Source organism: Grampus griseus (genome assembly GCF_964374135.1).
Source record: "Grampus griseus genome assembly, chromosome: 15".
Lineage (NCBI taxonomy): Eukaryota > Metazoa > Chordata > Mammalia > Artiodactyla > Delphinidae > Grampus > Grampus griseus.
Genome location: NC_139009.1, coordinates 59219452 through 59290878, shown reverse-complemented (window position 1 = coordinate 59290878; position 71427 = coordinate 59219452). Strand labels below are relative to the sequence as shown.

The window sequence follows — 71427 nt, the reverse complement described above, 5'->3', positions numbered from 1 at the left end:
GAGGGAGAAGTGCTGGGCTGGCTTTGGGTGGTTGATCCTGTTTCCCGAAGCCATTCCTGGTAACGTGGGTCAATCACTTGGCACTTGTCCCAGGCCCTTGGCAATTGTCCTCTCCCTTTCCATGTGGATAAACCCATTTTTTCACATGGATTTGTTCATGTGGCCTGTACAGCTGCCAGCAGGCCGGTTTGGCCTGTCTGTCCATGGAGCACCAGCTCTACAGGTCAATGCTAGCAACTTTGTGAAAGGGTGTCCCTGGTGGGGGAGAGACGGCAGGCCCATCAGAAGTGGGCAGAAGGCACTGCTGAGGCCAGGCCCAGGCTTTCTAAATCTAGAGCTCAGAACAGACTGGTTTCCTTGACAACAGGGATGAAGTCTGCTCATCTGCTCCTGGGGGTGGGTTTTGTGCGTGTGTGTGTGTGTGTGTGGGTGTGTGGGTGGAAAGTACAGGGACTTGGGGACAAGAAAGGCGATCCTTTCTTTATCAAAGTAGCAGCCCATTTCTTAAAACTTGCCAACTCTTACTGTATTATTAACAATATTAACAACTTCCCAGGTGGCACAGTAACATCAGTTATGTAATTTGCACATTGGGAATCCAGATATAGAACCTTCCCTTCCTTTCCACTGCATTGCCTCTGATCCTTGACATATCTTACCAGACTTGCAACACCTCTTTGATAACTTTTTGACACGTCAGTCAAATATGTATTCACCCCTAGAACTCTTGAAGGCTAAATGAAAAGCATTTCTTGTCTGTCCAGCTAGCAATGATTTGTGTGGCCAGGCTGCTGGGAGGAAATGAAAATCGGCTCCTGACAAGCTGATGTTGGCTCAAACCTACACTTGTCAGATGGCATCCTCAGAAAAGGCTTTGGGATCCAAACTCCCATTCTTGATGCAAACCAGAGGACTCAGGCTAAAAGCGGGTCCATTTGCTTCGCTCACCAGCCTGATTTCAAGCAGCACATCTCATCTTGGTGGAGGCTTGGTGTTTAATTCATGCACCGCCCTGCCCTTCCTATGCATTATTAAAGTCTCTTTAAAAAGCAGTCTATGGATGGCAGGGGAGGAGCGTGCCAGCAGCGATTTCACATCTCCTGCAAGAAGCAACGTCTGCTGCCAAAAAATCTCAGAGAGAAGAATTTGCAAAATTGTAGCTGATGGCAGATCGAATAAAGGTGGCCCTTGGACCCTGAGCTTATCAAAGCTGCTCATTTGTTCAAATGTGTCTTATTTTTTTGTGTGTCTGTCAGTGCCTGGAATTCTTGAATGCCAGGTAATATAGATGGGAGATTGTAAGCGGGACTTATGGGCCAAGAGTGACTGTGACAAGATGGGAATTAATTAACAGAGGAAGGCGGATTGTGAGAGAGGGAGGTCTGAAGCCCGTACTTCTCCATGAGGCGTTTCAGGGACTCTTTCCTCTCGTGAGGTTCCCAGCTCTGTGGCTCAAATTTAGCTCCTGCTGGACCCCTCCCCCAGGAGCCAGGGGATGAGCTGTGGCCTTCAAAGCCCTCTGCCAAGCTCCTTTGTTTCCTTCATCTCCCCAAAGGAAAGACATTACCTCCCCCATGCAAACAGTGGGCTCTCCCTAGGCTGAGTTCTTTGTTTGTAGGCAACCTGCCTGGCCCTGGGCCCATGTTGCTCTAACTCTAGATGACACAGGATCCTCCTCTCTGGCCTCACCTCCCACATCCCCGAGGGCCACCTGAGGATGACTGCGGAGGGGGTGAGCCCAGGGGGCTGTGTTTCCAGTCTCAGCTCTTCCCCCACATGGACCAAGCAAATCACAATCCTGTGTTCAAATCACAGACTCAAAAGAGCACCTCTGAACCGGCAGGAATTTCAGAGGCTGCCTTGTCTCGCTCTTTATTTTACAGTTGGGAAAACAGAAGCCCAGAGAAGTTAAGTGGCTTGCTGTCGATCACAGAGTGAATTAGTTGGAGATCCAGGACCAGACCTGTGGTCTCTTGAGTCTGTCCGGTGCTCTTTCCCCAGGACACAGCCCCTGGAACGTCCACTTAGCGCCCTGGTTTCTCAGTATGGTGTACACGGCATGTGTACCCAGGGATCAGGAAGGCTTTCTGTTTCATACACATATGATCTCGATGGGGCCAGACACACATTGCGTTCAATTGTTTCTCGATCGCACAGAAATTAACTGAGAACTTACTGTGAGCCTCGCCCTGAGCAAGACGCTTCTGTGTGTATCTGGATTTTTGTAGAGGGGCTTTAGGTAGTGTCTCTGGCTAAATCCAGTGCTGTTTTTGATGGATTGACAAAAGAGGTTTGCAAGTTGTAAAGATCCGTAGTCTTCATGCTATATATTTTTGTACTGCTTCATAGTTACAAAACATTAACCTTGTTCTACCTTCCTCCAGAATCATGGCCACGTCCTCACCTGCCACCTGTGCCACGTAATCCTCTGAACCCAATGAAGGGAGGGGGAGATTGAAACTATGGCCGTAAACATCACCTTGGGGCACTGGGTCTAACAGAATATCAGTAGTTTTATCTTTCCTGTGGTGCCTCAAAAATGAAAGGTGGAAAATACTCCCAAGAATTTCCCATCAGTCTCTGCTGGTGCAGAGCCTGCCGCCCGTTGAACCACAGGTTTGGTTCAGGGAAATGTAAGTTTGGTTGGTGCAGCATCTGCCTCCTGGGGTGGGCGTCAGCAGGAAGATGCCTGGGCTGCTGGATGGGACAGGTGGGCTGGCCACGTAGCAGTTGCTGCCTAATGAACGCAGAGACCCAGGGGGACATGAGAAAACCAGCAGAGCTCAGCATACATCTCTGTAGGGGTCTGCAGAGTGGGCTTCCTCTTCCCCAGAGCCATCCATAACTCCAACAAGAGACGGTGCAGGCATGGATGGTCGGTGGGCCTTCAGACATGGGATTGGAAGGCCTGGAAGAGCTCCTGTTGTGTGTTGGTCTGTCCCACCTCATTCACGTAACCAGTTCCTATAGAGCGCCTCCCGTCTCTCAGGCACTGTTCTAGGTGCTGGAATACAGTGTGGAACAAAACCAGGCAGGGCTTCCCTCTGAGAACTTCCAGTATCGTGACAGGTGGAAGCCTGTTCTAGGTCTTTATTTTTAGATTTTCAAGAAAGAAGTTTCCACACAATGAGCCTTTCTTCCATCACACGCAGTCTTTCCTGTCATTTTTATCCCCGGCTGCATTGTCGACCTTTTGCTCACATCTTTTCCTTTTCCCCCAGAGAAGCAGCATCCTGAGGCTGTAACGAGCATGGGGGGTGGGAGCCTGTCCTAGACAGAGCCCTGGGTACGCAGACGTTCCCTCCTCCCTCCCTTTTCGGTGCCCCAGCAACTCCTAGGTACCCCTTTTTCTCCACTCTCAGGTGCTCAGGGTCCCTTTTACAATAAAGTAAGGCAGACTGCCTCCTCCCAGTGGGCACCCCTAAGTGAGCCATGTCCTCCTTGGGGGCCTATGAGCCCTGGATGTCTGCAAAGCCCCAGGAAGACAGCTCGCTCATTAGATCACAGTGATGAATCGGTAGAAAGGACAAATATCCAATTGAATGTCCCAAGAGGGATGGCCTTTCAAAGGAGAAGACATCTTAGGCAAATAAACCTCTAAATGATGGAAGTTCAGGCACAGAGGAGTAGGGTAAGGATGTTTAGGCAGCCTGGTGAGATCTGGGGGAAGAGCGCCCCTCGCTCCCACTCTGCACCTGGGTTTAGTTTGCCCTGCCTCTCAGGCTTACACAGACTGGGCTCATTTTGCCCTATGACTGGGTTTTTCATACAAGTGCTGTGTTTGCGTCTACCTAGGTGCACGTATGTCTGTGTCTGCTTGTCAGGTCCCTGTTTACCTTAGGTGCATCTGTGTAACGAATCGTGGCCCCATCGGCCCTTTTGAAGAACATCATTGTTCAAAGAACCTGAGGTGATGCTCTGCTCACATGTCTCCATCATCCAACCCCAGGGGGTCACACTCGTCTTTTCCCACCACTGCGTTCACACGGGCAGAAGAAACGAGATACTGCACATAGACTATCCACGGGTTGCAATTAGGAAAGGAAATAGGGTTCATTTTCTTGACACTATCTTTCACCAGTTAAACGTGGTAACAATTGCCTGTGGGACTCTGGAGAGATTATGAAGTGTTAATTAGTAGAAGCTCTATGTATTTAAAATATATGGCATATTTAAATAATTATTAAATTAAACCTACTTTGCAGAGTTGAGAAACCATCTGGTCCAAAAAAATCTGAGGAGTTGAATTTTGCTGCATATATTAAGAGAGGTGTTTAAATGCTTCTGGAAAGGGTCATTTTGTGTCACTTTTTTTTTTTTTTTTTTTTTTTTTTTGCAGTACGCGGGCCTCTCACCGTCGCGGCCTCCCCCATTGCAGAGCACAGGCTCAGCGAGCCCGCTCCGCGGCATGTGGGATCCTCCCTAACCGGGGCACGAACCCATGTCCCCTGCACCGGCAAGCAGACTCTCAACCACCGTGCCACCAGGGAAGCCCTTGTGTCACTTTTAATCCCTTAGATATGGAAACTGAGGCACAGGAAGCAGGAGGTGACCTGGCTGTGGTTACCTCCTGGGCTATTCTAATTGATGTGTTTCCATCTCCCACAGTGGAGGTTGAAAGCACTCCTCATGCCCAGAGAGTGTGTTTAGAATGTGAACGAATTACAACTGTGGTTGTATCTTGGAAGTCACGTATTTCGCACTTGATCCCAATGACTCGTGACTCTTTGGGCTTGAAAGTGAAAAGCAAGCACCCCGTGCCATATTCTGCAGAGACGAGGACAGAGCCTGGAGACCCAGTCCAGTCACAGACAACTAAGTATTAGTGCGTCTTTCTTTGGACACATCCCACCCTCTTGGGCTCAGTTTTCTCATAGGTTTAAAGACGTGGGAGGGGAGGGTTGGGCTGTGTATCAGTCAGGGTCTAACAAGGAAAATAGGAACTTCTTCAAGTATGTCGACAGAGGTAATTGAATGCAGGACAGTTACACAAGTAATGGAGGAGCTGAAACAGATAGGGTATGCGAAGGTAGCCCCGAGGTTAGCCCCAGTGGGATGTTTCTTCTTCCTCGAAGCTGGAGGGAGAAGGGGAGGAGGGGGTGTCATCCCAACCCAGGGGCCAGGGCCACTCTGTGGAAGCTGGAACCTGGGGGCCTCTGGGGCAAGAGCTGGGGCCATGGAGGGGATGCTGCCTGAGGAAGAGAATGAGGAAGGAAATACTCTGGCATCTTCCCCCCACAAATCTTGGGTCAGTGCCTCCTACTGCCCCCAACCCAGCAGGAAGCCAGAAGACGTGGAGCCTGCAGGCATCGGCAGGGAAGGCTGAGAAATGGTTAGGCTGGGAGCAGCCCAGGCCAAGCTGCTGTTGAAGTCCCTGTTAACTCTGACGTTCAACGAGAGAGAGAAGCTCAGTGTGTCCTCAAGGGTGTGCCGATGGGAAAATCAGGCCAATAAGGCCACACTGGTCTTTAATGAGACTCCCCATCCCAGCATCAGAAACAAACCTTCTCAAGGTACACCTGCCTTGTTCTGTGCTGGGCTTGCCTTTATGGGGGAAAACGTGGCAAGACTTCAGGGAAGGTGTTTGTGGGTGTGGGGATGAGGGGTAGGTACAAGAGGGGGAACGGAAGAGAAAGAGGAGAGAGAAAAGGGTTCATACCTGTGGGTGGAGAGCTGAACCCAAAGGCAAAGGGGTCAAAGGGCCTCACCCATGACCAGTGATGGTCACTGTCTGTGCAAAACGATGCTTCCCATCATAAAATAATTCACAACAGGGCAGTGTCCACATCAGGCTTTTCTAGAATGTTTAACGGATTTTCACACGAGGCACCGTTTTCATGGAGTGTCTTCAATCAGTACCTGTCAGACTGGATTGGCTGGACAACCCCTTGCCTAAGGTGTTCTCTTCCTGAAGAAGGGAAGTGGTGTTAGCTTTGTCCTCAGCTCGGGACAAACCGCTCACACAGGTGTCAGCTGCAGTGGAGTTTGAGGTGCTAACAGTCCCCCAACTCTGGGCTTCAGGCTCTTTACCTGTGAAGTGAGGGGTTCTCCCAGCCCTGCACTTGGGACCTACCCCAGTCCCTGGCAGACAGGGGCAGGAAATGGTCCTTCCTCCAGGCTGGGAATAGGACACTCACACAGCCATGTCCCAGGAGGTCTGAACCGAGAGCACGGCTGTGCCTCAAGGGTGGACTAAGTAACCGGAAGCCCTTTGTAATAACTCCAGGTTTTGCATTTCCTGTGAAATGGGGAGTGTGCAGAGCACGGCAACGCTTCCCATGAATCCACGCTTCTCTGCCCGCTGCCCTCAGGCCTCACGCGCTCTCCTCTCCGGCTTCCTTGAAGGGCTTACCTCTCGTTCTCTCCCCACTTCCCTTCCTGTCCATTCTGCATTACGAAGCCCAAAGAACCGAAGAGGTGAGGCAGGCTCTTGACAGTCAGGGAGGAAGGCCCGTGGTGGGGGAAGAGCTGGGGACACTCATGCGTTAGTCATTTCTGTCCTGACATATACAGAGATGAGCAATAGCTGGAAAAGATGCCAGTTTGGTGACAAATGAGAGGTCCTGGAGCTGAGAAGAGGGAGAGAATAGAAGGACCTTGACCAGGGGAAGAGGAGAGGTCTGGCCTGAGCCAGGCTGCAGAGGCAGGGATGCATGTGCTGTGTTGGGGTGGAGAGGGAGGGCCTGTCTGTTGGGCTGGGCTGGGCCTTTCATGTAGTAGGAGTGGGAAGATGGCACCTCAGTGCCAACCTGAGGAGCTTGAAAGCCTGTCCAGAAAGAAATGGCATGGCGGGCTTCCTTGGTGGCGCAGTGGTTGGGAGTCCGCCTGCCGATGCAGGGGACGCGGGTTCACGCCCCGGTCCGGGAAGATCCCACATGCCGCGGAGCGGCTGGGCCCGTGAGCCGTGGCCGCTGAGCCTGCGCGTCCGGAGCCTGTGCTCCGCAACGGGAGAGGCCACAGCAGTGAGAGGCCCGCGTACCGCAAAAAAAAACAAAAACGAAATGGCGTGGTGCCACCCCCCTGCCCCCAGCCCACAGCACGTTCTTTCCCAGTGAAGGCAGAGGAGGACTCAAGCTTTCCTAGGGCGGTGCTGCTGGTACATGGGAGCTTGTACATGGCATAAAGCCTGGGGACCATCTGGCTACGGACAAGAAGACATGGATGGTTTTTGTGAAGCATTTTAGACATATAACCATGGGTGTGGATTGGATTGAAGGAGCGAGTGCTGGAGAAAGAGATGAGTGGGGAAATGAATGTGGGGAGATTTCAGGCCAAGGGACATCTGTATCATCTTCTGCCTATTCTTACATTGGACTTGGTGGACCAGCCTGTTTTGTTTTCAGTTTTAAACCTAGGCTCTTTTATGGGGTGAAGTTCCTCCACTCCCACCGTCATCTGGGGCATCCGTTCAGCCGCCTTTCCTCTCTTGTCTATCAAGCTGAGCTTCTAGGTACTCAGTCATGGAAGAGCTCAGGCTATGTTAGAGGCACAGTCTTGCCTTCTTTTTGGACCAGGTGCTTTTCACTCCATAAAAACATTATGGCAAAAGTATTGATGTAGGGACTTCCCTGGTCGTCCAGTGACAAAGAATCCGCCTTCCAATGCAGGGGACGCGGGTTCGATCCCTAGTCGGGGAACTAATATCCCACGTGCCACGGGGCAGCTAAGCCCGCGCGCCACCACTACTGAGCTAGCGCGCCTCAACGAGAGAGCCCGCGTGCCGCAAACTACAGAGCCCGTGCGCTCTGGAGCCCGCACACCACAACTAGAGAGAGAAAACCCTTATGCCACAGCTAGAGAGGAGCCCGTGTGCCACAACGAAGAGCCCGCACGCCACAACGAAAGATACCGCATGCCTCAACGAAGATCCCGCATGCCGCAACTAAGATGCGACACAGACAAAAAAATAAAGCAAATAATTAAACATTAAAAAAAAAAGTACTGATGTAGAAGTCTCCATCAAGTTCATTGAAATTAGAGCACTGGGATTCTGTCATCGAAGTTTCCATTCTCCCAGGAATTGTTCTGGGCCCTTCGTAAGCCAGAGATAATCTGGTGTTTTGTTTTGGTTTTTTTCCGTCCAAAAAGATGAAACCACTTCTTGGTTGACCCTCTTAGAGAGTGATGAACTGGAGCAGTCAGAAGCCATTAGCACTGGCCCAGTGAGCTGCTGTTCAATTTAGAAGCATTGGCTAAGCCCAGGGAGACGTATCATCAGAGGTCAACGACTTGCACCCTGCAGCTGAAAGCTGGGCTCCTTCGCTGCCACACGGTGGCCCTGCATGGTGGCTCGCTGCATCTACAAATCCTGAACTTTTGGTTTTAGGGGTCCCCTTTGCCATCGTCGTGCTGCTGATGACAATAGGCTCTTATACCCTTGCTGCTCAAAGCATGGTCTGTAGACCAGTGGTATCAGCCTCGCCCAGGAGCTTTTGAGAAATGCACAATCTCAGCCTCACTCCGGACCCGCTGATTGAATCGGCGTCTGCTGGTCAGCAAGATCCTCAGGCAGTGTGTGCATTTTAGGATCGGAGAAGCCTGAAACAGCTGGGGAGGCCACAAGTGTGAAATCAAGGTGCCAGCAGGGCTGAACTCCCGCCAGAGCTCTAAGGGAGAATCTTTTCTTTCCCCTTCCAGCTTCTGGGGGCTCCTGGTCTTCCTTGCCTTGTGACTGCCTCATTCAGATCTCTGCATCCATCTTCATGTGGCTTGTAAGGACAGTCGTGATGGGACTCAGGGCCCCCCAGGATAACTCAGGATGATTTCATCTTGAGATTCTTAATTTAATTACATCAGTAAAGATCCGTTTTCCAAATCAGGTCCCATTCGCAGGTTCTAGGAGTTGGGACATGGACCTATTTTTTGAGGGGAGGGGCCACTGTTCAACCCACCGCAGACCCCTCTGGAACATTCCAGGCAGATGCTTCCAGCCCCTTGCCGTAGCTCACCCTCCGCAGCTAGTCCAGCCTGGCGTACTGATTTAGCCGTACTGCTGAACACTGCCAGATAGTACCAGCATTACTGATGCCTTTTCTACGACATGTTGCCCTACATGTTTCACATGGACGAATCCATTGGATTGCAACACCCCCTCAGGGCTGCTACTGTAATTACCACCCCCACTTTACGGATGAGGAAACTGAAGCTCGGAGTAGTTCAGGAACTCGCCTAAGTTCTCACAGCTAGTAGAGTTGAACTTGGCCTACAAACCGGGCAGCCTGCCTCAGAATCTGTGCTCTTTACCATATGCTTCACCATTCAGAAGCATTATTAAATGCTTCAGGAATTATGGAAGGTTCAAGCGGTGGAGGAGAGAGATAGCACCAGGACTCTTTGGCCCACTGCCCAGGGAGGCTGGGCACAAAGAAGGCCCAGATCCAGTGTGGGCCCTTCTGCACCCACCACACAGTGCCTGGAGGTCGGGGGACCCCCACTTGTTGGTGCCCGGAGGATGGAGCACATCTTACTCAGCAGCGAGTGACTGACACAGTGCCTCCCATCTGTGTCAAAGGACCACATGCATAGCCGTGGCCGGGGACATTGCTCGGGGCAGGGGTTGTTGGGGACTCTCTCTGTGGACCTGCCCAGGCTGGATGCTCGGCTCTCTGGAGGGCACGGAGCTGAGTCCTGCAACCCCAAGATGGGGCTCCGAGTCAAGGAGAGCCAGAAACAACATCCAAGAGTCCAGGAGGGGCCAGAACCACAGGGGAGATGTTACCACGCCACCTCCTGGTGTGCCTGGGTGAGCGGCCCAGGGAGCATACAACCGGGCTTGAGCTCTGAAGGCCCATGTGCATGGTGTGTGTTTGTGGGGGGCACGAGGGGGCAGAGGCAAATGTGCCCTGGACAGGTGCATGGTTTCATTAGGATGCTGGCAGCTGAGCCAAGTTCTGAATCCCTCATGAAAAGGCCACCCAGAAATGCAGGTGAGACATTCTCATGAGAGCGGTACTGCTATGGCCGCCACTTAGAAATGAAGCCCACAGTGCCCAAGGTCACACAGCTGCTCAGTCCCTCCCCCCACAGCGCAGCATGGGCTCTGGAACGCCAGGCTTACGGCAGGGCAGTGCTAAGTACAGTGCCTGGGCATAGCGGGCACTTAAAAAGATATATGTGTATATATAGATTCCACCCCAAAACCTTTTTCATTTAACACTGTATAGGTACATGTTTCCATGAGACAGCCTGCATGGCTAAGTGCCTTGTGGGTGTTTATCATTAAAGAAGGTACTTAGGTGAGTATTTAATATGGTTTCATCACTTGGCACTTTGGATCTGCCTCCTGCCTTGGGCTCACACATGCCATTTGTCTACTAACCAGCATGTGAAACCTCATTTAATCTGTTTTAACTACCCTTGCTTTGAATGCGGAGGGTGGGATCTCCCCTTGCCTTCATCCTCTTTATACCCTTCCTGATCTTCTGCCTTGGCTTGCAGTCTTTTGCCACCTTCATTTTTCCCAGACTGAGAGACTCACCCCTTTCTCTTGAGGTCCAAGCTTGACTGCTAAGAGTCTCCAGAAGCCCTTCCCAAGGCACAAGCATGGTGATGACTGGATACAGCCTTTTGTACCTACAATAAATGTCGGGTTGGGAGAGTCAGAGAATTAGCTGGAAAAGCCCACACCCAGTCCAGGCATTCTCAGCATTGGCACAAGCAGCAGTGGAAGCTCTAGACTACCTGCTCAGATGGAAAAGTGGAGCCCACCATTTAAAAATGCATAATCAGCCCCAAATCTACCTGTGTCTTTAGTACAGAAATTCAGCAGCAGACATAACCTGTCTAATTTTATTAAGCTCAGTTTCACAGATTCTTTGACATTCCCTTGAGAACATTTGATGGGACAGTCAGCCCAGATGTACGCTGGATGGCAAGATGGAATCCAGACTGTGATTTAAAGATTCAATTGTTACATTGTCACAGACCACATGAGGACTGATTGAATAGTAGCACGTAACATTTATTGAGCAGTTATTATCTACCAGACCCTGTACAGAGCCCGTCCTTACATAAATTGCCTCATATGATCCTCTGAGGAGGTACTGTTCCTGTCTCCATTGTACAGATGAAGAAACTGAGGTTTAGAGAAACTAAGTAACGCTGGAAAGGTGCAGAGCTGGGATTTGATCCTGGGCCCTTAATGCTCTCCAGAGCCTGGATCTTAGCGACGATGTTGCGTGGTACAGCCAACTCCCTGGGCTCTTAATGTAATGAGATAGCTTTGGACTCCTTTTGAGTAATTTACCATCCCATCCCATCCCCACTCCCTGTAATAGTTCTTAATTTTCTCTCTGCTTGCCTTAAATCTCTCTACTCCCAGCATTGGGAAAATGCAGGGCAGATCCCAAAGGCAGATCTGGGAGGGTTCTTGGAGTGAGGATATCGGGGATTGGTTGAGCACTTACTATGTGCTAGTCCTTCTGGAGAACACTTCCAGCCATGGGTGTTTTCATTGGCTCAGTGAATCAGAAATCCAGGGAGTGGATCTATTTCCATTTTGTCTCCTCTGGATGTCTTTTAAGTTTGGCCTTCTCATCCTAGTCTGGTTCTGCCTGATGACATTATGGTCCTGTTTCACAGAGGAGGAAGATGCCTCCTCAGCAGAACACGGATGTATACTGTTTGGGGGCCGGGCATATCAGTCCGCCTTGCTCTGTAGATCTTGGGACAGCGTCCCTGGCAGAAGCAGGATTGATAGCCAACAAACCTCATCTGCTGAGGATGTGGTTCATACTATTAGACATAGAGGACACAGCATCCAGTAGCTGTTCCCTGGACTTCTTGGCTGGAGGTGGAGTTGGGGGCAAGAGTGGTCCTGCCACATGAAGGACAAATGCTCTCAGGTTAGGCCCCAAAGCAGAATCGACTGTTTTGTGTTTGAATTTGACCAAGGTGAAGCTTTTCAAAATATGGCTCCATGGGTTTTTGGGTACAGGCTTTCCTGAAGGCAAAAGGCAGATGAGACGACCGCTTAAAAGTACCTGTGATTGGATTCTAGGACAACCTGAGGTGTGGAACAGTGAATCAGAGGACGTGTCAGTTCAGTTAGACGGGCCTTTGGATGATCTTTCATCCACATAGTGTGCAAGTTTGGCTGACCTCCTCACTGAAAGGACTGAGTATTTGAAGGCTGAGCCCAGCCATCCTGCTGGTTCAGGATTGTCTCTGCATCACCAGGGTTTCCTGAATCCCCCTTCCTTTCATTTCACTGAACGCATGAGGTCCGCGTGGTTTGGTGACTGGTGGCAGGGATACCTGGCAAGTGTGTTAGAGCTCATGCTGGCTCATCAAGCTTGAGACCCCCCTGGAACCCCATGGTTCACGAGCCTGTACTGGAGCACTGTCCCCCGCCCCCGGTGTTGTAATGATCTATGTATGTATCACTCGGTAATGCGATGATTCCCAATAGCTCTGTGGTCCTGATCAAGTCACTCCATTTCCTGAGCCTCAGTTTCCTCACCTGAGAACCAGGATGATGGGCCCTTCACCGCAGCACTGATGAGAAGGGCTGGGCACGGCTCCAATACCTATTTGGGTTTAACAGCCTCAATTTTTTGGATTGGATAATGTCTTCCTTCTTAGGCCTGCAGCAGTCAGGGGGTTCAAGGATTCTTCCAGCCAAGGGGGTCTCCGGAGATGGACAGAGGGAGACTCTCTCCTTCCTCCTTTGCCCTTTCTTCTTTGAAACACTTTTCATCCTAAGTGGTCACAGCAGTTAATGCCTTATGCAGAACCGTGGAGAATTCAGAAGTACGTGAAGAAGCTGTTGATAAACTCCAGCCGTAATCCCACCACCCAGGGGCATGAGCTTCCTCTTTATCTGAACAGACCAGGCAGGGTGTGGTCCGGTCCCTTGTTCAACGGTCTCCATTTACTCTGCAAAGTAACAGCAGCAGGGCCTTGGCCAGCTCCTCCCTCACTTCTGGAAGTTTCATTCAGGGATCGGTGAGTTTGGGCTCTGACTTTAAGTCTCGGGCTTGAAGCAAATGCCGTGCTGTCCTTGTCTGGAGCTGACCTGTGGGGCTGGGGACCTGGGGCTTCAGAGGTTGGCACCACCCAGGGGGTGGCCGTGCCCATGGCAGCAGCGGGAGCATCTGCGCAAGGACCACTTGCCACGTCTTTCTGCTTCGGGCTTGGGATGCGTGTGATACAGACTGTCGGCTCCCGTCGGGACACCTCCCACTGAAGTGGCAGGAGACGGGCACTCGGCTCCGTTGTGGGCTCACGGGGCTGAAACAGACTTTAACCAAAAGTCAGGCAACTTGAGCATCCTCTTCGCGACCTTCTGTTCCTTTTGTAGCTACAAGGAACGACCCGCAGAAAAGTGATTTCATACTCCACTGGTGACACATACGTGGTCTTCAGTGGGACAGGGAAGAAAATGACCTGTGACAGGGAGCGTCGTTCATGATTGGTGATCCCCGGCTGCTCTCCTAGGAGGGTGAATCCCAGCAGAGTCTTTGCTGAGTAGTCTCAAGAGTGTGAGGGTGCAAACTGGAGATGCCCAGAGGGAGTTCCAGGGCTCCCCTGAGCGGGCAGCTGAGGGTCCTGTGTTGGGGGTTGGGGCAGAGGAGGAGCTACTGGAGGGATGAGGTGAGAGGGATGGATAAGGGGGCGGGGCTGAGCCAAGGGTGTCTATTACCTTCTCCTCCGTGTGGCCACAATTGCTGCTATATTGTGGAGTTGGCTTTGTTAGAGTTCCAATCAATTACTGGAATTCTGTCTCGAAATAGGCAAGAAGAACGGCTGCCAGAGCAGGCCCAGCCATTTGGGTTACATAACAAAAGAACATGTTATTTTAGAGGAGGTGATTTAGTCTCTAGGGTGCCTGCCACGCACGCCCCATTATCAGCTTACTCTGAAATGGGCTGCTCAGGGGTCTGTCTCCCCACGCTGTTCCCTGGACTCCCCTAGGGCCTTACTCACCTCTGGGACCCCAGGGCCTGGACGGTGCTGCTCTGCCATCCTAACTCCTCCCAATTCACCGTTAGTTGAGTTTTAGTTCAAATAACATTTATTCAGCACCTACCTGGCACGAGGCCCTATAGCAACACAAGGAATAGAGAAATGGCAAAGACACAGGCCCTGCCTGCTAGGAGCTCATGGTAATAGATTGTTGCTGTCGGATTATAAGTGGAATGAAAGAGGAGGGTAACGGTGATAGGAGAGCGTAAGGGACAGGGGTGTGGAGGGAAGGCTTCTGGGAGGAGAGGACAACCTGAGCCGAAGGGAGATGATGGCAAAGAAGAAAGCGTGCTCCAGGAAGAGACCAGCAAGGACAAAGACGGGGACCAGCCTGGTGCCTTCTGGGTCCTGGGAATAGCCCCCAGAGCACCAGTGGTAGGCAGGGAAGGTGGGGGCAGGCACTGGGAGGCCCATGGGGCTCTGTGTACCAGCTGAGAGGGACTTCATTCTGCAGGGTGCCGTCCTCAAGAGGAAGGGAGTGGCCAGAGGGAGAAAGACATGATCCCCGGTGCCCTGGTCGGGAATGGGCTGGTTTGAATTTCCTACATGGGCCACACATTTGGTTTAAAAGAGCAAAATCAGAGTTAACATTTTATTTGATAAATATAAAAAGGATAGCTGTCGCTCTTGTAATACAGTCTAAATTTGACTAAATTTTGGATAGAGGAGCAGAAATTAGAAAAAAAGGTGCAGGAACGCCGCCTCAGGTGGCGGGGAGCCATGGATGAGTTGCGTGGATTGCGGGGGGGGGGCGGGGGGATACAGGGCAATGACGGACATGAGCCAGATTTGCATTATAGTGACTCTGGCTACTGATTGGCTGGAGGGTATGAGAGAGGAAAGGCTAGGCAGAGACCGTGAAAGGGATGGGGATGACACTGGCTTGATTCGGGGCGTGGTACTCTGGGTGGGGAGATATTTAGGACACAAAACCAGAGAATTTGGTGACAGAGTAGGTCCACAGGGCATGAAGAGGGAGGAGACAAGGCTGCCTTCTGGGGCCCTTGGTGGGTGGCCAGCTGGGTGGGGGGCAGGAAGGAGACGCTGGCTGGAGGAAGGAGGCTCTGGTGCAGGGTTGGCCAGAGTGATGGTCTGCTCCGACGGGTCATTTTCAAGGTGGCTGTGGGACATACAGGTGGGCAAAGGCCACAGTCTAGTGAGCAGCCGGCTAGGGCTGAAATCTCGTGTCCCAACTCCTGCCTTCCAGACGGCTTGGTTGTGCACTGAGAGTAGCGAGCAGGTGGCCCCGGGGTGGAGGGGTCTGGCATTCTCACTACATGGGGCACCCCTTGCTTCTCAGCTCTGCCCACGGGGCCTAGGTGGCTGGAAGCTTGGGTGAGCTCGCCTCTTGAAGCACGTGCTGGGGAAGCCAAGGACTCAGTGTATCATGATCCTGGCCTCAAAACCACAGCAGGCACAGCTCAGAGGGTTCTGTCAGGCCAGGATCCCCCGGGGCTCACCCAGGACCGCAGCTGGTGCTGGACCCTCCTGAGTGACCCTGGCATCAGACCTCTTTTGCTGATCTGGTACCTTTCCTGGCCCTGCCCAGCCTGACTGCAATCAGAGGTTTGACCGATTTGGTAACACAGGAGCATGTTTAAAATAATGCCTTTGCCTACAATACCTCTCAGGGCTATTTTCATTGTAATCAGGGGTTAATGCTATAACCCAAGGAATGGAACACTAATGGTAGAATTTCAACACTGATGGAGATCAGGAAGGAATTATTCAGCATTCAGTGTATACTTCTCTGTGGGACAGATGTCTCTCTTCCTACCTGAATGGCATAGGTTCCTTCTGGGGACAAAAGTTTAATTCTCTCCGTGGACACAAGAAATAGCTCAGACTCTGAAAATCCAAGCCTTAACAGGGACGGGACAACCTCACATCTCTGTGGCAGGGGCTGTCGGTGAAGGGGAGGGAGCTAGAGCTTCATGTAAGACAACTTATCTGGCTGCAGGATTGGTCTTTAAGGCGGGTCAGTGGCCACCCATAGAAAGCAGGGCATCCAGAGGTATGTCAGCAAACCCCCCCAGAGAGGGCTCCCATATTGGTAGGCAGTGGACAGAAGCAGCATTAAGTGGTGGCAGTGACTCTGTTCTAGCTAAAAATGAGGCCCATGGGAGGAGAGCCCCAGCTGGCAGCTGTACACATAGAGCATAGAGAAGAGCTTTTGAAAGCGACTGCCAGGTCCCTAGCTAGAGGCATGACCATTGGGACTGAGCTCAGGGGCCCTCTCAGCACTGGAATGCTGAGCCCCGAGTGCCCAGCAGGGCTGAGAAGGCAGCGGTGCCTCAGGGGCCACGCAGCATCTTGGTTTCCCTCACACACACTGGACCTGCTGAGACGAATTCTCCTTGCCCCTCCTGGGTGAGACTAGTCTTCCCAAGTGCTGCTCTCTGGGCAGTATGGGGTCTGGGGTGGAGCTGAGCTGCTGGTGAGGCAGGACAGGCAGGGCCAGGCCCTCAGAGCCATGGAGGGGGTGGGTGTGGGAGTGGGGATGGGACACTGGCTCTGGGTGAGACAAGCATTCCTGGGTCTAAATAACAGGCACCCAAGTGAAAAAAACAAACAAAAACCCTATCACTTGTCTTTTATTCTAAAGCATTTTGATTAACTCTTTGATGACCTTGGTCCCCAGGAGTTTTGGACTAGTAGCTCGCCCTTGTTAATAAGACATTAACAACTTTACATTCCTCCTTCAGTAGTACTTTATGACCTGTTACCCAGGTATTAGCTGGGGCCTTTCTTCCCCTTGAACAGTAGGTGACATTGTCTTGAATCCACCAATTCATGGTCTGTGTAACTTCGAAACCCTCCCACTTTCCTGGGGTTTGAGATTCTTTGGGCTTCTTCTGCCTCTTTGGGCTGCATCCAAAAATCAGTCACACCAGCATCTGTGAGTTTGGTAGCTGTTAGTGACGTATTCTGGGGGGTGTCAGGAAGGGGCCAATCCCTTCTAGCCCAGCAGCGTGTGCTTTCTGGGCTTGCGCGGAGTTCCACATTCTGCTCCCTGCACCGGACAGAGCAGCCGCCCTCCTCTGGGCTCCCTTGGCCAACACCCAGCAAAGGGATTTCCCAATTCCTCTCTTTGAAAGGAATTTTGATCCTGATTGTAAAGATAATGAAGCTTTCTTTACCTTTTTGGAGACACAATTTACTTTTAAAATAAAAAATTCAGTTTCAGTTCATTTTCAAGCATTTCCCAGCAGTCCTTAAAATAAATCAGCGAACTAATGGTGCTGCAGAAACAGGGTGAAGAGTCATGGTGGTGCAGACAACACCCTGATATCTGTTGTGTTTTGTGTCTTCCAGTTTCTACCCGGATGCTTGAGATCCTGTAGATGCAATCGGTGACCCTGGGAGTGGAACGGAGTGTGCAGGCTGAGCGCTGAGAAGAGGCAGCCTGGGGCAAGGCTGCTCCAGCCTCCTGGTAATTAGTTGGTAGTTTTCAGTGGTGATGGGGGGGTGAGACACACTTTTTGATGGGGGGGTGAGACATCTCACCAGGATGAGCTTCCAGACACTCAGGTCATCGCCATGAACTGCCCCGATCCTGCTGACTCCAGAGCTACCATGTGCAACTAGAGATTATCATGCTAAGTGAAGTAAGTCAGAAAGAGAAAGACAAATACCATATGCTATCACTTATATATGGAATCTAAAATATGGTACAAATGAACTCATCTACAAAACAGAAACAGACTCACAGACATGTAGAGATCAGACTTGTGGTTACCAAGGGGGAGGAGGGAGGGAGAGGAGTGGACTGGGAGTTTGGGGTGAGCAGATGAAAACTATTACATTTAGAACGGATAAACAACAAGGTCCTAATGTATAGCACAGGGAACTATATCCAATCTCCTGGGATAAATCATAATGGAAAAGAATATTAAAAAAGAATGTATATATGTCTAAAACTGAGTCATTTTGCTGTACAGCAGAGATGGGCATAACATTGTAAATCAACTACACTTCAATAAGCAAAGGAGCTACCATGGAATCAGAAGGACCTTAGAGGTCACCGGTCCAACCCCGAGCAGGGCAGAAGCCCCACTATAGCATCCTGTAGTCACCCTGACTCCAAGGAGAGAGCTCACCACCTAACGAGGCAGCCTGTTCCACCTTCTCGTTACTGAGCAGCTCCTGCTGGTGGAAGGCTCACCCTCGCACCCTTGGCTAGAATCTGCCTGCCTGCCTGCCTGCAGTAACCACTTGCTTCCTGGTTCTGGCCCGCGAGGCTCTAAGGAATCAGCCTAATCCCTCTTCCACATGGCAGTCCAGCAGATACTTAGGGACAATTGGAGTGGAGGAATGCAGGATCTGGGGCCAGAGACAGGCCTTGTTGAAATCCTGACTCCACTATTAATCTGTGTGATCTTCAGCAAGTTAGTTAACCTCTCTGATTCAGTTTTTTTTAATCTGTAAAGCTGGGACAATAATGTCTGCCTCATAGAGTGGTCCTGGGAATGAAAATAAATCACAAATAGAAGTTGCTTGGTGTTATTCCATCACCAATTCTCTGACACCAATTGAATGTCCTGCAATTCAACCCAGTCTGACACTACCCTGAGTTAAAAGGGCACGTAAGAAAAGGCAAAGTCATGAACAAGGCTCCGCCCTCTTCAGAGGCCAGCTACAGGTGTGAACCCCAGGCCATCTGCACTTCCGACCAACTTGACTGTAAATTTGGGGGTCCCCACAACCTCCCTTTCAGTTTCTATAATTCCCTAGAATAACTCACCGAACTCACTGAAAGCACTATAACTGCAATTGCAGTTTTATTATAAAAGATCCAACTCAGGAATAGCCAGACAAAAGCAGGGTAGGGTCTGGGGGTGGAGGGCGTGGTGCAGAGCTTCCACGCCCCCATCCAGCCCAGCAATGTGCTCACCAACCAGGAAGCTCCCCCTGGCCTCACTGTCCAGGGTTCTTTAAAGGCGGTGTGCATTATTACCAGGCACAACTGATTCAATCATTTGCCACTTGATTGAATGCAATCCCCAGCCCCTCTCCCCTCCTCACTCTGTGGTTGGGATGGGGGTGAAGTTCCAACCTTCTAATCATGTGCTTGGTCTTTCTCAGTGGCCAGTCCCTCCCCTGAAATATCTAAGTGCCCACCATAAGTCACCACATTTGCATAAAAACTCAGACTTGGTGAAAGGGGCTCACGATGACTAAGAAAAGACACTCCTAATGTCTTTTGGACGTTTTAGAAATCCCATGTGTTTTTGAAGCTCTGTGCCAGGAACTGGGGCCAGAGGCCCCTTCTATTCTTTATGGCGCCGCACCTGGCCTCACAAGCGCCGGTATCCTGTGATCTTTAGCACCCTGCTTACCCCTTTTCCTTTGTGATCTCCCAGTTGACATGTTCCCGCTATCTGGTCAGAGAACGAGGCATTCTCGTCAGTCTCTTTCTGGATTTTCTTTTTGTTAATATAGTTCGAGATTGAATTAGTTTGGGGACTAAAACATATAATTACAGTTATTTGGTGTGCACCTGTTTACAATTGAATCATAAGCCTCTCATTACTCGAGTTCCTCATGCTACGATGATTCTAGCCCCTAAATGACACATAATAAGAGCAAATGCTGATAGCACTTGCTATGCACCAGGAGCTTTTTGAACTACTTCACATACATTAATTCACCCAATCCTCACAACAACCTAAAGAGAAGTTAAATAGTTGCAATCCCTGTTTAATATATGGGGAAACTGAGGCACAGAGAGGTTAGGTAACTTGCCCAAGATCACACAGCTAATAAGGGGCATAGCTAAGATTTGAACTCATGGTCTGGTTCCAGAGTCCTTGGTTTTAACCACTAAGCTGTGCTGCACACAACTTTGACCACCTCCCAACATTTTGGGAAGGGAAAGAAGGAGCACAGAAGAATGCCTTTGGTTCACAAAACCGAAGAGTTTGCCCAGGCCCCAGCTGTCGTGGAGAGGGAGTCAGGGCTTCCATTTTCTACCCCCTCCCCCATCGGAGCACCTCTGGAGCAGCCCTGTGGGGCTGGGCTCTAACGAGTGAAGGCAGGCCTGGAGGTTCCTGTCCATCGGGCCTGGAAGGTCTTCGTTCCTCATGCTTCGTGGGCCAGAGCTACTTCAGAGACTTCACAGCCTGATTCCTGGGAAGTGCAGCCACTCCAAAGGGAAGAGAGAGGACCAGCTTTTTCCTGCCTGGATGAAAAGGATTTAGTCCAGGAGGGTTCAGTACCAGGCTGTGCTGGTCCCAGAGAAGCTGACAGCTCAGGTGGTTCTGGAGCTAGTGGGGTTTGGCGTTGTGAGGGGCACAGGGATCTCCACGCCCACATCCAGTGTATCCATTGGGGGGTTGCTTGTTGCTATTTTAAAAATAACATCAAAGATTCGGGGGTGTGAAGGTGCCCAAGAGAATTAAAGGGGACGAATGCAGGGGGGCGATGCCTCTGGAAGAATTTTGGTCTGCAGCGGTGTCTTCCCAGAAGAATCTGGGTGGTGACCCCATGTCTGCATGGCTCCAATGCATTCCCATTATGTTTGACCTTGCGGTCTCTTCTCTCTTCCCAAGTTCCAGAGATGAAGCTGTTTGGGAGCACGATGGGGGTGAAGTATTCTTAACTCATCCCATGTGCATGGGATAGACTTGACACCACAAGGTAACAGTCAGTAGGTCATATGTGCTCTTTGCAGATGTTTCTCTTTCAGCATTTGGCTTGAGGAAAAGGAACTGGGGAGATGCAGGAAGAAGATCTCTTGCTCCAGGAAACCTAGATCCTCCATCCTTCTGCCTTTTCTACATGAGTCTGTCTCTCTCCATATAGTGTCAGAACTGGAAGGGGCCCCAGAGGTCCATTCTGTCCACTCCCCAATTTAGGAATGGACAAAGTGACACCCAAAGAGGGAAATTAGTCTCCCAAGTCCATGAACTAGAGAATGTCAGAACCGGGGCAACATTGCAGATGCTGACTTTAGTCCAGAGCTAATTCAACCAGAAACATCCCTGATGGACTCAATCACTCTTCACTTAGATGAAGAATCTGCCTTTACATGTCACTAAGTACAACCTCAAACACGTTAGCAACCTGCCAAATATGTCTGAAAATATTTCCTTAGAGACCATTGGTTTGTTTGTTTGTTTTTGGCTGCCACTCCAAGGTGACTCCTTCTTCCCTTCTCCATCCTCTATCCCATTGACATGGCTGGTAAGGGTGGTGCTAACTGGGGGAGATCTGGTGAGGGCTTTCACAAGGAGCTGACTAATTAGTGACGGAATTAAGATCAGACGTCATGGTTTTGTAAACTTGTAAAAGCAGGTGGTGGTGACACTTGGAGCCCTCTTGCTGCCCCAGGTCAAGTGTGTGGTGGCAGCAGGTGAATACAGTGGGAGGAGGAGGGCTGGACAGCCACGGGAGGCAGTGCCACCTTGGCAGTCTTGCTAGAAATGGCCAGCACCTGGAATGGATGCCTTCTGTTGCATGATACAGCAACTGACATCTAGCCAGTGGTATTTCAACCCGGCTTCCCATTAGAATCACCCAGAGAACTTTTAAAAATCCTGATGATGAGGTCACACCCTGGACTAATAATATTAGAATCTCTGATACCAGTATTTTTCAAAGTTCTCCAGATGATTCCAACGTGCACCCAAGATTGAGATCCCTGCTCCAGGCCGAGGGTTCAGAGCTTCAGCTGACCCTCGAAGGACCTTGTCCATGTGTCTTCCCTTGAACTTGTTACTTGCCTTCTCCAAAGGAGAATGCAAATAATAATAATAAAATCAATCAATCAGTCAATCACCTGAGTGTTCTGGGCTGATGGGATGCACTCCCACTTCTCATGCCCACCCCACTCAGAGGAGCTGTAAGGTAGAGGGTAAAGTGCTGACAGAAGCTGGAAGAAGAGATCACAGACAGCTCATGGACAACAAGAATATGCTTTCCTGGTTGTCAGCAAGGCCTCTTTCGTAATGAGCTGTTGGCTGGAATGAAGGCTAAGGCTTGGGCTAACAGGATCAGCTGAGGGGTCAGAGCAGATCAGATCTGGGGAGGCCAGCAGCTGCTCTGAGAGAACAAGAGAGGCTCCATCTCCTGGAATGGGAGACCCCAGAGGCAAAGTGAGGGAGGGTCAGGTTAAGGATGAAAGCCAGGTGCCCTGACCCCAGGTAAAGCTCTTTCGTTGGTATCTCCGTACTTGTGTTCAAAAACTAATTATTGTTCAGTCAAGGCACTTGCCTTCTTTTCTTTTTTTTTGCGGTACGTGGGCCTCTCACTGCTGCGGCCTCTCCCGTTGCGGAGCACAGGCTCCGGACGCGCAGGCTCAGCGGCCATGGCTCACGGGTCCAGCCGCTCCGCGGCATGTGGGATCTTCCCGGACCGGGGCACGAACCTGTGTCCCCTGCATCGGCAGGTGGACTCTCAACCACTGCGCCACCAGGGAAGCCCAGTCACTTGCCTTCTTTTGCTGAGAAGGGGCTCAGCCAACTGGGAGAAGGCTGAAGCTCTGTAAGCCTCCACCCCCTCTGGATGTTGAAGGGGCACAACCCAGATCTGAGGGCCTAGCAGTGCTGATACAGAGGGAGGCTGTCATGGCCAGAGTCTCACAGCTGGGAAGCAGAGGCTGAATGGCAGCCTCCTTCTTCAGAAGGGCTCCAATATGGCCATAGAAGCCATTCCTTCATTCCTCGTTCAGGCATTTAAAAAAGCCTGCTTGAGTAGAAAAAACATGTGGCTTTTCCCCAGACCAACTTTCCAAACACTGCCCTAGCCCTCCCTCCAGGGACCAGGTCAAGATATACGGGCCTCTGGGCAGCCCAGCAATGTGGTGCCCTTCAAATGGTGTTTATTCTTTTTTTTTTTTTTTTTTTTTTTGCGGTACGCGGGCCTCTCACTGTTTTGGCCTCTCCCGTTGCGGAGCACAGGCTCTGGACGCGCAGGCTCAGCGGCCATGGCTCACGGGCCCAGCTGCTCCGCGGCATGTGGGATCCTCCCGGACCGGGGCACGAACCCGTGTCCCCTGCATCGGCAGGCGGACTCTCAACCACTGCGCCACCAGGGAAGCCCGGTGTTTATTCTTTTACTGTTTCTCAATATTTATTTACTGGGGTTTAGGAGAAACTTATTTTCTATTTATAAAAATTGCACACCTCTTTTAAACTTGGCATAAGAATCTGATTCTCCAGTGAGACATGTTTTACAGAAACCGATTCACCAGTAATTCTTTTCCAGAGGCGAGAGCAAAGTCAAAGTTGTGAAGAAAAGCACTGCTCAAAGCGTTTCCCGCCTTTTAGAAGTTACCCGTTCTCTTTTCAGTTTTGTGGATTTCCCACCGAATGTTTTTAGAAGGCTTCTTAGAGGGTTTACATTTTAGATCAAGTACGAATTCCCAGTGAATAGCTTTACACTGTGTAGATAAGCATCACAAGATGCCCTCAGAGGTTTGCAGGTCGCGCTCGTACTGGAGGACCCGTCTACTTGAACCCGAGTGTGGCCGCCGAAGCCGGGCGGGTCAGGCAGGGAAGGGTGGGGGACCCCGAGCCGGTGACACATTTTCACTTCGTTGGACGCCCTACAGGCCGGCAGCCGCGGTGCCCAGCCCTCCAACCCGCTGCCCCGCTCACACCCTCCAGGGAAGAGCCGCCTCCCACCGCGAATCTCCCCGAATCCAAGCCCTCTGCCTTAGGAGGCGCGTACCCCGACTGGGAGTACCCTCCTTTTTTCTCTGCAGGATTCCAGGAGTGGATTGTAAACCCACCAGGACAATGAGTGAAGAGCCTGTCCCCGAGGCCGCCTCCCCGCCGTCCGCGCAGGGGCAGCAGTACTTCGATCGTTTCTCCGAGGACGACCCCGAGTACCTGCGCCTTCGCAACCGTGCAGCGGACCTGCGGCAGGACTTCAACCTGATGGAGAAGAAGAAGCGTGTCACCATGATCCTGCAGAGCCCGGTGAGCGGGGTCTGCCCCGGCGGGGCGGGGGAGGAGAAAGGAGGCAGCAGAGGGTGTGGCGAGGGGAGATGAGGGGGACGCTGATTCAGCCGGTGAACCTGAAAGATAAATAACTCCGCTTCCGCTGGCTCAGGGTCGGAGCAATTCTCAGCTCTCCGAGCAAGATGCTCTGGCAACATGGGTGTGTGTCTTTCCCTAGCACTGGCGGAGGGCAAAGCCTGGTTTATATGCAGTGGTTTGGCTCGGTGCCGGGAGGAGGTGGGTCTGAGAGGCAGGAGCCCCGCCTCAGTTTCTTGTGCCCCTTCTTGAGCCTCACTTTCCAGTCTTCCTTTCCCTCTTCACCGAAAGCTGTAACAATTCGAGTAAACCAGCGGCCACCGGGGGGCGCCACGTGGGAGGGTTGGGGCTCCCTTTTCTGAACGCCACAAAGAACTCCATCCTGGCAAATAAGGCTTTGAAAACCCCAGGAGGTGGGGGAGTGGAGGGCACAGCGGGCAAGACCGGATCACCCAGCCGTGGCTGGAGTCTGGAGGTCAGCTGGCGCCTGCCTGGCGTGGACACAGAGCTCTTCCTTGAGGCAGGTGGTGCGTTGAGGATGGAGGGTGGAGGGTGGGCCTACTGGACCAGTGAAGCAGGAGGGTGGTGCAGGCCCTCGGAGGGGGAGGAAGAGCAGTGTGGACAGAGGCAAGGGGGAGTCTCAGGGCAGTAAAGGTGGGGGGTCCGCAGGCAACAGTGCATGATCCTAAGTGTTGGGAAGCTCAGGGGCGGAGCTGGCATCTCCAGGTACCTGCCAGGATGAGATCTGCCTCAGCCACTACCCGGCTTTTCTGAGACCCTGGTTGAGAGCACACTGTGAATGCTCGGGCCTCACAGAGGAGTGCTAAGGGGGATGGGCCCGAGGTCTTGGTGACAGGTGACACCATGTTGGGGAGTCTGGAGGAAAATGGCAGCTGCTAAAAACGTTGGGATGACAGAAACTCTGAGGGAGACTAGAAGGGATGGCGGGTGTGGTAGGAGAAGTGGCAGAGTTAGTACCAACCCAAGTTTGGGGGCCTGAAGGATGGGACTCTATTCTCAGGCAGGAGATGGGGACAGGAGGAGGTCATGCTTCTTCTGTCCTTTTGTAGATTCCCCAACACCTAAGTGGCTCCCCATTTCCTCCTGAGTGTTCCCTGCTGCCACCTGGTGGACAGGCGTGCCCTATTTGTGGCCTGATGGTCTGAAAAGCCCGGCTTAGAGTAGCGGGACATCAGAAGTGGAAGTGACCTCTGAGGTCATCAAATCCTGAATATGAAGAAACTGAGGCCCAGAAGAGCCATCGGCCTGGCTAGCGGACAGGAAAGATGGCATACTTTTTCATTCAATTCTGCTTTTTAAAAAGTCTTTTAATTACTAAAGTGAAGTCCTGCCATGTCTGCTGGATGGGCAGGGGAGGGGGTCTAGGCTATCCCTGAGACACAGGAAGGACCAGGAGTCTGGAGTATTGCCCATGAGGCAAAGGAACAGGATTCATTCCCAGCATCTCCTTACTGCTCCCCACACAGCAGTCTGGGGAGGCTCCTGAGGTTCCAGTGGGATTGCCCGGTGCCCCTTGGGACCTAGATATCCCACATGTGGTCCTAGCCTAGCTGACCCAAGGGCTAGGGGTGGGCACTTGGGAGAGGGGCCCTCTGTCTTCCACAAGAGGCACACTGGGAGGACCAGCGACTCGGGGGCCTGCTTCAGTCTTTCAGGGAGGAGCTGGAAGGCCTCATCCAGGAGCAGATGAAGAAGGGGAACAACTCCTCCAACATCTGGGCCCTGCGGCAGATCGCGGACTTCATGGCCAGCACCTCCCACGCAGTCTTCCCAACATCTTCCATGAGTACGTGGGGGAGCTGGGGAGCTGCCAGGAGCAGAGGTAGTGGAAGTGGGGGAGGGAAAGGCGCAGTCAGAAGCGGCTTGGTTGCCGCCGGCCTACGCAGTGAGCGCTGCAGCTGCATTAACAGACCTGGGGGAGCTGGGCCGCAGCCAGAGAGATACCTGCCTCTGCTTCTGATGCTGCTGCGATTTAAAGAGCCCAGGAGGATTACCCCTGATGCCCAGAAATCGGAGGGCAGGGGGTGCTGGAGACTTAAGGGAGAACCCAGTTCGGGTTCTGCTGGGGGCGGGCGGAGGATGACACCGTGTCACTGCAATGAGAGGCAGGGCGGCCTATGTATGGTCCCTCCACCCCCACCCCTCGTAAGCGGATTAGCATGGAGGGAAGAGCTTTGCAACTCAAGGTCCCTTGCACCATTGCACCGCCGCTGCTTGAGGCCCAGGAGTGGACAGTGGAGAGTTAGGGTTCTGCTCTCTGTTACTCGAGCTACGGGCACAGAACCTAAGAAAATCCTTGTGTCCTCACAGCATCCAGCCCTAAGGCTGATCTTCCCTCAATCCCCTGGCGTCACTCCCTTGGAGATGGAGTGCGAGGGGGGGGCAGATGGGAGGCCGTTGGAGCCATTGTCTCCTCACCCCACTGGACGGGCCAACCTGACTCCGTAGACAAGGGCCAAGAGCAGCCAGGGCTAGGCACGAACACATCTTCCTTGGCTCTGAAGCTCTGCCCACAACCTTTAAGAAACAGACATCGAAAAATACTTCCCCTCAGCAAGATGAATGTAGGACTATAGTTGAAAATTAGGAAAATAGTTGAGAAAGGGTAATAAAAATTACTGTACTGTGTTCTTACAACCAAGAAATTACTATTATCAATATTTTGGTGTATATCCTTCCAGCCTTTTTCTCTTAACATATACAGACTATGCCAAAAAAAGTGGAATCGCATTATACATACAAATTTAATAGCCTTAGCATATTTTGACTAATTTTTCACATAATAAAATATGGTTCTATAGCATAATTTTTGGTGGATGTATACTCTTCTGTACATGGCTGAATATGCCACAGTTTATTTAATCAGTTTCCCATTTTTGGACTTTTAGGTGGTTTCCAACTTTTTGCTATTATGAATGACAATGCAATAAACATCCTTGTAAATAAATCTGCGAGTATATCCATGACTATTTTCTTAAGATAAATTACTAGAAGTAGAATTGCTAGACTGAATTATACGCATGTTTTAAAGGCAGCAATGCATAATGCAAAATTACCCTAGAGAAAGATGGAATGAATTTACATTCCTACCAGAAATGCAAGAGTACCCATTTCCTCCACCCTGATCTGTAGTCTGTGTTACCATTTGTTTCATCCTCATGATATGATGGGTGATGAATAGTACTTTGTGTTTTAATCTGCATTTGATTACTATAGAGATTGAATATATTTTCATATACATATTGGGCATGATTTTCTTTTTGTACTAAATTGCCTGTCACATCCTTTGCCAATTTTTCTACTTGCATATTCTTTTCTTACAGATTTAAAAATCATAAAGTAAGGCTAGTTCCCTACTATCTGTCAAATACATTGCAGATTGTTTTCCAGTGTCTCCTTTGCCTTTTAATTTTGTTCATGATATCTTTGTGTTGCAGAATTCTTTAATTTCCATGTAGTTGAATCCATTATTATTTTCCTTTGTGTTTTCTGCTTTTGATTGCATACTTAGAAACACCTTCCCTATGTTTTATCATCCAATAAAATACCCTTAATTATTCATTTGCCAATTTTTCTCAACCATTGTTTAAGTTGATTCTTTAAAATGACTTTAGAAGTATTTTGTCAGGTCTCTCCATCCACCTCAAAAAATTCCTTTTGGGATTTTGATTGGGATTACATTAAATGAATAGATTAATTTGGTGGAGAATTTATAAATGTACAACTTTATATTAGAATGTAAACTCCATGGCGGGGAGGATATATGTATGTTTTGTTCACCGTTAGAGTAGTGTCCTGGACTTAGAAAAGTAGCACCTGGCATATAACAGGTGCTTAAAAAATATGTGCATAAACGAATTTTAAATCTTTTCAGAAATGATGTGTGTCTTCTATTTATTTAAATCTTTTTAAATGTCCATCAGAAAAGCTAGTAGTTATTTGCTTATAGTCCTTACTAATTTCTTGTTAAGTTTATCCTGGAAATTTTATGTAACTTTGTCATTTTAAGTGATTCTCCATTCAACTTTTTTTCTGGTTATAGCTGTCATCTAGGGAAATCGTTGGAGATATATGTATTTATATATTATTTAAACTAGCCGCTTACTGGACTCTTAAATTTTGGTATGTTCTCAATTCTTTGGGGCTTTGTATATAGAAAACTCACATAATCTGCAAATAATGGTCATTTTGCATCCTTCAATCCAACATTTACCCTTTGGTTTATTTTTCCAGTTTTCTCATTGCATCCGTTAGAACTCTCAGAACAATGTTTAATAATAGATTAGAGAGTAATCATCCTTGTCTTGTTTCTGACTTCAATGGAAATTTTTTCACCACAAGAGTTTGAGATAGTTATTCTTTATCATGTTGAGAAAATATCTTTGTATTCTAGTTCAATATGGGTATTTCTCAGAAATGGATATTGAATTTTATAAAATGCATTTTGGGTATTTATTGATTTTTCTTTCCTTGATGTGGTGAATTATATTAATAGATTTCTGAATATTGAACTCTTTTTTTCATTCCTGAAATAAATCATTCATGGTTTTGATGCATTCTTTTAAAAATACTCTTCTGGGTTTGATTTGCTGGAATTTTATTAATTTTTGCATCCATACACATGATAAAAAGCAGTTCACTTTTTGGGCAGCCTTTGTTTAGTATTGGTATTAAGACTATAATTTCCTAAGATGAATCAGGGTGATCCCCACCCATTTCTTTGCCCTAATGGAGTTTAAATTAGATAGGAAGTCTCTGCTCTTTTAAGATTTATTATTCACTTATAAAGCTATCCAGATATGGAATATTTGGATAACATTTTTTTTCTGTTTCATTTAAAATTCTTTAAAATTTTATTTTGCTGCTTCTTGAGTAAATTTTGGTCATATTTTATATAAAATAATCCATTTCATGTGCCTTTAAAAAATTATTAGCCTGATTTACAATATTATTTTTATTACTTAAAACTTCTACTGTGGATATGACATCCCATTCTCATTCCTGGTGCTGTGTATTCCCACTTCCTCTTTATTGGCCAATCCAGATGTTGGTTTCCTCATAGATCTTCTCACATAAGCCAATTCTTGGATTTACATATTGGTTCTACTAACTTTCTTGTTTTCTGATTTACTGATTTTGTTTTTATACTCATTAATTCTTTTCCATAACTCTTCTTTGGTTTATTTTGTTCTTTATGTTTTTCTACAATAGAATAAAATGGATTTGATTATTTTCATATTTAATTCAATAATAAAGGCATTTAAGACTATGAATTTTTTTCTCTGAGTATAAATTTGGTCTTATCCCATACATTTTGACATGTAGTATTTCCTTTATTGTTAATTTCTAGGTAGTTTGCAGTTGCTGTTTTGGTTTTATTTTTATTCTAAAATAAAATAAACACACTCCGAGAGTGTGTTTTCTCATTTCTAAGCGTTGGAATTTGTATTCTTTTAAAGATTTGTTGATAATGTCTAGTTTTATTGCATTATGTTTAGACAATGTAGCCTACTTAATGTCTATGTTGGGGATTTATTGAGATTTTCTTTGTGCCCTAATAATATCATACTTAAATGATATATGGGTGTAGACTCTATCTCAGGGACATAGTATTTAATCTTCATCCTCATTTATTGTTTTTGATTTTATAAAGAATTAACGTCTCCCACTGTATTTGATTTCTGTTCATTTCTCTCTATTTCTGATAGCTTTTGCTTTGAATATCTTGAAACACTTTTCAAAGTATACATGTTTTTATAGCTATATCTTCATTATGGATTATGCCTTTAATCCATGTAAAATGACCTACAAAATGATCCTTTTTGTCCAAAAGAATATCCTTTTCCTTGGCTTCTACTTTGATCATGTTATGGCTCTATTTATCTTTTTGTTTATATTTGCCTTGGCATACTTTTGATGGTCCCTTTATTTTTACCTGTTTTGTGTCACTTTATTGTAGTATTTGTTAGTTTTTTTAAATCTCCTATAGTACTGTCTTTGACATCTGTTGCTGTAGCAGAGAAGTCTGAAACAGTCTATTATTGGTTCCTTTGTAGGTAACCAATTTTTTTTCTAGATGCTTGTGGATTTTCCCCCTTACCCTTGTATTTCAAGACTGTGTCAGGAAGCATATAATTGTAGGCTTTTCTTTTAATGGACTTTTCTCCCCTGAAATTCAGTAAGTTCTTTCAGTTTATATATATATATAGGTCTTTTTTTCAATTCTGAATTTTTTCTTCTATTATATCCGTACTTATAACTTATATGCCAGGTCCTCTGGTCTTTGTCTCCCATATCTATCTTATTCTTTCTCATCATTTTCATATCTCTGACCTTATACTCTTCCTTTTGAGAGAGAACTAGGGCTGACCAGTATTCCTATCACCTCACTGATCAGCAACTGCCAGAAAAACAGTTGGATGCCTGAAAATCTTGTTGGTGCCAGGGTATCTGAGTCAGGGAATGTGGAGAGGGAACCTTTCACGTGTCCGGAGTTCAAGCCCGGAGAGGTTGTTCTTTGTCCATCTGCCTTAGAATTTTCTTTGCCTGGTTGGTTTTGGGTTTTTTGGTTGTTTTGTTTTTGTTGTTTTTTTCTAAATAGTGTGTCCTTCAGGCTTAGCTTTCAGGGGGGTTGGTGGATTTTCATCTTTTTCTGTGTTTTCTTAGGTACTTTGAAATAATGGCCCAGTTAGATTTTCACTTTAGTAAGGCTGGTCAGAATAAGCGTTCTTTCTATGAAGACCCTGAGCACAGAGGACTGGGGACTCCTGTGGATCCCTCTGGTCTATTCTGGGCCTGTGGGTGGGTAGTCCTCATGGGGAAGCTCCACAGGGCTGGGGAGGGGACTCTTTGATACAGGACACAGAGGACATGACAGAGTGAGTGTTTTCAGTCCTATTCTGGCCTCCTGCCATCTCTGGGGCTCCATAGTTATTTCTAAGAGAAGGATTCAAAGGACTCTGGGTCTGAAGGCTCTCCCAACAATAGCCTCCCTCCCTTCCAGCTTTGCCTGGGGGCCTTATGCCTCCCAGCTTGCTGCAAGGGGTGAAGCAAAGAGGTAAATACTTATCTGGGGAACTAGAGAGGAGGCAGGCATCCCAGGTTGGTCAGTTTGAATTAGAAACCCTTGATTCTTGGGTTTCGTTGTTGCTCTCCTTGCCAGTTTAGCTGGGCCTTTGGACCACTACTGTCCCTGTCAACTTCGTGTACTGGACACATGCACTGGAGGCGTACCACCGTTGGTGGGCACAGGCCCTTTGGGGGCATCTTCCTGACATGGGGTGTTCAAGACTTGCTCTGCTTGCTTTATGCCCCCAGTCCACCCTAATATTTGCAGACCGTGTCGTCATTTCAACTAATGGCAAACCTGGTAGAGGACATACATCACATGGTGTGACAGTGAGGTTTATAGAGCTGGTGGAAGCTTCCAAAGAGCATTTTAATCCATTAACGGTTTTAGTGGGAAGCTGGGAGAGACAGCATCAGGAGGCTCCCAGCCAGACATCATCTTAAGCCGGAACCCTTTCCTATTGATTCTTTTATTGTTTCCTAGACACTGATTAATTGGAGTTCTGGGGCTCAGATGCCCTCTTCTGCCTTCCTGAGGCATGCAGGCAGTGGTCATCGTGGTTAATGGGACAGACTGAGCGTCAACTCCTAGACCCTCTGGGTGCCCTGACTATCAAATGCTCTAGGCTCATTTCCCTATTACTTCCACATCCCTCTGAATTCCCCAAAAGAGCCATAACTAACCAAGGGACTGCATATCCAGAGGGGAGCCGATGTGGCCCCCCCGAGGCCTCCAGCCCCTCAGCCAGCACAGCTACACTGACTTCTGGAAGTTCATGACTTGTCAGAAAAACTTGACGAATTTACTTCCTGGTTGACTTGACTTTCTGTCTGCCCTGTTTCCAAATTAGAGAAAAAGTTATATTACATGGTATAGTTAAAACAATATGATAATGATTAGTAACTTCTTCATTAAAACTGATAAAATATACTCATATTTCCACTCAGAAATTTATTTATGCTTTTATTCAATGTCCATCTCTAGGGTTTGTGGTCAGCTTGGCCTTCTGAGAAATTTTCATTCTGTGGCCTTGAGTCTGGCCATGATTTTTGACCCAAAGCAATGCCATTCTTCCCCGAAGGAGCAGAGGACCTTACTGGGCACAGCTATCCATTCTGTGGATTTTCTCCTCTGGAGTCAGGGTCAAAGAATGTTGAATTCCCTGAAGTCTCGTGTGTGGTTGTAGTGCCAGTGAGAATTTGAGAGGACGAGGGCAGGGCAGGGGAGGGTAGACGGGAGCCCCTGACCCAAAAGATGCCCTGTGCCCCTGCAGACTTCTCCATGATGACGCCCATCAATGACCTCCACACAGCCGATTCCTTGAACCTGGCCAAGGGGGAGCGGCTCATGCGGTGTAAGATCAGCAGTGTCTACCGCCTCCTGGACCTGTACGGCTGGGCCCAGCTGAGTGACACCTACGTCACGGTAAGGAGAGCATTTGGGGGTGAGGTGGGGCAATGTGTGTGACCCCCAGCAAATCCAAAGGGAAAACTCCTTATCTTTGGCATGGCCATGGCACTGCTGGTGGCCTTCGGCCGAAATTCAATGAGCCTTTCCAAGGTTTCTAACCACTGTGGTTTCCTGAGACAGATAACCTGCCCAGTGCGCACTTCTCTGGATGAGGAGCAAGGAATTTTTGGATCCTATTTCTAGGGCTACCCTTGACCATTGGGAGATTCCTCCTGTAGTTCCATTTCCCCAGCTCCAAATAAAGCTGAGTCCTCTTCATCTCTTATGGGTCAGGGAGAAGTAAGGGCTCTTGGGGGGAAGATTTGGGTGCAGTGGATTTAGGGAAAGAGGGGATTCAAGCAGTATGGCATTGGAAATGACCCCTCTCCCTCCTTGCCTCTGAGAACACGTGTCTTTCCTCCAGTTGAGGGTCAGCAAGGAGCAGGACCACTTCCTGATCAGCCCTAAGGGAGTTTCGTGCAACGAAGTCACAGCATCCAGCCTGGTGAGTACGGTCCGGCCTGTCACCACCCATTTCTTGCTGAAATGACAGTACTCTCTCTGCTCCTACGGTGAGAGGTCATCTCCAAGGCAGCCACTGCCATCCTGTCCTTCTTGCAGTTTGCAGTCTAGTGGGACAGAGAAGTCACATGGACGCAAAACAAACTGAGCGCAGAGCATGATGTGATCAAGAGACGAAATGGGAGGTGCAGGCTGCAAGCGCAGTGGGAGGGCGAGGGGAGAAGAGATGAGCCTGGAGGCCTCTGAGCCTGGGATTGGACAAAGGCTGGGAGTTGGGAAGCCTTCCAGCTGAGGGGATACATTAGAACAACAGCCAGTGCTTTGTCCCAAAGCAGTGCAAGACTCTTCTAGTGCTGGTGCCCAGAGAGAGAGCTTCTGGGCCCCCTTTCTGTCCTCCTGCCCCTTTTAAGCGTGGTAGGAAGAAACTTCCAGAATCGGTTTCGATCAGGAAAGATTTCTGGGTGCGGGGGTGGGGGGAGAGGAGAGCAGTCTAGGGACTGGCTTAGAAGCCGAAGAAGTCGAGTTCAGGTGCATTTTTACATTGACACAAAGTTGTTTTTGTCTGTGCTTAGACGCGATTAAGGAGTGGCTTTTGTCTTCTGTGTCACAGTCAAAAGTGGCCGTCTCTGGGGATGATGTTCAATGAGATTGTTAATGTTAGGCAGCGCCATGGCTTAGGTAGGTGCCAGGTCAGCCGCAGCGACCAGCAGTTGTGTGTGTGTGTGTGTGTGTGTGTGTGTGTGTGTGTGCGCGCGCGCGCGCCCGCCCGTGCGCGTGCACGTGTGTTTTCACCATGACACCCACAACCCCTTGGAGTCAAAAGCAGATTGTAAGACCAGTGACTGCTCTCCATGTGTCCTTTAAGACCTAGCTTTCGGGTGACTGGTAAATGGGTGTTCATTACATGAGCCTCTTTACCTCTGTGTGTGATTAAAAAATTTTCAAAATAAGAAGTGGGAAAAAAAGGAAAAAGGCTCAGTTTACATGTTCTTCCCTTTAATAGGAGGAATTAAAGACTCCTCCTATCTGCTTCTAGAGGATTCTGTGAATGATTCTCCTCTTGCACCTTGCTACTCAAAGAGTGGTCTGTGGACCAGCAGCAGGGCTATCACTGGGATCTTGTTAGAAATGCAGACTCTCAGGCCGAGTTCTTGGCCTACGGAATCCAAGTCTGCATTTTGATAGGATCTCCAGGTGATTCTTTTTTTTAAATCAATTTTTTTAAATTGAAGTACAGTCGATTTACAATGTTGTATTCATTTCTGCTGTACAGCAAAGTGATTCAGTTATACATGTACATGCATTCTTTTTATATATATTTTTTCCATTATGGTTTATCACAGGATATTGAATATAGTTCTCTGGGCTATACAGTAGGACCTTGTTGTTTATCCATTCTATATATAAAAGCTTCCATCTGCTAACCCCAGCCTCCCACTCCATCCCTCCCCCAATCCCTCCCCCCTTGGCAACCACCAGTCTCTTCTCTATGTCCCTGATTCTGTTTCATAGATAGGTTCATTTGGGTCATATTTTAGATTCCACAGATAAGTGATATCATATGGTATTTGTCTTTCTCTTTCTGACTGACTTCACTTAGTATGATAATCTCTAGTTGCATCCAGGTGATTGAAGTTTGAGAAACTCTGCTCTAGCATTTTTCAATGCTGCATTATAATCGCCTTTGTTTCCCAGTAGCCTGTGTGCTCACCCTGCAGGCAGGAATGGGTCTCTTGCCCCCCACATAAAGCACGTCCATTGCCTGTGGTATGGTGGAGAGTGGACACAGGTGGGTGGGCGTGTGCCTGGCCCACCTGCGGGGAGGGGAATGAGGGGCCTCTGCCTGCTGGTGGCCGGAAGTTTCTCTTCGCCCCGGCCCAGATCAAGGTGAACATCCTGGGAGAGGTGGTGGAGAAGGGCAGCAGCTGCTTCCCAGTGGACACCACGGGCTTCTGCCTGCACTCGGCCATCTACGCCGCCAGACCCGACGTGCGCTGTGTCATCCACCTGCATACTCCGGCCACGGCGGCGGTGAGTGTCAGCTCTTCAGCCAGCATTTCAGTCCCCCAGGCTGGCGGCAGACCCATGGCACCTGTCCCTCTGAGGGTCTCCCTGAAGAAAGACATAAGCCCCCAAGCTAGGAGCAAGTTCGCCATATAAAACAGTTCTGGAAAGATTCCCTGGAACTCAGAGCAAGGTGAGGAGGGGACACCCAACATGGGAACCTCCTCCTCTGCATTTTCTAACTATGGAAGTCTAGGTGAGGGGAGACAAGGTGAAGATGTGTAAAGTCTTCCCTGCTGCACCCCGCACCTGCTACATACGCAAACCAGTGCCACAGGCTTGGGTGACGGCACCTTCCGAGTGTCTGGGAACTGGGAGAGAGCAGAGGGAAGACCCTCAAGGAGCAAGCTGTCCCCCAAGGGTCTCTGGGCATTTCTCCATGTCTACCTGAGACGCTGCGGTGCACCTGGAAAGACAGCAGACAACCAGTCTCGGTGTTCCCTCAACCCTCACCCTCAGGCCACATGCCTACAGGGGCAAAAAAGACCTGTCACTGGCCTGTGGTTTTTTCCGCAAATCACTCCACTTACAAGCACTCAGACCTTCCAGAATTCGGACTAAGACTGCATGTTGTATTCGTGCCAAGTATCCATTTCTGAAGAGCCGGGGCTTACACGAGGGGCAAGATGAGTGAAGGGGGGCGAGCGGCTCTCCTAACCTCTCCACGCTCCTTGCTTTTAATAAAAGGCGGGGTTTGGGGCATGGCTGTTTCAGCCTGTGTTTTAACCCTGTTCTCTGGCACTTGCATTGCTCCGTTGCCGGTAAAATGGGGGCTTCTCAATGGGCCTCCCTGTTACTGAAGAGTCGTGGCTGTTGATGCACTGACCCAAGGCTGAGGGTCTCGCTCAACCCACCCCAGGGACCCTGGACCCTGCTTCAGCCCTGCCTGGTGCCAACTCCACCAACCTTGCCTCTTCCCGCGTCCTAGGACAAGAGCCAAGCAGGGGTGGGCAGCAGCACGCCATCCCTCGAGCGTATGCTTTGCAGCAGTTTTAGAAGGTGATGTCTTGACATGGCAGCTGGGAAAAGTGTGATGAAAAGGCTTTAGAGGAAGTAGTGAGAAAACAAGAGCCTCGCCAAGGGGAGGGGGTGCCTTTTCTCGTGCGCTCGCTCCCTCCCCTGCCACGTCCCCAGACAGAACTTGACTGTGCTGCTCTGAGGCCAGGGCGACTGTGACAGAGGGGCGAGGAGGGGGGTGGAGCTACTGCGCTAAACATTCATTCCGTCGTCTCACTACAGGTGTCAGCCATGAAGTGGGGCCTCCTGCCGGTGTCCCACAACGCCCTGCTGGTGGGGGACATGGCCTATTATGACTTCAACGGCGAGATGGAGCAGGAAGCCGATCGGATCAACCTGCAGAAGTGCCTTGGACCCACCTGCAAGGTTCGGCTCAGCTGTTCTGGGAAGATGCTCTGGGTGGGATTGTCAAAAACCGACATCACAAGAGCGACAAATGTTCATTGGAAAATGTTTATAAGTTGCAGATAAACAGCAATAACAACAAATGACATAAAACTCTTTCACCCTACCCTGCGATTTGGGTGCACACCCCCATAACTATTCATATAGATTTACAAAACTAGGATTATAAAATATATTCTCCCTTTCCCCTTAGCGATATACAGTAAACACCCTTGTATGTTACTAAATACTTTCTAATCACTAGTTTAAATTATTCTTCATTGTATGAATGGCTGCGCCACTATTGACCTACACAGTTCTCTATGGTTGGACATTGAAAAGTTTTGCCCCAAATATTCTCTGAATATAAACAACTCTGTGATGAAAATTCTTTCAGCTACATCTTTGTATTTGCTTGGGATGATTTCCTTAGGATAAACTCCTTACTTCATTAAGATAAACTCTTACTTCATAGTACCAAATTGTCCTCTCCTCTGGCCATGACTAGTCCTTGAGAATGCCATTTCCCTACAGTCTCCCCAAACTTGACTGTTATCACTTTTTTTGTTTTTGCTAACTTGATAGAGATAAACAGAATCTCATTATTATTGCTTGATTTAAGTCTGAAGGCCTCTTTTATAACAGCATGTAATTAGGGCTGTTGAGCTTAGGATGGGAAGTTTCATAGCCAAGCCTGGGTGGGTGGGCGCTTGCCCGCTTCCTTGAAAGGCACTCACTCCCAGAGTCATTTTCCATCTGAGAGTCCCTGTCTTCCCATCTCTCACATAGAGCAGAAATCCCTGCCATTCTCTGAAGCCTCATTAGCAGTGCCAGGAGAGGGGTGATGTTCACAGTTGTGAAATGGTACAAAAATTTAAGAGATGGGGCATTCACAAAAGATCTGCAAAATCTTGTGAGCAAAAGTCACGGTCTCTTTCCATCTCTCTGGCTCTTGAGACGAAAAAACTCCCGCTGTTTTCAGCGAGAGTGGATGTGAAGATTAGGCCACTGGGCCCCAGCCCAGGTGCTGCAAGGACAGATCTGATACGTGGGTCTGTGGCCCAACTCCCAGGTGGGTGTCACCTAGGTATCTTTCAGAGAGTTCTCAAGGATAAAACCAACCAAGAAGAGTTTCCAACAGGGAGGGTGCACCTGGACCTTGATATAAATTCATTTCTGATTTTTTCCCCCTTTTAGATCTGCCTGCCCCTGGCTGAGCTACAAACATCGCTCCATCAGGGGGAGCCTGGGTTCTGGTTCCAACTCTGCCCCTAATTAGCTGGGAGACTTTCAGTGTCTTTAGGCTTCTCTTTCCTCATTAGTAAAACTAGTAAGTTAGATTAGAAGGTCACTGTGGCCTCTTTCATGGAACTGTAGGATCTTAGAGCTGCCAGGGCCTCACGGAATTCGTGGAGAGGAAGCCTGAGGGCCAGAAAACAGGGGACCCAACTCACCTGTGTCTGCAGAGACACCTCTCAGAGGGCCACCCCCTTGGGTTTGACTCACAAGCCCACTGAGTTACAGGGGGGCAAGTGCTTTTGAGGTAGGACCCTTGTATTCAACAGCAAGTAATTTCATTCACTTTAACACAAACATTCGTTTTTCAGACTTTAAGCTCTTCAGGGCCTAAAAACCCAGGCCTTGCCCAAAGAAATCCACCAAGCTATTCAGTCTCAGTTTTCAAAAGCATCTTCAATTTTTTAGGGTGGATGCTTTAAACGTTCGTTTGGGTGGATATTAAAACTCATGGGGTGGGTGGGTAGCATTCGGTGTTTGTACAGGGAGAATGAGTAAGGAATTGGGGGTGGGGGCGTGTGCTCCAGGATTGGCTATGAAATTGATCTGAATAAAATGAAAACTCTCTCCCTCTTAACTCAAGTTTGGAAGGCTTAAAGTTTTCATTGGCTGTCTGCTCCTGTGCAGATCCTGGTGCTAAGAAACCATGGAGTGGTTGCTCTGGGGGACACCGTAGAGGAGGCGTTTTATAAGATCTTCCACCTGCAGGCTGCGTGTGAGATACAGGTGAGCAAGTTCCTCTGGGGTGTGGGCCCAGGAGGGACCCTGACAGGGGCCTGGGGACAAGGGTGGCAGCCCCGTGGGCCGTGATTTAGGGAGACCTTTGAGTGGGGCCCTCTGAAAGCCTCACCCTGTTTCTCTGCCTTGGCACCACCTGATTCTTCTAAAGTTTCACATTTGGAATCAGTTTTGTACCTTTAAAATTTTCTACCTCCATTGTCTAACAACCCGCACCCAACTCTTGGGGATCAGTGCTCAGGAGGGGGAGCTGCCTGGGCTCATCAGTAAGACAGTGGGAGGAACTGTACTTCCCATGCTCCTGTATAACCTGGGGTGTACCTGTTACCTCTAGCTGTGCCCCACAGACACCACACAGGTAAGTCTTCTTTCCTTTCTTTGTTTGGAGAAGGGTAGTTTGTAAAGACCATGAATGTGGTCAAGTCCAGAAGGAGAAGTGGAAAGGCCAAAGTAGAGTGTTGACATGGCAGGCCTGACCCCAGGGCAGCCCCAGGGTGATGTCCAGGGAGCCCATGGTGAAGTTCTCCTAACTGGTAAAGGATGAGATAGAGGGTGGGTGGGGAGTGTCAGTAGTCGTGGGACCCCTAGAAGACCTGATGGAGAAGGAATAGGAAAACACACATCCTGTAGTTTCATCAAATTACCAGGTAGTGTTGGATAAGCCAAGCGTATGCTCCTTCCAGTGTGGCAAGCCGTCAGGTGAGTAGGGGGGTCTTGCACGACTGACTGGGCTCCATCCTTCCCAGCCTGTGCTCTGTGCTCTGGGGTCAGGGACTTGCCCTCTGCAAGCCTCCATTTCCTCAACCTCAGACCTGGGTCTAGAGAGACCTTGTGAGGATGGCCTTTCAGACAAGGAGAGGTGTTGCCGATGGTATTTTTAGGACTTGGTTGACAGAGGGAGAGGCTAGCTGCTCCAGGGTGAGTCGGCTCTTTTCAGGGACCTTCTGGTGTCCCATCTGCCCTCTCCTGGCTGGTCTGGGCAGAGCAGTACCCCGCGGAAGACGGCCTGCCCCTCTCTTGGGTGTTATGGGGGAAGAATGGGATAATCCCAGAAGCATCACTAGTGGAGGCTCTACAAGTGGGACCTTTCTCAGTGGTTTTTGAAGGATATGTTGAGAGGACAGTGATGAAGAAATGTTAGAGGAGGTGGTGTGAGACCCTCCTGACTCCCCATCCCCCATCCAATAATGCTGGCCCTGAACTCTGACCCCTGAGTGTTGTTAGAACCTGGCAGAGCCTCTGATATGCCTACTTTCCCTTCTCCACATCTGAAGAGTTGCCCATCTTTCTTCTGAAGAAGAGGCTTCCATGAGAAAATATCTCATGAAAAAGAATGAATGGAGAGAGGTTCCCGGGTGTCCCCCCCCACCACACGGTGAAGGATGCCTTCCCCAGGCTCCAGATCCCCAGAAATGGCCACTGTGCAATTTAAGCAAAGGGAAGAGGGCCATCTAGCAGCTGGGGAGATGAAGGGCAGAGCTGCCAGCCACTTTCCTGGACAGCCCCAGCTGCTTCTCTTGGCCCTGTCTGCTGTCACTTCCTTTTCAGTCAGGACTGGTTTGATGTAACCTTTTAAAAGCGCATCAGGCGATGGGGACAGATAACCCGAGGAAAGCGCCAGTGGATTTTTTTCAGCAGGTGGAGCAGGAAGGCTTCTAGAGGGTGAAATGAAGCTGGAAGTTGTGGGAAAAAAACGGGAGAGATTGGACGAAGAGTGTGGGTGCATTAAGGCTCGGAAGAGCCCAGGTACGGCAGCCTGCAGATGCTGTTGGGACTGCAGTCCCTGGAAGGGTCATTTCTGGTCAAATGACCAGCACCGAAATTCTGTTTCCATCATGACTAGTGTTCTCCCTCAGTGGCCTTGGCAAACAAGCAAATGCGTCCATGGTCATTTCAGCGGTTTGAGGCTAAGAGCCTATTCCATTCTCCTGGGGACAGCGTTCTCTTTGCTCCCCATCAGTTTGGGGTTCCAGGAAACTGGGTCATCCTCTGCTGAGAGAGGCAGCTCCCTGCTCTGTTCACAGGCAGATGAGAAGAAGCTCAGGCGATTCTCCATCTGCTACCCATCGCCATGGAAACGGAGGGGGGAAGGGGGAGGTGAGAGGAGGCAGCTCTTGCAAGGGTGTGGGCAGTTTTCTCCTCCTCTATGAATGACCAGTCTCCAGGGGGTATTGCTTCTCAGCCTTTCATGGTAAAACCTCAGAATTTATTTATCATAAATATTTCTACGGCACCCCGTATGCACCAGGTGCTATTCTAAGTGCTTTACGAATATTACCTTAAATAATCCTCACGAGGTAGATACTATTTTCATTTTACAGATGAGAAAGCTGAGGCACAGGGAGGGTAAATAGCTGCTGAAAGTCATACAGCAAGTAGGTGGCAGAGCCAGGATCGAAACCCAGACAGCCTGGTACCCAGGTCCTATGTCCTAAACACCACATTGCACTGCCTCTCAGGCAGGCAAGCGTCGGTGGGAAAGGTCAGCTGTCAGGTTGGGACCTCTCTTCAGGGAGCTGGCACTGCAAGTCAGGCTTTCAGGGTCCCAGAGCTGGAGCCCTGCCTTGGCCAGGTAGGGGTCCAGGACGAACTTGGTAATTGATCAACCAGCTGGGATTCACTAGCTTTGAGAGTGCGTTTCCAGGTGCTCAGCCGCGGTGCCAGGTGTGAGGGACGTCAGAATTAGAAAACACGGTCAGCAGAGGGCAGAACTGGGACCAGTGAATGAACATAATAAAAAGGTAGATTTCAACTCAGGGTAATCTATATCAACTCACTGTAACCCTTCTAACATTTGGACAACAGGCACGGAGCTGACCACTTCTAGGGATACTAGACAAGGACTCATTTTTGGTGAGAGAACGGAATAAAAGACCTCGAAGTCTCTATATTTGTAGGGTGTGGAGTCATCTTTTTAAGATAAAAATGGAGGCTTCCATAGGACACATGCCTTGGATGAAGAGAGCATGGAAATGCTTGTTGTTGCTTCTTCCTCTTCACAGAGTGATGGGGGTCACCTTGGAAACGCTGCCTGGCTGACCTCTAGGAAGTCCCACAGGGGCCACGTGTTACACTGGTGAATTTAACACACTCTGGAGTGTGTCCAGGATCCTCATGTGTTCATAGACCTGCGTTTGTCAGCAAGCTACACTGCATTCTTTTCATTTTCAGTGAAACAATAACTGGCACAAAAACTGGAACACTGAAAGTTTATATAGTCAGAGCCGTTCCCCCATAACAAGCAGGTTTACATGGGATATCAAATATTAATCAGAATGCTGGGGTCTTGATGTGCAGTGTAAACCTCCAGCTTCGCTACCTACAATACTCGGAAAGCACCATCTCTCTCTGGACTTACCAGGAAGCCAAACCATGACCAATTATATCTGAGTGGCAGATACAGGGAGTAAATAGAATGTGCTTTTAGATGAGCATGGAATTAGAAAATAAGATTAGTTGGATTCATGAATGTTTTTAGGATCGTTCTAAAATTGCCTGCTTTATACACACACCACTTGCCCTAAAAGTCAGAGTCCGTTGCCTGTAGCCACCTGGATCGTCCCCTCCCCATGGAGCCTTGACAGTGGGACAAACGCTCTAAGTCTTCTGGTAAAAGCTTCCTAAGGCCTACACAGTGCCCGGCTGTGACTGTCAGCATTTCATGTGTCTCCTCTCTCTGGGCTTCCTTGACTGGATAACGCCATCATGGGGGGTCTTCTGCCTTCAGACCTGTTAATTCAGCCCAACATGCAGCTACACTCATATTTCACTGGCCTAGAAGGCAGCTTATTTCTTTCAAGTGACCTTTTTTTTTTTTTTAAGGAGAAATATTTCAGACATACAGAAAAGTGCAGAGAGTCATATAATCGACACCTGCTACCAACCAGATTTAACAAATATCAATGGCATTTTCCTCTGGAAGAAGTAAAATGTGACAGACAAGAATTGAAGTCCCCTTTTCTCATCTTCCTTCCTTCCCCAGAAATAATCACAATTTGAGGTTGGTCTGTGTCCCAGGTAATTTTTCAGGACTCTGCATTGCTTTATTCTTGAGGTTTAACACTTGCTATGTCCCCCTAAGAACTGACATTAGGAAAGAAATACTAATACCTCTTTCCCTGGAAATGGGCACATGCCCTACAAGTTTGGAGGGGCTCTCCTCTGGGAGGAAATAACCAACTACAGCTCAGTTTTCCAGACACTTCTGTTTCTAATCTTCCCCGATCTCCATTCTCTGTTACACAGAGGAGCACAGGTACACGCGCAGGGATGTGCGTGTACACGCGCACACCCGTGTGTGTGAGCTGAGCGTTCTCTGCCCTTTGCACAGGTGTCCGCTCTGTCCAGTGCGGGGGGCGTGGAGAACCTCATCCTCCTGGAGCAGGAGAAGCACCGGCCTCACGAGGTGGGCTCCGTGCAGTGGGCGGGGAGCACCTTCGGGCCCATGCAGAAGAGCCGGCTGGGGGAGCACGAGTTCGAGGCCCTCATGAGGATGCTGGACAATCTGGTGAGTCTCCTGCCGTTGTCCTTCCAGGCCAGTCCTTTGTGGCTTAGCTCCCCCCAAACCAGTCCGTATGAAGCATTCGGTGGGCGTGAGAACTGCCAGCATCACAGTTAATTTGTTAAAGCCCCCTGATCGGCCACTTGACTTAGAGTTTGTGGTCATTCTAATAGTAGTTGAGTTTTCTCAAGCGGTGGCCTTTGCCACCCCTTTTCCAAGGGCTGTGGTTGTTATCATACCTGCACGGTGCTCTTTACAGAAGGGGTAGGAAGCCCTTGGTTGGTACGAGAGGTGGTCATCCAGCAATAATCAGCACCACAGAGCCTCTCTCATATTGCAGCTTTGTTCACTCCTCTTTTGCAGTTAGTTCTGCCTTTCTTTCTAATCTCGTGACTTTAACGCGGAAAACACATAATGCCATTAATTTCCCTGTTCCTGGTGAGCAGCATTATAACAATATCCTATTGTAACGAATGAATCAATCAATCAGGTAGGGCGTTAACTGGTATATGTCCAGGAGTGGGCTTTAAAGGATCCAAAGAATTATAAGACATCCTTCCTTCTGGAGCTAACAATTTAATTGATGATATATGACGTAAGTATGAGACAATTCAAGAATAAGAAGAAAACACATACCTCTTGCAGGACGAGGCTCTGACTTCTTAGATTGCTCGAAAAAGCGAAGACGAAACCTACCTCTGTGACATTTCTGTATCATTTACCTCCCCTCCGCCTCACTGCGACTACTTTGGACCCTCTCTTTGTTGTGTCTGGGTCATTGCAATAATCAGTCCTTTCCTTCTGCCCCCAGTTCCTCCAAATCACTTCCACTTTATTACCAGGCCGAGCATGAGAGTCACTTTATAATGGTGAAAGGTACACTCCACAGTGAAAATACAACTCCTGTTAACATCTGTGTAACTATGCCTAAATAAAGCATCAGGACCAAGTGGTTTCATGCAGAAATTCTTTCAGACCTTTAAGAGACAGGCTATTCTTATGCTATCTAAACGGTTGCAGATAAGAGTGAAAGAAGGAAACCAAACCATAACAATTATAACACATTCAGACCAATCTCACTTTGAGTTGATGAAAAAGGCTGCATGAAAACTAGCAGATAGTATCCAGCATAACATTAGAATAATAATACACAATAACCAAGTGAGGGCTCATTCCTAGTATTGAACGATGGTTTAATAATTATAAATCTTTTAAATATATTTCATGATATCAATGAGTCAAAAATATAAACCTTCTGATTACTTTGAGATCAAAAGTTATTTGATAAAAATTTAATATTGATTTATAAAAATAATAGCTGTTAAGTAGGATAGGAAGCCATTTATTTAACATGATTAAAATGATTTTTTTCTCAAAACACGCACCAGTATCATGGTGAAACACTAGAAGAATTTCCATTAAATTTTGAAACAAAACAATGAAAATATAATGAGAAAATAATCCTATTTGCAAATGCAGCAAAATCAAACTTTAAGCAGAACCCCTTTAAAGACAACTGTAAAATTTTACCAATAGACATCAGAGAAAACCTGAAATCAGTGAAGACCTATAATTTATTCTTGGTTAAAAGCTTCAGTAGGGTAACTTTTCCAAATTAATCGATAAACTCAATGTAATTTCCTCAAAAGCAGGGGAAGGTATAAGGACTGAGCAAAATGTTCTTTCAGGTGAAATTCAGAATGGCTCGGAAAATCCTATAAAAAGAAGAGTGGGGCTTCCCTGGTGGCGCAGTGGTTGAGAGTCCTCCTGCCGATGCAGGGCACATGGGTTCGTGCCCCGGCCTGGGAAGATCCCACATGCTGCGGAGCGGCTGGGCCCGTGAGCCATGGCCGCTGAGCCTGCGCGTCCGGAGCCTGTGCTCCGCGACGGGAGAGGCCACAACAGTGAGAGGCCCGCGTACCACAAAAAAAAAAAAAAAAAGAGTGATTACCACCAAATGGTAAAGTGTGATAAGGCTTGAGTCACTAAAGGGTGGAGCACTAGTCCAGAATGCACAGGCCAATCAATGCTACAGCTTAGAGGATCCAGAAATAGATCCCAAAGGCATGAAAATTTAACACAGGATAAACAGCCATCTTATAAATCTGGGGGAAAAAATAGACTGTTAGCCATCTGGGAAATAAAACTAAGGTGGATTACTACCTTGTCCTTTCAACAAGATAAATCCCTGATTTGTCAAAAATTTAAACATGGAAAGGAAATTGATATAGGTATTTAAAAACATAGATTAATAGTTTTAATGCTCTTGTGTTGGGAAAGACCTTGTCAAGCATGGCAGGAAAGTCTGAAATCATGATGCCACATATTAACAGATATGATTACATTAAAATTCAAAATTTGTATTTTTATAAACCACCCCACCCACCATATAAACAAAGCTAAAAGACAAAGTATGGGGAAAATATTTGCAACATCTGTGACAGTCAAAAGATTCATATCGGGCTTCCCTGGTGGCTCAGTGGTTGAGAGTCCGCCTGCCAGTGCAGGGGACACAGGTTCGTGTCCCGGTCTGGGAAGATCCCACATGCCGCGGAGGGCTGGGCCCGTGAGCCATGGCCGCTGAGCCTGCGCGTCCGGAGCCTGTGCTCCGCAACGGGAGAGGCCACAACAGTGAGAGGCCCGCGTACCGCAAAAAAACAAAAACAGATTCATATCTTTACTGTAAAAGGAGGTATTACAAATCAATATGAAAAAGATGACCATCACAATAGAAAAATGAACTGAGAACCCAGTTTCCAAAGGAAGATATTCAAGAAGCCATTAAGTGTAATTAAAAATATCCAGTCTTACTAGTAATCCAAAAAAGAACAAAACAAAAGTAGAGGATATTACTTTTAACCCATCTGATTGCCAAGGATTTTTTTTAAATTTTTAAAAAATCCTTTAAATTTCAGGTGAAATTCAGAATGGCTCAGAAAATCCTATAAAAAGAAGAGTGGGGCAATATTCAGTGCGGGGGAAAGGAGACGAGAACTGGGAACTCCAGCACAATTGGCAGAAGTGTAAATTGGCTCAGTGTTTTGGGAAGACGGACATGATAAATATATAAAAACTTATACTGTGCTCCCTTTGACTCAGTCATTTTCATTACTAGGCACTTATGTTAATTGCCTAAAGAAAAATGTGTAAAGATACTCATTTCAGGGTTGTTTATAATATTTTGAAAATAACAGTGTCCACTGGTATTGGTTAGATAAATTATGATATGTCCATTCACTGGCATATTATGTAGTTGTTTAAAGGTTGCTGTGTATTTATAGGTTCAATAACATGAAAAAAACTCCAAGACACATTGATGAGCTAAAAGCAGCTTATAAAGCTGATTATGTAGCATTATTATTTACAATAGCCAAGGTATGGAAGCAACCTAAGTGTCCACTGATGGAAGAATGGATAAAGAAAATGTGGTACTTATATATGATAGGATATTCAGCCATAAAAAAGCTGAAAGTCTTACCATTTGCAACAATATGGATGGACCTTGAGGGGATTATGCTAAGTGAAATAAGTCAGACAGAGAAAGACAAATACCGTATGAACTCATTTATATGTGGAATTGAAAAAAAACCCTCAAAAACCAAAAATCAAAAAATTCATACTCATAGATACAGAGAACAGATTGGTAGCTGCCAGGTGGGAGGCAGAGAGAAATGGGTACAGGGATCAAAAGGTGCAAACTTCCGTATATAAAATAAGTAATCCTGGGGATGGAATGTACAGCATGGTGACAATAGTTATTAATACTGTATTATATATTTGAAAGTTGCTAAAAGAGTAGATCTTAAAAGTTCTCATCACAAGAAAAAGAATGGTAACTATGAGAGGTGCTGGATGTTAATAAGACTCGTGGTAATCATTTCACAATACATACAATTTTTTTTAATTGAGGTATAGTTGATTTACAATGTGTTAATTTCAGGTGTACAGCAAAGTGATTCAGTTACACATATAATACATACAGATATTGAATCACTATGTTGCACACCTGAAACTAATGTAAAGTTACATGTCAATTATATCTCAATTTTTTTTAAAAGCTGCGTATGTGGTACAGTCCATTAATATACTGTTTTATATATATTATATGATGCATTAATTATATAGTCTGTATGTTTACATACATGCATTTGTATATGTGTGCTTAGAGAGATGACTGAAAGGATTTTTAGTGGTTGTCTCTGGGGATGAGATTTTGCATAAAACCCACTTTTTCCTTATGTTTTTTATATTGCTTAATTTTTCTACATGGCTCTGTACTTTTTTTGTAATCCACTGTACTTTTTTTGTAATCCGCGGGCCTCCCACTGTTGTGGCCTCTCCCGTTGCGGAGCACAGGCTCCAGACGCGCAGACTCAGTGGTCACGGCTCACGGGCCCAGCCGCTCCGCGGCATGTGGGATCTTCCCGGACCAGGGCACAAACCCGTGTCCCCTGCATCGGCAGGCGGACTCTCAACCACTGCGTCACCAGGGAAGCCCCAATCCACTTCCTTTTTAATACCACTTGAATTTTTAAAAAGATGACAGGCAGAGCCGAGAATTGCTCCAGCAGCTGTTAAGATTCCCGAGTGTTCATTCTGAGTAACAGTCCACCTTTGGGGGACATGGTCTTGCTTAGGAGACAGGGATGTTCTTGAGTCAGAGTTAGGGCTCCCAAGAGAAAAATAGTTAAGAAGCCTCAGAGTCGAGGAAGGGAGGGCTACTGTTAGAATCAGCTGGGAAACTTTTTAAAATCCTGTAGCCCAGATTGCACCACTGTCCAATGAAATGGGGAACTCTGAGTGGAGCCCAGGCATATACATTTTTAAAGCTCCCGCATGATTCTGTTGTGTTGAGAACTACTGGACCAGACCAAAAGCTGGAGCTCTGTCTGGTCCACAAGATTCTGGGAACTTTCTCATCCCTGATCAGAGGGCTTGTTGGGGTGGAGGAGGGGAGGGGTTGGGGGACCAAGACAGGGAACAATTCTGAAATACACCAGAGGTGCGGCAAGGCCTGGGTTGTGTTACAGAGACTTTGGGTTAAACTGAGTCCTTTAGATGGAAGGGGGTAAAGCGTGTGAGCGGGCGAGCAGGCATGTACCTGACCATTTTTCCCCACCACATGTGGTTCTATTTTTGTCCTTTTTAGGGTTACAGAACAGGCTACACCTACCGCTACCCCTTTGTTCAAGAGAAAACCAAACACAAAAGTGAGGTGGAGATTCCAGCCACGGTCACAGCCTTCGTGTTTGAGGAGGACGGCACCCCAGTGCCCGCCCTGAGGCAACACGCCCAGAAGCAGCAGAAGGAGAAGACCCGCTGGCTCAACACGCCCAACACCTACCTGCGGGTCAACGTGGCCGACGAGGTCCAGAGGAGCATGGGTAGCCCCCGGCCAAAGACCACGGTAAGGAGGGCAGAGGGGGCTCCGCTGGGGAGATTGGGGTGGAAGGAGAGTGCCCAGCTACCTGTGTGGGCTAAGCAGCTTTAAAAGGGAAACAGCAAACCTCCCCTGGGCCTGCACTAGTCCTGTCTCCCCCTAAGGCTTCCTATTGGGCATCTGGGAGCAGCTTTTCATGCCTACGGAGCAGATCACCTGTTTCTTGCACCCCTATGCTGAGTTTTTGGTCCAGAGGGTGGCTGGACCAGGTCACTCCCAGCAGCATGAAAGCTTTTTGCTCCCATATCTGGAAGGGGCTTCTGGGAAATTCAAGAGAGGGGTACCCAACATTTGAACTGACCATCTGATGCAAAACCAGAAGGTGCATGGGGTACTTGTTTCTATTACGTTGTCCACTCCCTTTATAACCCTCTTCTGTAGAGAGGTGCTTGCTTTAGACATTAGATGTGTGAGACCTGCCCACAGATTGAGTTTTTACAAATTGTATGCTCTTTTCCTCTCTCTCCCTCATCACACACCCTGGCTCTTAATTTGATTTTCACTAACAAAGTAGCTGGCAGCCAAATAGAATAGCTCTTCGTTAAAAAAAAAAAAACAAAGCCCTGTAAATTAACATCCATGAGTCATCTAATACTACAACACCAGTGGCTGCCTGTCTGTCAAAGCTGGTACCATGGCTCTGTCCCTCGTCTTAAGTGTTCTTTATGACCATTGATCTGGGGCCTTTCTTTGGTTGCTGGGTCATTTGCTGCCCATCTCTGCTCTGGGAGACAGACATCAAAGAGGCCCAAGACGAGGGAAAGTGTTTGTCTAGGTTTGCTGACTTGCACGTAGGCTGGTCGGCCCAGATCTCATGGGGTGGACCACTAGGGTGGACGGTGAGCCATATGCCTTTACCTTACCCACCGGGCCTTGTGTGTGTTCAGTGGATGAAGGCTGACGAGGTGGAGAAATCCAGCAGTGGCATGCCCATACGGATCGAAAACCCAAACCAATTTGTGCCTCTGTATACTGACCCCCAAGAAGTGCTGGACATGCGCAACAAGGTAAGGGGATAGCTAATTACCTCCCATCTTTTCTCCCTCAAGGGCGTGGGGGGGTCCCCAGGATGCGCCTGACTTACCGACATCCCAGATGCCTCTTATGGAAAAGAAACTACCATTTATTGGCCATATTCCAGGCACAGTGCTAAGCGCTGTGCTTTTGTTGTCCTGTGTAACCCTCAAATAGAGAGGTGCTAGCTTTAGACATTAGATGTGTCTAAGAGACCAACCCGCAAATCGAATTTTTACAAATTTTATGCTATTTCCCTTTGGCTCATTTTCAAGATCGCAAAATCCTTTGTGTTTATTTCTCTACCTTTGCTTTACAGTTCACTCACTTATATTTCTAATGTTACTTTAAAAACTTAACTTGTAACAGACCACCTTCAATAGGTCGGGTATGTTCCCAGAACAGTGTTTCAGTGTGTGGTCCTCTGAAGGGCAGATTCCTGGGTCACTCCCACCCCTCCTCCCATGGGACTGAGATTCAATATGTACGGGGTGGCCCCCCAGGAATCTGTAGTTTAAACCAATTCCTCAGGGACTTCATAGGACTATTAAAAATTGAGAATCTCCCTCAAGGATCTCCTATGCCTCATTTCCCTCTTCATCTCAATGACCTGCTCATGGTTAATGAGAATCTGGTGTTCTACATAAACTTCTCATTCATTCTGGAGCAGACGTGGAGACAGACTGTCTCAGAGTGGATGTGATGCGTTACATCTGCACCCCTGGGCGGCCTTTCTAGTGTGCCCTGGGGATGCTCCCTGCCAACTCCACACCCTGATGCTGGACAGCTACCTCACCCTCCCCATCCCTTTCTACACAGATTCGAGAACAAAACCGACAGGATGTGAAGTCGGCGGGGCCTCAGTCCCAGCTGCTGGCGAGTGTCATCGCTGAGAAGAGCCGAAGCCCGGTACAGCAGACGCTGCCCTTGTCTGGAGGGGAAACGTGTTAGCCTTCTGGGTCTGCAGTGCCTGGGGCCGGGCAGCAGGACCCCTGAGTCCTTATATGCCCACCTTCCCCTGTGATCTTGGGCACTGGTGCTCTTGCTGCAAAATGGATGCTGTGAGGACTGGGGACAGTATCTCATCGCCTCCCGTGGGCGCCAGGCAGGGGAGGAGTAGCCCAGCCTGCCCACGGGAGTGATGTGGCTTCTATGCCTCCCCCTGGAACTCCCCTCTGCCCTCTGTCAGTGTCCCGCAGAGTGACCTCTCAGGAGCGCGGCTGGCCTCTCCCAGCGGCTCTAGGCCTGGCTGCCCTGAGCGGCTCTGGCCTCTGTGCGTGGAAACAGCACCATCAGGCCGTAGCTCTGGGAAGATGCTCACAGGCTCTCAGAGGGCAGACATGTATATAAGGACCGGTACTCCTACAGGATGGGAAGGGGCAGTGAGTTGCCCACACAAACACACGTAGAGTTAGAAAATATAAAGTTGTTCCCCTGCTTGAGATAGAACAGTTTTTGTTTAGTGCTTAGCAAAAGGGGTGAACGTCAGACTTCTGGCTTGTGTTGGAAATCATTGCTGCTCATTGCAAAGTAGCAGTGGCATCTTCCTTAGCAGTAAGGGCAGGGGCAGGGGATACAGGGACCATTCCTCTCTGCAGAGCAAACTGAGGTGATGTCATGATTGCAGATCAGGCTGCAACCCACCAGGTGGGTGCCCTTTGGCAGGGGAAGTGTGAAGGTTATGTCATCACCTCCACCCCACCTCAGCTGAGCCAAGAGGAGGAACAGCAAATGTGCTACAGGGTCAAGGATAGAAATACCCCATGATAATGGGGGGAGGTGGGAGTTCAATACTGTGATCAACATTGTTAAAAACTCTGCCATTTATACCGAGTGCTCTCCTTGGAGTCCCTCTTCTTGGGATCCCGGTCTTGGACTTTTTTGAACCCCATGATTCCTTAAGATAGGCCCAGTGCTGCCTTCTTTTGGAAGGAGCCCATGGGCCCATCATCAGAAGACTTGATGAGCCAGAGCCAGATGGCCGGGAGTGTGTGGTGTGGGCCAGCTGCCCAGGCTCACATCCCCCCACCCCCACTTTCTTTGACTCCTTGGCTCCGGACCACTGAATTCCCAAAGGCCGAGATGAGGTTGCTGAGTTAGGATAAAGGGCTATGGAGTCTGAGCTGTCCCGAGCTCGAGGGATCAAAGGATTCCCAAAGCTTACACAAGGCCCAGCTGGTGAGCTCCCCAGAGCCAGGGGCTCCCCAGAGGGGGTGAAACACAGTGATTTTGCCAATGTCCCTTCAGGGACCTGCAGTACAGGCGGGTTGAAAATCCAAGGTTCAGGACCTTGGCCCCCTTGTTCTTTATGACCGTGTGCAAAACAGGACTAACAGTTTGGACTGAGAACGCCAAAGCCACTGTGTGTTTTGCGTATGACTTACCGCTGGGTGCTGTGGCTTGCGCTGCTGATGCGGGATGGTGGGGTGCATGGCGGGGAGCGGCTGGCGTGACACTGGTTGAGCCAACGCTTTGCATGCTGGGGTCTGGCTGACTGACTGTGGGCCGCCGGCTGTATTTGCACAGTGACGGCTTGCAAGCGTCCACAGTAGAGATCGCAATAAAGATGTGTCTTCCTTCTGCTTGGGAGCATTCTTTGATTTTATTTCTGGGGCAGAGGGAGGACCCCCTGCGTTCTTCCAGGCAGTTACAAAGAAGCCCGGTCTGGGGGGGTGAGGTGTAGCCGTGGGACGGAGTGAAAAACCCCTACCCCGAGGCCCCGAGCTGTTGCCATGGAGCTGCATGCCACGCTGTCGCTAGCAAGACCACTGGCAGCCCCGTGAGTCTGAAAGGAAGCTCGGGCCTGGGCCCCGACTGCGGCGTTCAGAGAGCGACACACTCTGTGGTTAACTTTCAGTCCACAGAGAGCCAGCTGATGTCCCGGGGCCAGGCGGATACCAAAGACGAGGCCGAGGAGATAGCGCCCAACCCCTTTAGCCAACTCACGGATCAGGAGCTGGAAGAGTACAAGAAAGAGGTGGAGAGGAAGAAGCTAGAACTCGATGGTAAATAACCCCCGGAAGCTGGTGCTTCAGGACCTCCCAGGCGGAGGGGAGAGCTCGGGGCACCCAGAGAGGCAGCAGAGCAAACCATGGCCCTCACTCCCCGCCAGCAGCCCTGGACCCCCTTCCTTGCTGCCTGCCAGGGCCCCCAGGGCTCAATCCAGCCTTGTCTCGCTTTCCTTTTCAATCTTCATTTGCTTCTCTCTGTCTCTTCTCTGTCATGTCCTCACTTTGACCTTCCTGCTCCATCAGCAAATTTTTTTTTTTTTTTTTTTTTTTTTGTGGTACGCGGGCCTCTCACTGTTGTGGCCTCTCCCGTTGCGGAGCACAGGCTCCGGACGCACAGGCTCAGCGGCCACGGCTCACGGGCCCAGCCGCTCTGCGGCACGTGGGATCTTCCCGGACCGGGGCACGAACCCGCGTCCCCTGCATCGGCAGGCGGACTCTCAACCACTGCGCCACCAGGGAAGCCCAGCAAATAATATTCTTATCAGCACGATTTTGTTAATCACACCAATGCCCCTCATGGCTCGTGCCTGACAGTTACGCGGTGCTGCCGCCATGACCCCACTGACCCTCTCACCTGGGAATAAGGAGTTAATCCGTGAGGAGTGCTTAGGATACTGCCTACAAATATGGCCTAGGTCAGTAGACACCAGACAAACGTTAGCTGTAATAATATGTTCATTATAATAGTGATCATAATTACTGATGATCTAGCAGATGTGGTATAAACCGCTTAGCCGGGCAATCAGAACTGAGTCCTTTATGTCAGAATCCAGCAGCTGAGTCCTTTATGTCAGAATCTCAGTCGAGCCCATCTCTCCATGCTGACTCCTAGGTAGTCATACTCTTGAGAGCTTATTCATGCCTTTGTCCCCTCCTGACAGAGTTTCTCTTCTCGGCTAGCCTGATCCAGTATTATCTACACTTCGGCCTCTGTGGCAAACCCCCTCCAGCCAGGAAGCCCTCTCTGTGCCCCACATGGAGCCGTCCCTTCTCTTTGCTTCAAGTGCACTTGGGGTCTGAGACACAGAATTCAGCTCTTGGTTTTGTCCACCAGGCAAGGCTTTCATTCCCTCAGGGCAGGGCCCTCTTCCACAGCCTCCGTCCCCACCCAGACTCAGCCATCTTCCTAGGAACAAAGGCACTAGAAGAATCCTCGCTGGCTTTCTTGGAGTTAGCTTGCTTGGAGTTCTCGGTGCCAATCGAAAAAGTAGATAGAAAAATATGGTGCTCTTTGTCTCTAGAGATTGTTTGGACCGGACATGTAAATTAGACAAATAATCAATAAGTTACATGCAAACAGATCGTGGGTGGGAGTTCCCCTGCAGTCTTGCCGTCCACATCAGGGGTAACAAAGTCCATCCAGAGATGTCCTGTGATGGAGGAAACGGACTCCGACTCCTCCCGACTCCTCCCACTTACCTCCCCTAGGATGGAGCAGAAATTTTTTTTTAAAGTTAGAGGAAGCAGCTAACTCCAGCCAGGAGAAATGAGGACCAAGCCGAAGAAAGCAGTTGTTTTAAAGCACTCTCGGTCTGCCCACCTCTCCTCTCCTTGACCTCTATCCTGAGCTGGCTTTCTGTATTTTCAGGAGAGAAAGAACCTGCCCCTGAGGAGCCTGGCTCACCTGTAAAGTCTGCACCTGCTTCTCCAGCTCAGAGCCCAGCCAAGTCAGAGACGAAGAGCCCCGTGGGCTCTCCCTCCAAGTCTGTGGACGGTGAGTGGAGCTGAGCATCTGGGAGGGAGGAGGCGCCTCCGCAGGCCGAGAAGGGGGTCTGCATAGAGGGTGGGCAGGTCTTCACTGCAGGGCACCTGCCTTTCAACAGGTGCTGCCCTCCTACGGGAGACTCTCCCCTCTGCTGTTTCTAGGGAACCTGAGACAGGGGTTACCAACTTTAAGCTTGTTCCGTTCACAAGCTGTGTTGATACGCCTTACAGGTGAAGCCGAGTCTAAGCAATGCTGAGTACGTTAATGATTGACCCACGGCCTTCTCATCTCTTACTCAGGCCAGGTTGGCTGATGGGCCTTTCTAGACTCACCAGCCCAGTGCTCAGACTTCAATGTGCACAGGGATCACCTAGGGATCCGGTTAAAATGAAGATTAAAATGTTAAGATGAAGACACAGTAGGTCTGGGGTGGGACCTGAGACCCTGCATTTCTGGCAAGCCCCCAGGTGAGGCTGATGGTGTCATTCTCAACGTTGGCTGCACGTCGGGATCACCTGGGGAGCTTTACAATCCCTGACGCCTGCTGGGGTCCCACCCCAGCGGTTTCTGAGTTCAGTGGTCTAGGAGTGGGCATGGGGGAGTGCAGCCTGGACTTGTGAGATCTCTCCACTGGTCCCCATGCTCTCAAATCCTCTTGTGCTAATTCACCTCAGTGTCACTCCTCATCTGCCTCCCTGACTCCTACCCCTCAGCCTCTCTGAAGGAGTCCTTCCAGTCCTGTTCCTTCACATCTGGCCATCTCTGTCATCACCTTCTCTGTTGACTGGCTCCTGACTGTCCCTGCCCCTGCTGAGTCAATCCCCCCATGGGCCCCTCAGGAGCATTGGCTATGCCTGCAAAGAAATAGCCCTGCATTCAACATCAGAAGGCCAGCTGTGTCACTTACTAATTTAGCCATCTCAAATAAGTTGCATGAAAACACTGCAGGATGGGGGACTAACATGAATCCTTGCCTTTCCTAACTTACAACATTGTTATCAGGATAAAATGAGCTCATAAATATAAAAGGCCCTTGTAATGTGCTTTCATAAATGAGTTCTCCTTATGTACTGTGTTCTCAGGATTGTGAGAGATACTACGCTGCTTGCTGTTCTAAGCCACTAAGTTCTGGTGTGGTTTGTTACGCAGCAGTAGATAACTATTAAATCATAGTGCCTAATGAGAACTGGTTTATGGAAATTAGTTCTTCTGTGGGTGGACAAGGCTCAGCGGGTGGTTCTTCTGCTCCACTGACGTCAGCTGGGGCTGCAGTCATCTGGTTGCCTGACTAAGCTAGAACTTCCAACATGGTGCACTCACATGTCAGGTGCCTTGTCAGGGGCAGCTGGAAGGCTGGGCTCAGCTGGGACAGTGGAATGGCTGGGCCTCTTTCTCTGTCTCTCTGTCTGTCTGTCTGTCTCTCCATATAACGGTAGGTCCTCTCCATGTGGCCTCTCCATCTGTGTTTCCATCAAGGTAGTTGGACTTTACACATGGTGCCTCAAGGCTCCCCAAAAACTATAGAAGCAGAAGCTGCTGGGCCTTCTTAATTCTTCAGCCTGAGGCTGGCTCAGTGGCACTTCCTCTGCATTCTGTTGGTTTCTCCAAGCCACACGGCCAGCCCAGATTCAGTGTGGGAGGGGACCACACTCAAGTGTAAAATTCATATATTGGTGGTAGGTTTAGAGAAGGGCAAAATCGTTGTCAAATGTCAAGGGAGGCTGGAACCAGACCTTGGGGAGATATATGCTTGGACTGGCAGATAGGAGTAGAGTGGGCTGTCCAGGGAGTGAGCATTTCTGGAAAGGGACATCAGGGGACTGAGAGACAAGTATTTGGATGCTGAGGGATAGTGAGAAATCCAGTCTGAGAGGTAGGTACCCAAACGAGCTCGGCATCTCCCTACCAAAGCACCTCCCTTCCTCCTCCAGCCTCTTCAAGCCTTTCAGCTCTTCCCAAGCCACAAGGGTGTGGCTATGGACCTAGGCTGCCAAGTCCAGTCTTGTTCCAAATCCACTCTCCCTATTCCCCTCTGCTTCCTGGCCACCATCCTTGGATAGATCCCCCGATTTCCCAGCCTCTACCCCATTCCATCCACCCTACACCTGTCTCCTACTCCCAGAGCTCGAAGTGCCCCATCTAGGAGAGAAAGCCAGTGGTTCATCTTAGGAGATGCTAGAAGGTGAGTTCGCTTCTGCCACAGCTCCTGGAGCCCTTCAAATAGCTGAAGACCCAGGTAGTTCTGACCTTAACTGTCGTGGGCTGTTAACGAAGGAGGGATCTGGACTCTCAGAGCTGGTCCTTGATACTTTCCTTACTGGGGCCCAATAAGTATTTATTTCTAGAGCCTTGACTGCTGCCCCTTCTCTTGGCCAACTGCACCCTCCAGGGGTCTCTGTCCCCCCCAGCTGAGGGAGTGGTGACCTCGATCTTGAACCCGACTCCTCCAAGGCCCATGGCGCCTCCCAGCCCCACGTTCTGTTTGCTGGTGCTCCCCAGACGATTCATGGTGCTGGAGCTCTGTGAGATGCTGGTGACATGCCCGGTGTGGACTTGTTTTCTGGCTGGGGAGAAGAATCCTGCTGTGCTCTCCTAGAGCAAGCCAGCAGGGGCTGCGGTTGCAGATGCAGCTGAAGGGGCAGGCGTGGGTGAAGGCCACTGCTGGGACGAGGATGCCTATAACCACAGGGCAGAAAATGGCACCTGGACAGAAGGTGGGGTCCTCTGATCCATAGTTGGGTTCATGGAGCTAGAAGGCAGGTAACAAAATCATCTGAGAGGGTGTAACTTGAGAAACACATCCTCACGGGTCATCCAAGTGAGGGGTCATCAGAGGTATAAGAGCCCAGGAGGCCAAGAGTGGGAACAGGGGAATAGGTACAGGAGACAAAGGCCAGCATGCAGGGCAGCTGTTTGTTTACAAGGTTGGGTCCAGTTCAGCGTAGAAGGCTCAGGCTGGGACAGACAAGAAAGATGAGGTATGGTGTGGGTTTGGTTAGAATAAAACCATTCACACGTTCATTTGTTTGCTTATGCATTCAACCATTCATGGATTCCACAACCATTTTCTGAGTACCTCCTATAAGCTAGTCACGTAGATAATTAAACACAGTCTTGTCTGATTTATTTCAGTTTTGAGGGGAGAGATAGGCATAAAAAAGAAGTGATTGTTTCACAGTCACTGTAATGGAAATTTATCTAGTAGGGGCCGAAAGGAAGGAGTGACAAATTCTACCTGGAAGCAGGGATGGGACCAGGAAAGACTTTAAGGGGAGGGTAACACTCAAGCTGATTGATTGTGTGGGTGAAGGTTGGGGACACAGAGAAGAGAGAGAAGGGTGGTCCAGACAGAGGGAAACAGACTGCAATGGCAGGGAGGGGTCCAGGGATCAGAGGGTTGACGAGGCCAAAAGCAGGTGAAGAGAGGAGAGGGGAGCGGTCAGGGGGAAGGCTGTGTCTGGATTGCTTTTCTGCGTTCAAGAGAATGGCCAGTGATGACCATGGGAACGCATGGTGGGCGGGAGGGCAGTAAGGGCCATAGGAGTCAAGCGCATTAGAGGACTTGGTAGCTGGATGATGGCAGGATGCGGGCCAGACAGTAGAAAGAATGGGAGCCAGGGCCAAGGTCTTCAGTACTAAGAGGGGACAGTCCTCAGGAGTTATTGGAGAAGACGTTTGCTTACCCAGATAGTTAAACTAGCCCATGTTAACTGTCCCCAAATTTACCCCCCTCTGCCCCATCTTCCATGTAACCAAACATTTCTCCAGTCTTTACCCCGTCAAGAACCCTAGCCATTTCCCAAGACATCTGTCTTGCCCCACTCTGTCTGTAAGGGACACCAGTCTCCCACCTTCCCCAGCTCCCACACTCCCACTTTCTTGTGGTGTGATATCCCTCACACTCACACACATGCACACTCACACACATGCACAATCACACACACCCCTCTCAGTTTCACGTAGTGAAAAGAACACTAAGTTGGGATGGCAAGAAACTGAGGTCTGCCCGCTTTTACTGCTTTACTCAGTTTTCCCATCTGTAAAATGGGGAGGAGTTAGATTAACTTTACCTTCCTTTCTACTTTTCAAAGTCTACGGTTTTAGAATTTTCCCTCCTCCTTCCCCATACAGGCATTTCAAAGCTTGAGTGGAAGCAGGGTGGGAAGAGAGTGGGAAGGAGGAGAAAGGGCAGCAGGAGGCTTTCACTCCTGGCCTTGAATAGGGTGGCAGTCTGTAGGGTCCATGCCACTCAGGGAATCCCACCATCCCTCTGCCTGCCCCTCTCTGCCTACTGGGAAGATACTCTCCATCTTGAAAAGTTCCTCAGAGGTGTAGGAAATGAAATGGGTATGAAAACATGTCATTTCCATATTTTTACTAGTGAAACTGAACCAGTCACAACAATTCTTAGATGCATCCCCTGAGCTGTCCATGGCAGTGCCCTCCCCTTCCTACAGCCTCTCTGTAGTCTGCGTCTGTTCCCTTGTTCTGTCTGTTCCTAGGAAAGCTCCCAACCGGGCCCCTGCTGGGCTGCTGCCGTTTCTGGAGATCGTTACCTGTTTACATTTGTAGGCAAGAGCCCATAGTCCCTGGCCTGCCAAGGGCCTGTTCTCTCCTGTTTGGGAGAGAACCCTGCCTACCCCTTTCCCCTTACCGTGTCAGCCCGCCCCTCTCTTTGCTCTAGACTTCCTTTATATAATTGCCTAGAAATGGTTCTGTTAGCCCCAGGTTGAAGCTCTCGCCTGAATGAAATCTTATGGGTCACGTCTTTGGATCTTTTTCTAGAAGATGCTCAGAAGACGGAAACAAGCAAAGCCACCACAGAGCCGGAAAAGACGCAGCCAGAAGGAGTGGTGGTCAACGGCAGGGAGGATGAGCAGACGGCAGAGGACATCCTCAGCAAAGGCCTCAGCCAGATGACCACCAGCGCCGACACGGATGTCGATACCTCGAAAGACAAAACAGAGTCAGTCACCAGCGGTCCCATGTCCCCAGAGGGCTCGCCTTCCAAGTCTCCCTCAAAGAAGAAGAAGAAATTCCGCACCCCGTCCTTCCTGAAGAAAAGCAAAAAGAAGGAGAAAGTGGAGTCCTGATTCGCAGCCCCCTGGGGCTCCCATCTGCGTCCTCCCTCCCCTCCCTCGCCGTCTCCCATCTCTGTCCCTGGAAACACGGGGCCAAGGAGGGGTCGAATAGGCCCTGGATCACACTCTGATGGGAAACTTAGAGATTACCCCACCAACCCCTCATTTTACAGTTGCCCCACAGAAATCAGGTGACTTTCCCAAGGTCATACAGCTGGTTCGTGGCGGAGCCTGCACTGGAAGTCAGGTCTTCTGGCTCCCAGTCCAATGCTCTTTCCACTACACGACACTGCCTAGCTGTGGGCTGCCCTTGTGAGGACGCTGCCCCTGATCTGAGCCCAGGGCAAGGGGCCAAAGTCAGCCGCAAGCTCTCACAAATCAGACCCAAATCAGACAGGTCGAGGCTCCCCTGAGCAGGGTCCTTGTCCTCGCGTGAACCCAACCTCCTGCTGACGGAGCTGTCACTATGTTTAGAAATCTCTCTTCTCTTTCCCGTAGGGTAACTGCCCTGCTGCTCACGGGAACCACACAAGTGGACCCGCCCCCTCCACCAGAAGTTAATCCTTGTTCCCAAGGGCTGATGGCTTAGCTGTGCTCCCCCAACCACTAACCCCGAGCTTTCTTCATGGAACCTCTGGAATGACGGCCGGAATTGTTGTAAGAGTGGGCAGACGTGAGGGCAGCCAGCTCAGCCACAGCGTGGAGGATGGTTCAATCCATATAAGAAGCCAGGAACTTGACCCATTTGAACAGTGCATCTCAGGCACTTCAAAACTAAAACCAAATTTAGCTTAGGAAACACTTCTGTCATAAGCAGGGCCGAAATTTCGGGACATTTTGATCCTCTGTTGGCTTTGGGTTGTACGAGGAGGGTCAGGACAGCGCGGATATGTGATGCCTTTTGAGCATTTGCCTGACTCTCAGGGCAGCGCGGCTCACCCTGTCCCCCTCCGGTCCGGCATCTGGGATCCCCTGACCTTCCCTTAAACCTAGAAGCCCTGGCTCACAGCTTGGAACTGGCATCCTTGGCTCCTTGACCTTGGCCCCTTGACCGTGGCTCCTCTGGGTTCTGACTCAGTCGCTCTAGGTCCAGCAGAGGAGAATGAGGTGAGCCCTTCAGGATTAATCCTCTCGGACCAGCACTCAGAGAAAGGCTTGCGTGTCCCTGGCCCCGTCACTGTCTGCCCATCAATCCTGGGGCCTGTAAGAGCCACAGCTATTTTTTTAGATGCCGTCACTATCTTTTCATACTCTTCCCTGGGGCTTTGATTTATAAGCAACATTGACTCCTAAAAAACAGACAATCCATTCTCTTTAAAGCACAGTGTCTTCAAAGAATATTTTCCCTTTCTGTCCTGAATATTGTCAAAGTATTTTTGAAAGTTCTTAATCATAGTTTTCCATTTTTGAGCACTTACTACACACACACACACACACCCAGACACACATACACACACACACACTGTGCAGGCTTCACGTACACTATATCCTTTAACCCTCATGATAATCCTGTGATGTGGGTCAGATTATTCCAATTCCAATCCCAAAGGATAATTGACTTGTTCCAGTGACCTGGCTAGAAAGATTCAGAGGCTGGATTTGAACCCAGGTCCGTCTGAGTCCAGAGCCTTTGCGCTTAACAGCTATGATGATCAGAAAACTTTAGTCTCCGAGGGTGGTGGTTTTAGTCCTGGACCGTTTCGTTCCTGTGACTGGTCTCCACTGCATAATGTTAGCACTTGAAGTGAAGGTAGGAAACCACCTGTGTTCCCCCCGATCAGTGCACAGTAAGTTCCTGGTGAATGTGGGCTGTGACAGGGCCAGTGTGGACCTCTGACAAAGGAGAGGCCAGAGCCTTCTGGTTGGGGCAGGAAACACCATCATCGCTGGGCTCTTTCTTGAGAAGGAAGGAAACTGACACAGGACTGAGGAAAACACAAATACTGTGTGTCCCTAGAGCAGAAGATTCCTAACTGCTACCCAGACTCATCTCTCTGTTCCGCTTCTGACTGAGTCAAGTCTTGTGATGGACAACCCAAAGCAGAAAAGCCTGTGATATGCCAAATGCCTTTCAAAGCCACTCCTTTGATGCCTTCTTTCAAAAAAAAGAAGATTTCACATTCATTCATTCATCCCAATATTTGTTAAGCAGCAGGCATTATGCTGACATTAAAAGAAAACAATCGCTGTGACTGGAACAGTCAGCGGCAGGCAGTGTTAAGAGAAAGGTAGAGGGGACCCAACCACTGATGCAGCTTTTTATGTTTGAGTGGTTGTCGCTCAGAGATGATGTCAACAGACTCTTTGCTTTCATCACATTCTCTTTATTCCCGTGAAAACAGGGAGGCCTCATTTAGGTGAACATGCCAGGGCCTTGCAGGAGTTTATGCCATGGGGCCGCCTCATATCCAACCATCTGTTCTTTCCCTATGCATTCAAAAACCACGCATGAGCTTAGGTCATGGACCAAGCTTGAGGGCAGGACATGGTCCCCGCCTGAAGGAGGTTCCTAAGTCTAGTAGGCATATAAACAAGTTACAGAACGGGCAAGGGTGCAGAGGAGGTGTAAGGAAGCGTTGATTGGCTGTCTTCCAGGCCAGAGAAACCTTCCTGAAAGGAGTGACGGTTGAGTTAGGTTTTCAAAACAAAGAGGAATTTTCCAGGAGGACAAGAGGATTAGTAGGACATTGGTGATGAGGGAAGAGCCCGTGCAAAGGCACGGAAGCATGAAACGCCATGACGCGTCCGTGGAGTAATTCAGTGCGGCTGGGACAGAAAGTGTGAGTCAGGTGATGGGGTTCACTTCACAGGTGGGCAGGGGTGGGTCATAAAGAAACTCGTAGAAGGTGTGAGGGAGTGGGACTTTATCATGAACGGGGTTTGGAGCTGCTGAGGGCTTGTGGTCAGGGTAGATCGTGAGCAGGTTGCATCTTAGAAAAATTCCTTTGGTGACTGAGCGGAGAACTGACTGGAGCGGGCAGCGCTGGAAGCATGGGAGGTCTCCACAAGGAGGCCTTTCGCAAACTGGAACGGATGTGGTGGCCTGCCTTACACTGCCTTTTCCCTTACAGCAAATAGTGAGCTGGGAGCACAGAATTCATTCCCATGACATTCTTTGGATGAGGCATCTTAAAAGAGCTTTTCAACAAGGAGAGGGAACTATTCAGAGACCTAATGCTCAGCGCAGCTTCCAGTTCTGTTTTGTCTTGGTGGAGAGTTGCTGGGAGAGCTGTCGAGTCACCCTGCCCATTTCTCCTCCTCTTGAGCGTGTAGGATGCAGCTGGCATGGCTCCAGGCTCGAGGCCAGGTGCTGAGTGCTGCTCAAGCAGATGTGCCATTCAAACAAGACCCCAGGCTCGCAGGGTGAGAGGAAGGGACTCATTCTTTGGCTCTGAATAAAAGTCGGCTGAATACTTTGGCCAGTATCTGTCTGGAGAAAAATACTCAGCATGTGAGGAGCTCAGCAGTGTTAGGTGATAGGATGGTTTCTAGTAAAGCTTGGATATGCTGTGGAAAAGGATGAGAAGGCGTGGACTGAGATGCTACGTTATAGATGCTGAGCTGGGGAGTGGAGAGGTTTCTGAGCCTGTCTCCTTGGGAAGATGGGCAGGGGTGGGAGTAAGGAGGCAGAGGTGTTACAGAGATGCAAGCTTGGCGCCAGTCACTCCCCCTGCACTGGTGGCCGGTGCCCAGCAGTCATGTGTGAGGACCATCTATACCACGTGACCTTTCCTCAAACTTTGCCAAAAGCACTGCCAAGAGACCAGCCCAGATCTGGGCTCCACAAGAGCCTCCTGGCCTGCAGGTGACCCAAGTCACTGTCCGACTTCAGCCAGGTTATACAGACAAAAAGAACCTCCTGTAAGGAAAATGGGGCTCTTCCTCTGCAGACAGATACATTCTTTTGAAAGAACTTGAGTGGATTTGGATGAGAAGTCTGGTCCAGTAAGAACTCCACTGGAAAGCATCACCCTTATACCACTGATTGTGTACTCTGAGCCTTGCATTCTGCTCCCCATCCAGTAGTGTCACACATTCCTGAATGTGGCAAGACAGTCATGCAGATGTCATTTGGCACTGACATCACAGAGGGCTACTACCTTTGTCAACACGTGAAGAAGAGCTATGTGGTCACTTCTCTGGTTGCCGTGGATTTGAAAGAACCATTCACCCAACCTCACGATTCACTTCTGAAAGCCTAAAAAAGGAAAAGGAAGTGTGGATTTCTCCATGGAGGTAGTCAGAGGGGCAGATAGACACACAGCCTACCCTCGGCCTCTGTGCCGTCTTTTGTACCGGTGTGAATTTTATGCTCTAGCTCCAGGCAGGAACACACAGTGTCTGACTGTTGAACAAATGAGAAAAACTATAGCCCTTCCCCTGGGTCCTGGTGCAGGTCGGCAGCGGTACTCGAGATAGCTGCCACATTGCGTTTGCCTCTCCGAGCACAGAGGAAGCGGGTCTGTTAAAATCTTCTCTACCATATGAGCCCAAGCGAACTCTCTAAGACAATAACATTCAAAGAGTCTGAGAAGAAATGAAGGAGGGGCCCAATCTATGCAAATCTATGCTCTCCACCCCCGCAGAAAGGACAGGGCTCCCCACAATTCAAGACGTGATGGGCCGTTATATCCTCACTTTTCCACATCTATTCTGAGAGGGATACTTTAAAAAGTCAGAGACCTGAAATGACTAATGAAATATGCTCATCAGATGTTTCTCTGTGGGCAGTTCCACTGGTGCCACAATACGAAAGAGCAGGCACAGTACGCAGTAGAGTGTTGAGTTCCAGACGCCCCATCTCAGCAACCTGTCCACTTGGACGTGGGCCTTTTTGCCGGAACTAAGAGTGCCCACGTAGAGCTCTGTCGCCAACGCACACCCAACCCTGTCAGCCTCCCACGGTGAGAAGCCACCTCTCACCCAGGCCTCAGTGTGGGGTTTCAGGCGGGGTGTCTCTCTTGAGAGGAGAAAGCACCTTTCGTCATTTTTAGGTAGAGAGGCTTCTCTTTTTAGGAAAGATTAGGAAGAACCTCTGGTTGGGGGTTTTCTTAAAAATACAGAAGCTATGGTGTGCGTTGGTTTGTACTTACGGGGTATGAAGGTTTGCCAAATTGATGTTTGGTGCCCTTTGCCTTCAAGCTTGCCCCCAAAGTTGGGCTGTCACTATGAGACATTGGGGCCTGAAGATGGAGGAGAAGTGGCCACCGTTACGGGCAAAGGGAGGGACTCAGGTGGACCTGGAAGCAGAGTCTCGCTGTGGGGAGGTACCAGCCAGTAGCTTTCCCTGTGTAGTCGGCCCTTGATTCTTCTCACCCACTGTTTCCAAGCAGCAGGGTGAGGCCCGCTGTGACGTGGCAAATCCCCTATCTTTCGTGTGAAGAAAATGTTCTGAGGGCTTAGGGGGTGGGAGGAGACTAGCAAGAAAAACCCTAAACTCTTCACCCCTCCAACAAATTATCTTGCGTAATTTTGAGAAGTGCAAAGGCCAGATCTTCTCTGTTAAAGTGAACCAGAAGGAGGAAGACAGTTGGACCAAGGACAGAGGGGCTACATTTAAATACATCAAAGGCTTCCTAACATGGGAATATATTTTGGGGACCTCACCCCCACCTTTCAACTGCACCCCATGCCTATCGGTCCTGCTTTGTGGGTGATTGTTTGATCTCCACCGGCTGCTCCACCTTTAAATTCCTGTAATTTACGCTACCCTGCTGAGTCCCACGCCCTTTCTCAGGAAGAGGCGGGGGTGGGGGGGGAGCAGAAACGGTCGTGAGCCTGGCTCACCTGGTGGTGGAGCACACGGGGGTCTAGGTAGAGTGCTGTGTTCTCTAGAGCTGTGGACGGTTTCGGTGAAACGTCTGTGTCTGACAATCGTCTTCCCTTGTACATACATGGTCTGTGTTTAGCTTTTCCTAGTATCGTGAAGTTTCAAATAGGGGTTCCATGCAAATACTCTTTCTGCCGCTGAAATGCCAGCCCCCCGGATTGTGCATCTTTCCCACAAGTGGTTTTGCCTTTACGCTAACACTTTTTGAGCCGCTGATGTGCAGATTGGTTCGTTTCTTGGGCTTTTATTTTGCAATTTTATATATATATATACACACATTATATACATAATATATATATATTTATGGGTTGGTTTTGTACGGTTTTCTGTTTGAATCTCTGAGCACCAAAGCTGCCCTCGGATTGTCAAGAGAACTTTCCAGAGCCACTTCCTGAGCCCCCCTCTGCTTTGGTGTTTGTGGTGCTGGGCGGTATCTCTGGCCATGGATTTCTGTATGTACGTGCTGTCTTCTCACCCGCAGATATTACCCTAGTAAATCTACTGTGCTTGGCTTCCCGGTGTGTGACCCATCTCTCTCAGCCACCCAGTTCTTCCAGCTCCCTGGGGAGCAGAAGCCAGAGAGGGGCTCCATGTATGGAAACTTTTATCCTGGAAACCTCACGCATGGAAACCTGGACATATGAATCATTGAGTTCGGACTGGGGAGGGAGGTAATAAAATGCTACGGTCCTCTGAGAAGGGAAAGGCCAGGTGGATTTGCAAACAGCTCTGTGGAGGAAGGTCAATTTTGATGGGTTGGGATGGGGAGGGCTTGCAGAAACAAACAGGAGAGGTTCACAGGCTGGAATGGAAAGAGGTGTCAGGCCAGGATCAGAGGGCTGGGGAGAGCTAAGACGTCATCCCAAAGGGCAAAAGGGGAACAGAGACACTAGAGGAGAGGAAGAAGAGGAGGAAAGAGCCATTTTGCCCCCTTCCAACTCTTCTTTACTCAAATAAGGAGCTCAGTGTTTGTGGAGGGTCCACACACATCAGTCAGGTGCTGCTTAAGTGTCTTATACGTAGCACCTCATTTAATCCCCATAAAACCAGAAGGGCGATCCTATTATCATTACCCAGTTTACAGATGAGGAAACAGGCTCAGAAATAAGAAAACTGGGGCTTCCCTGGTGGCGCAGTGGTTGAGAGTCCTCCTGCCGATGCAGGGGACACAGGTTCGTGCCCCGGTCCAGGAAGATCCCACATGCCGCGGAGCGGCTAGGCCCGTGAGCCATGGCTGCTGAGCCTGCGCGTCCGGAGCCTGTGCTCCGCAACGGGAGAGGCCACAACAGTGAGAGGCCCGCGTACCGCAAAAAAAAAAAAAAACAAAAAAAACAAAAAAAACCTGTCATGAACCACAGGTTAACATGTGGTGAAGACCAAATTCAAACCGAGGTCTTCTAGGTAACCAAGTTCTTCCCACTACTGCCCATTGCCCAGTGTCTTGAGCAAAGAGACCTCTACAGAAGCAGATCTGATCATCACTCCCAGGCCCACCTGTTCCAAAAATTGCAGTCTCCTGCTGCATCCTAGTGCCCCAAAGCCCCCACAGGCTCCCCCACAGGAGCCGAGGTTCTCCCCTGCCCCAAAGCCATCAGTTTCTCCTCTCCTGAAGTCACCAAGGAAACTGCCTGTAAGCAGCACAACGTCTCAGCTCTGTCTTCGCACAGCTGTGTGCACTGATCAGGCCAGGGACCATAGTCAGTGTGCTGACATCGCTTTGTAAGGCTGGCTGCAGCTGAAGGTGCTGATGCAAACGCACAGGTTGAACAACTCCCCACCCCCGCATCCGCCACCTCCTCCTCCTCCTAAATTTCTACTGCAAGGACGAAAGGGATCCAAACATGGGAGCAGAGTGCCCTCTACCGGCCAGAAAAGCTGAGGAATTTCTTCACAGTGTATAGTGCTGGAGGGAAGATTTAGGGTCAACCAATCGCGTGAGAAAGGGGAGGTTGCCTGGAGAGGAGGGTGAAAGGACCCGCAGCGGAAGCCAGCTAGCTGATAGCAGGGAGGGACACCTGGGACACTGGGGAAATGCTGGGGGAGGGCAAGCCTGGCCTCAAGGCAGAGAGCCAGGGGCAGGATTCACACAGCTGGAACCCTGTCTGCAAGGTCTAGGTAACAAGGGGAGAGAGGGGGTGCCTCAGCACCAGGATCCTGACAAGGGTCAGAGTGCCAGGACCCCCCACGAATGCCGGCTACTCTCATAAATATGAAAAAGGAAATTTTCAGCCAAGTTTTGCAGATTCCACTGCTGCCACACAGATAACCTCTAATCTGACAAAAGGTAACCATTAGAAACGGAAATCTTTCCTTCTTTCTTCCTTTGGACCTTTGGACGGGAACCATCTTTAATCTGATAGAGATCGAACTCTTTCAGGAATAAGCATGGAGAAAAATAGCGCGGTAATGATTTAATAGTTCAAAAGCAGGAGCCAGTCTGAGACATGCTCCTCAGTGTAGCTGAGTTACTGCAAAAAACAAGAAGAAGGTTAAGAAAATCTTTATTAATAGCCACTTATCAGAAAAGACCAGCCAGTCATGAAAAGGGAGCACTTTAAACTAAGATAAAAAAATTTTTTTTTTTGATGATGAGAAACAATGCCGTATTTTATTTTATTTTTTTTTTTGCGGTGCGGGCCTCTCACTGTTGTGGCCTCTCCCGTTGTGGAGCACAGGCTCCGGACGCGCAGGCTCAGCGGCCATGGCTCACGGGCCCAGCCGCTTTGCGGCATGTGGGATCTTCCCGGACCGGGGCACGAACCCATGTGCCCTGCCTCGGCAGGAGGACTCTCAACCACTGCGCCACCAGGGAAGCCCACAGTGCTGTTTTTTAAAACGAGGTATGAGCAATCAACAGCAAGTCGAAGATTGTTGATGAATGAGGAGAGCATAAAGATATGTTTAGACAGGTAAGGATCTCAAACCCAGCACGGAAAAAATTAGCCAATCATGTGTCCAGTTGATTGGGAAATCAATCTAAGTAAATGAGAATGGGAGGGACATGGGATTAAAAAATGGTCGTGAGCAATTAAATCAAACAAGTTTATACCTAAGTCTATTTTTCATTGTTAATTTAACAAACTTAAAGCAATTGTTTAAAAAGTAGTTATTGGAATACACACACACACACACACACTTGGAACAGCAGAGAAGCAAAATATGCTGAATTTATCATTATTGATGAGAGGGATCTAATAGATTTTTCATTTTTTTTCACACACACACACTGTATTTTATTTTTACAAGGGATAAATAAACTGACACCAAGCATTGTAAATGGATGACCACAACAAAAGCAACAATGATTGCAATTACCAAACACGAAACACACTCATACTATGTCATAATATTGACATTCAGTCCAGGAATCCTCCACTGTAACAGCTCCTTTACTTTGCAGTGAAAATTGATTTGTATATTTTTTGCCTCTGAGTCCTTGTGGGATTTTTTTTTTTTATTCAAACAAAGTCACAAAAATTGTAATCATCCTCATCAGTTCACTCAGTCCCATGTAATTAATTTTTTTATCTTGATCTTTTGTTAGCACTTTTATGAATTCATCAGTTTTCCATTAGAGTTCTGAAAATGCTTTATTCATTCAGTTCAGCAGTATAGTCAGTTACCAGAAACCTGTGCGTGTCAGAGTCTTTTCCATGAATTCCTTGAAGACGAAACCCTTTTATAGGAACATTTTTGCAAAAGCATCAGAGTACACCCCGACTGTCTGTAAATGACAAAAGACTTAAAAATGACCACGGTTAAAGATTTGATGAAAGTTCATAATAATGCAATTGACAAGGAAATTTAGTTATTTCTGAGACACACATTTTAAAGTAATAACTAGAATTGTGACTTATAACATTATACCAGAACATATAAGATTTTTAGAAATTTCATGTCATGTCTGAAACATTTATATTAACATATTTCCATACAAATGACCCAAAGAAAGTTTAATATTAGTTGTTTTGTTTGTTTTATACTGCAGGTTCTTATTAGTCATCAATTTTATACACATCAGTGTATACATGTCATTCCCAATCGCCCAATTCAGCACACCATCATCCCCATCCCACCGCGGTTTTCCCCCCTTGGTGTCCATACGTTTGTTCTCTACATCTGTGTCTCAACTTCTGCCCTGCAAATGGGTTCATCTGTGCCATTTTTCTAGGTTCCACATACATGCGTTAATATACGATATATGTTTTTCTCTTTCTGACTTACTTCACTCTATATGACAGTCTCTAGATCCATCCACATCTCAACAAATGACTCAATTTTGTTTCTTTTTATGGCCGAGTAATATTCCATTGTATATATGTACCACATCTTCATTATCCATTCATCTGTCAATGGGCATTTAGGTTGCTTCCATGATCTGGCTATTGTAAATAGTGCTGCAATGAACATTGGGGTGCGTGTGTCTTTTTGAATTATGGTTTTCTCTGGATATATGCCCAATAGCGGGATTGCTGGATCATATGGTAATTCTATTTTTAGTTTTTTAAGGAACCTCCATACTGTTCTCCATAGTGGCTATATCAGTTTACATTCCCACCAACAGTGCAAGAGGGTTCCCTTTTCTCCACACCCTCTCCAGCATTTGTTGTTTGTAGATTTTCTGATGATGCCCATTCTAACTGGTGTGAGGTGATACCTCATTGTAGTTTTGATTTGCATTTCTCTAATCATTAGTGATGTTGAGCAGCTTTTCATGTGCTTCTTGGCCATCTGTATGTCTTCTTTGGAAAAATGTCTATTTAGGTCTTCTGCCCGTTTCTGGATTGGGTTGTTTGTTTCTTTAATATTGAGCTGTTTATATACTTTGGAGATTAATCCTTTGTCAGCTGCTTCATTTGCAAATATTTTCTCCCATTCTGAGGGTTGTCTTTTCGTCTTGTTTATGGTTTCCTTTGCTGTGCAAAAGCTTTGAAGTTTCATTAGGTCCCATTTGTGTATTTTTGGTTTATTTCCATTACTCTAGGAGGTGGATCAAAAAAGATCTTGCTGTGATTTATGTCAAAGAGTGTTCTTCCTATGTTTTCCTCTAAGAGTTTTATAGTGTCCAGACTTACATTTAGGTCTCTAATCCATTTTGAGTTTATTTTTGTGTATGGTGTTAGGGAGTGTTCTAATTTCATTCTTTTACATGTAGCTGTCCAGTTTTCCCAGCACCACTTATTGAAGAGACTTCTTTTCTCCATTGTATATCTTTGCCTCCTTTGTCATAGATTAGTTGACCATAGGTGCGTGGGTTTATCTCTGGGCTTTCTATCTTGTTCCATTGATCTATGTTTCTGTTTTTGTGCCAGTATCATATTGTCTTGATTACTATAGCTCTGTAGTATAGTCTGAAGTCAGGGAGTCTGATTCCTCCAGCTCCATTTTTTCCCCTCAAGACTGCTTTGGCTATTTGGGGTCTTTTGTGTCTCCATACAAATTTTAAGATGATTTGTTCTAGTTCCGTAAAAAATGCCATTGGTAATTTAATAGGGATTGCATTGAATCTGTAGATTGCTTTGGGTAGTATAGTTATTTTCACAATATTGATTCTTCCAATCCAAGAACATGGCTCATGGGCCTAGCCGCTCTGCGGCATGTGGGATCTTCCCGGACCAGGGCACGAACCCGTGTCCCCTGCATCGGCAGGCGGACTCTCAACCACTGCGCCACCAGGGAAGCCCATGTTTGTGTTTTTTACGTTTTTTTCCCTGTAATTCATTTCTAATCTCATAGCGTTGTGGTTAGAAAAGATGTTTGATATGATTTCAATTTTCTTAAATTTACTGAGGCTTGATTTGTGACCCAAGATGTGACCTATCCTGGAGAACATTCCATGCGCACTCGCGAAGAAAGTGTAATCTGCTGTTTTTGGATGGAATGTCCTATAAATATCAATTAAATCTATCTGGTCTATTGTGTCATTTAAAGCTTCTGTTTCCTTATTTATTTTCACTTTGGATGATCTGTCCATTGGTGTAAGTGAGGTGTTAAAGTCCCCCACTATTATTGTGTTTCTATGGATTTCCTCTTTTATAGCTGTTAGCTGTTGCCTTATGTATTGAGGTGCTCCTATGTTGGGTGCATATATATTTATAATTGTTATATCTTCTTCTTGGATTGATCCCTTGATCATTATGTAGTGTCCTTCCTTGTCTCTTGTAACATTCTTTATTTTAAAGTCTATTTTATCTGATATAAGTATAGCTACTCCAGCTTTCTTTTGATTTCCATTTGCATGGAATATCTTTTTCCATCCCCTCACTTTCAATCTGTATGTGTCCCTATGTCTGAAGTGGGTCTCTTGTAGACAGCATATATATGGGTCTTGTTTTTGTAT

The 71427-nt window shown here is 48.6% G+C and overlaps 1 protein-coding gene across 2 annotated transcripts; it reads left to right on the top strand.

The window, feature by feature from the left end:
- Nucleotides 1–23705: 23705 nt before the first annotated feature.
- ADD2 (adducin 2) lies at nucleotides 23706–59269 on the top strand (the record flags this gene model as incomplete). Of its 2 annotated transcripts, none has more annotated exons than XM_082672880.1 (14): nucleotides 23706–23888; nucleotides 25614–25752; nucleotides 32309–32460; nucleotides 32909–32989; nucleotides 34888–35037; nucleotides 36310–36453; nucleotides 38395–38493; nucleotides 42836–43012; nucleotides 48156–48413; nucleotides 49334–49453; nucleotides 50280–50369; nucleotides 52318–52465; nucleotides 54060–54185; nucleotides 58965–59269. In XM_082672880.1, 14 exons carry the CDS (start codon nucleotides 23706–23708, stop codon nucleotides 59267–59269), a joined length of 2172 nt encoding a protein of 723 aa, XP_082529006.1. The 2 variants fall into 2 exon arrangements, with proteins under 2 accessions (XP_082529006.1, XP_082529005.1); XM_082672879.1 differs by having other exon boundaries at nucleotides 58962–59269.
- Nucleotides 59270–71427: the final 12158 nt, after the last annotated feature.